The sequence below is a fragment of the Panthera uncia genome, chromosome A2, assembly GCF_023721935.1.
Source record: "Panthera uncia isolate 11264 chromosome A2, Puncia_PCG_1.0, whole genome shotgun sequence".
NCBI classification, from domain to species: domain Eukaryota; kingdom Metazoa; phylum Chordata; class Mammalia; order Carnivora; family Felidae; genus Panthera; species Panthera uncia.
In genome coordinates this window covers 140085144-140156256 of record NC_064816.1, presented here as the reverse complement: position 1 = coordinate 140156256, position 71113 = coordinate 140085144, and the positions used below count along the sequence as shown (strand labels likewise).

The 71113-nt window shown below is 45.5% G+C and overlaps 2 protein-coding genes across 3 annotated transcripts in view; both read right to left on the bottom strand.

Annotated features, from left to right (window-relative positions):
- SMO (smoothened, frizzled class receptor) overlaps positions 1–18094 on the bottom strand; it is a 22581-nt gene extending 4487 nt beyond the window's left edge. The window contains exons 1-7 of the mRNA XM_049641822.1: positions 17164–18094; positions 3727–3932; positions 2771–2980; positions 2349–2521; positions 1797–2016; positions 1570–1693; positions 315–407 (exon numbers count right to left, since the gene is read on the bottom strand). Of these exons, the coding sequence (XP_049497779.1) occupies positions 315–407; positions 1570–1693; positions 1797–2016; positions 2349–2521; positions 2771–2980; positions 3727–3932; positions 17164–17500 (1363 nt within the window). The 5' untranslated portion in view covers positions 17501–18094. The remainder of the gene's footprint in view (positions 1–314; positions 408–1569; positions 1694–1796; positions 2017–2348; positions 2522–2770; positions 2981–3726; positions 3933–17163) is intronic.
- Positions 18095–32782: 14688 nt separating this feature from the next.
- Positions 32783–52867, bottom strand: TSPAN33 (tetraspanin 33). 2 transcript variants are annotated; one of them, XM_049641823.1, is made up of 8 exons: positions 52529–52867; positions 38737–38794; positions 37958–38085; positions 37549–37623; positions 36403–36498; positions 34491–34619; positions 33927–34088; positions 32783–33716 (listed from the first exon to the last, which is right to left on the bottom strand). In XM_049641823.1, the coding sequence occupies exons 1-8, from the start codon at positions 52628–52630 to the stop codon at positions 33615–33617; spliced, it is 852 nt and encodes a 283-aa protein (XP_049497780.1). In that variant the 5' UTR covers positions 52631–52867; the 3' UTR covers positions 32783–33614. The 2 variants fall into 2 exon arrangements, with proteins under 2 accessions (XP_049497780.1, XP_049497783.1); XM_049641826.1 differs by having other exon boundaries at positions 37958–38082.
- Between the last annotated feature and the right edge of the window lie 18246 nt (positions 52868–71113).

The following is a 71113-nucleotide window of genomic DNA, read 5'->3' as shown; positions in this document are numbered from 1 at the left end:
AATAAGACTTGAAGGGCACTTGAGCCAACTGTGGGAGGGCCCCAGTGGGCACGAGGAAGCAGTCTTGGCACGAGCCTGAATTCTTCCATCCAAGAAGGTCCCCTTCTTTTGAGTTGCTACCACCATGACCTCTCACCCCATCCCACCCCCCATACACACACATGCCCCACAGCCTTGTCTTGTTCCCATGGCTGCTAACTTGCACCACTCACAATGCATCCTCCAAGATCCCATCCTGCAGGTCCCTCAGCCACAGAAGAGTGCAGTGTCGGATTGACCAGTACCTCGGGCCAAAGGCCCTGGGGCCCACTCACCGAGGCGCAGCATGGTCTCGTTGATCTTGCTGGCAGCCTTCTCACTCAGCAACCCGGGATGGTTGCTCTTGATGGAAAACAGAGTCATGACTCCTGAACAGAAGAGAGATCTCAGACATTAGTGGGGTGAGGCCACTCTCCCGGGAGGGATGGAGGTGGCAGGCAGTCCCAGGTCTGATTACTCCTCTGCTGATGTAAAGCTTGGGGAAACTGGAGACACTTGAGAAATGGGGGGGCACAGCTGGTGGCAGATGTGCTATGTACTTGGAAAGACGGGGGCAGAGCCCAGACAAACAGTCGAGAAGAGAGAGAAGGTGCCTTCGTCCTGGCCCCGGCTCCCCGTAAGTAAGGCAGCCAGGTCAAAGCTGTGCTGATGGAAAAGGCAAGAAAAGAGATGCAACGACAGAGCTATGCGATAGAAATATGTCAGCCACACCCATAAGCTCACATTTTCTAGCAGCCTCGTTAAAAAAGTAAAAAAGATGCAAACGAAGCTGATTTCCATACTTTCCGCGAGCAATACATCATTGTGTTTTATTAGCATCTCAATATGTAATCCACACAACAAACTATTAATGAGACAGTTTACCTTTTGGTGTGTGCGGAGTCTTTGCAATGCAGTGTGGATTTTGTACTTACGACGCATCGCAATCTGGACCAGTTTCAACACGGGTGGCCAGTGGCTACCGTACAGGAGAGCACAGGCCCGAAACCTAAATCAAAGGCCCAGACGCTGGCAGAAAGAGGTGGGCTGAACAGAAGGCTGACAGCACAGGGAGAGGAAACTGAAGTTTACAAAGAAAATGCAACACAAATGAGCTAAGAAGAGACGGAGGCGGCAGATCCAGACGGGGAAATTAGGGAACAGAGAATCTGTGCATGTTGTGAAAACTGTGTGTGACTATGTTCTGGGGGTAGGAGGCGGATGAGGAGCCAGAAGATGGAGAGCATGTATAAATTCAGGGTGCACACACACGACCAAAGGCCCTGAGTTGGTCCACGTGGACAGGGCGGGTTATTCACCATACAAGTGCACCGGGCCAAGGGCTGAGCGGGGGCTGGAACCCAGCTCAGGCTCTACTCAACAAGCTGTGAGCCCCGGCTCAAGGCTCTGGAGAAAGGGGCTGCCTTGCTCGGGCCAGCACAAAGGTTGCTGCAAAGGTAGCAGAACCGGCAGCTCCTAGCTCCTACTTACACAGAGCGGGCGCTCAGCGCCTTTTGCTGCCCGACTGGTGCCCGCTTGGTGCCTACTCACCTCGGATGAGGAAGTAGCCTCCCACAATGAGCACCAGGCCAATCGGGGCCAGCACGAAGCCTGCACGGTATCGGTAGTTCTTGTAACCCACAAAACAGATGCCGCTCACAGAGTCCCCGTCCACCTGCGGCACAAAGGGGGGGGGGTGGGAGGGACAGAGTGGGTCACGGGCCCCCCTACCCAAGGCCACTCCACTCAGGTCCCCAGCCTCCTACCGGCCACCATACCTGGGCGACGGCAAGGATTGCCACAGTGAGGACAAACGGGAGTGACCACGTGAGCAGGTGGAAGTAGGAGGTCTTGCCGGAGAGAGGCTGATAGGTGGTGCCCAGGGCTTTGAAGGAGGTGTGCCAGGCATAGGTGAGGACCACAAACCAGACGACACCAGCCATAAGGGCGTAGTACACGATGACAAAGATGATGACGCAGGACAGGGTCTCATTGGAGCTGTGCAGACATGTGGAGGGGCACTTGGGGAGGGCATTCCATACTCCCTTTATCAGCTCTCTCCACCCTGTCCCCAGAGCCTTGGCTTCTAAGGTCTGGAGGTTCCCTAGGAGTCAGAGCTTGGAGGTGGGACTCAGGTCAGATTCGAAGAGGTTATGGAAGATGCCCCTCTGAGCAGATGCAAACAATCACATCCCCAACGCTGGATACCGTGGGCTCAACAAGGCAGAGCTGAACCCTACACTGAAATCTTCAGTTTCAAGCCCACTCTGTCCCTTTTCATTTCAGCCTTCTGCCCCTCACCCTGGCTTCTGGGTCCTCAAAACACCTACGTGGGCTCCCCGAGCCTCATGGTTCCATCTGCACGGCAGACGATCTCCCGGCGGGCGCCGTCCATGAACTGGGCCAACCAGCCGATGCTCCCCACAAAGAAACACGCATTGACGTAGAAGAGAATAACGGCAGGGTAGCGATTCGAATTCCGCCAGTCAGCCACAAATGTGGCCTAGAAGAGAGAAGTGGGATCCGCTCTATGAGGTTAGGGTGATTCTGCTGCCACAGACGCCTTTGTCTGAGCCCCCGAACGCTCTTATCCAGACCCTTCCCCCAGGGACACCCCCCAAGGCATCCTCTCCCCACCTCCCTCTGCTCTCACAACGCAGACAACTGTCGATCCACTTCCCACTTTATAGGCTGTGTGTTCTGGACCCCCGTTCCCCTAACCCCTCCACCCGCAGGCCTGCCCTCAGCTGACCAAGGTGAAGAGCGTGCAGAGGCCTGTGACTGCGCCGAAGGCCGCGATGTAGCTGTGCATGTCCTGGTGCTCGGCCTCAGTGAACAGCGGGTTCTGGCACTGGATCCCACATCCCTCCACGTCCTCATACCAGCTCTTGGGGTTGTCGGTCCGAACCAAGGGAGCCTCACACTGGCCCGAACTGTTGAACTTGATGTTCTGCACCTCATTCTGGCACGAGGGAAGGGGAAAAGGCAGTGCAAAAGGGAGCAGGAGGCCCAGGGGCACCCTTTGGCTTAATACGAGGCATAAGGGCAGCTTGGTAGAGTGCCTACGAGCACAGGCTGGAGACAGCTTTCCAGCTTTTGAAACCCCGCCCTGCCACTCAATGACAAACTATATCAAAAGGCTGGGACAAATTATTGGACCTCTCGGTTTCCCCACGTATAAGACAGCAGTACCTACTTCATGGTGTGGTTTAAGGGTTAAGTGAATCAATGGCTGTAAGAGGCTCCTATGGTATTTGGCAGATAGTAAATAATAATAATTAGCTTTATTACCAACATTACTGCCATTAGTATTATTATTACTTATGAGCCCTCCTTTATCACCAGAACGAGATCACATCCCTGTCTTGGGGTCTATAGCTGTTTTACACGTGCGCGCCTGGACTCCCTAAATACACAATAAACTTCTTGGAGAGTGAGTTCCTGTCGTCATCGACCCCCGAAACTCCCCAACACCTAGCGGAGTAGGTGCTCAAAAAATATTTGTTGAACACAAGTTATCTTCTACAAATCAACAGACAATCCCTGATAGACTGGCCCCGCCAGTGAGCTTCAGTTTGGGTTTGTGGCTCATTGACCCCACGGCTGCAGATTTGGGGTCTCCCGGGAGAGAAGGCTGCGGGGCTCCCCTGCCCCTGCTTCCTGTTGGGCCCTGCCCTAGGCTTGCGGCTTGCCCGTCACAGCACTCACCGGGCAGCCCTCGGGGAAGTGGTCAGGGGTACAGCGCAGGAAGTCGGGCCAGCCACGCTCCCTCTCCACAATGGCACAGGGGCCTCGGGTAGCCTGGCACAGGGTGCGGCTGGGCAGCTCCACCCGGTCATTCTCGCATTTGGGCATGTACACAGCACACAGCAGGGGCTGGATCACTGCCCAGCAGCGGGGGGCGTTCCGGAGGCCTGGAGAGAGGCAACAGTGTGGATACATTGTGGTGACACCCCTCCTCACTCTGACCCACAGCTGTTTCCCAGGCCTAGGGCAGGTCTCTTTGCCATAATGCTGGAGCTGTCAGGCACAGGGTTTCTCAACAGAGCATTTGGGCAGGAGGATCCTTTGTGCTGCAGGACTGTCCGATGTATCGCAAGACATTTAGCAGCCCTGGACTCCGCCCACTAAATCCCAGAACCCGTTAAGTCATCACGACAATTAAAAAACACTCCCCTTGCCCCTACTCCAGGGTTGGTGACTGCAAGAGGGCCTGAAGGGGAGTTTCTGGGATGCTGGTCATGTTCTATTTCTTGATCTGGTAGTGGTTCAATGTGGGTATTCACCATGTGAAGAATCGAGCTCATGACTCACGCACTGATCTGTGTGTATGTTATAATTCAATTCAAGTTTTTAAAAAAACAGCCCTCATTTCCAAAAGCCCTGCTAGGGAGCGTTAGTGCCTCTGGCTGAGGACCCCAGCTCGACTTGCCTTGTACCTTTTCAGGGGCATCCTTAAAACCTTCTACAGGCCTCTTCCAGGGGAAAGGGAGGTTGTGGGACCCACCCCTTCCAGGGCCCATGCACTAGAACGAGATGTTGCCCCTTGCCCAGACCCCAGGATCCCTGTTCCTCTTACCAAGCTGAGGTGAAATAGAGAACAGGTAGGAGCTTAAGAAGAGGTAGTCAGGGGAGCCCAGGTACTCCAAAGCCAGAGGAGGAAACAGGAAATCAGATGGAGAGAAACAGAGGAGGCTCTGTCCAGTGCAGAGGGAGGAAACATGTTGTCAGCAAGACAGAAACTGCACCCCTGCCCCAACCCAGGCACCTACCCTGCTATCCCAGGGGCGGGGCTCACTCAGCATTCCGCCCCCATTGCCCCTCCCGAATCATCCCTGCTTCAGGAATACCGGTGTCCCACACAAGAAGTTGTGTTAGGAGAAGCGTCTAAGGACGTGAGAGACAAACTGGCGACTGCCACACTGCCAGGCTGGGGGCGGTAGGGGCAGATAGCTGCTCTTTTTAGGAGGGAGGCAATACAGCAGAGGGATGAGGGGCATGGACACTACAATTAGCCTCCCTGGGTCTGAGCCTTGGCTCTCCCATTTCCTGGCTGTGTGATCTCCGGCAAATTACTCTATCTCTATCTCTAGCTTCAGTTTCCTCATCTGCAAAATGGGGATTTACCTCCTGGGAATGTTGTGAAGAGTTTGGTAAAGCACTTGATGTGTTTAGCATGGTACCCGTCAGATAGTAAGCACTCGGGAAATATCAGCGGTCATTACTCATCTGAGACCTCTGACCGCTCACAGCTCTCACCACCACAAAGCCTATTCCAGGGGCACAGAGCAAGTTCCGGTCAAGAAGCAGTGTCCTGGGGTGCCTGGGTGGCTCAGTCAGTGGAGCGACCAACTTCGGCTCAGGTCATGATCTCACCGTTTGTGAGTTCGAGCCCCGCGTCGGGCTCCGGGCTGACGGCTCAGAGCCTGGAGCCTGCTTCGGATTCCGTGTCTCCCTCTCTCTCTGCCCCTCCCCCACTCGTGCTCTGTCTCTCTCTGTCTCAGAAATAAATAAACATTAAAAATAAAATAAAAGTAAAAAAAAATAAAAAGAAGAAGAAGCAGTGTCCTCAGGCAACTTTCCTGAGCCTCCACTCAAATCAGAATCACCTAGGGAACCTTCATCATTCTAGAGGGAGAAACCCACTCTCAGAAATTCTGACTGAGTGGGCAGGGGCGGAGAATGCACCAGTGGTTGCCAGGGGCTGGGTAGGAGGAGAATTTGTCTACAAAGGGGCAGTAAGAGGGAATTTTGGGGCCTGATGGGCTTTTCACTATCTTGAATGTAGTGGCTGATTACATAACTCTATATATTTGTCTAAATTCATAGCGAGGTACAACAAAGAAAAAGTTAAATTTACTGGATGTTTACTGAACACTATACTTAAAAAGGGGGGAGCTCACCAGAGTAAAATGTATTCTAGAGGAGCAGCAAGCAGCTGATTAACAAAAATATTATGTTATTTTTCTGGGTTTTGTGATATTTGCAGCGATCAACTTTTTAAAATGTGGAATTTCATTGTTTTCCTTTTTCTCGTTTTAAGTATTATATTGTACCTTAAAAATGAGGAAAAGAAAGACTATTAAATAAATCTTAAAAGACAATTGAAGAACCATCTAGGGAAAAAATGATTTGGATCCTTACCCCATTTCTTACATAAAAATAAGTTCCAGATAAATTCAAATGACTGCATGAGTTTTAAAAATTAGAGTACCAGAAGAAAAGATGGGATGTGGTTTTTAAATCTTAAGTAGAGAAGGCCTTTCGAAGTATGACATAATACTCGGAAGCTACGAAATAAAAGATTTTAAAAAGACTTCAGAAAAAAATAGGGTAAAAACAAAAACCATGAGAAACGCAATATACTGAGAAAATATATTTCCAATACATATCACAGGTAAAGAGTTAATCTCCTTACATTAAAAAATTTTTTGTTTTTTAAAATGGGGCGCCTGGGTGGCTCAGTCGGTTAAGCGGCCGACTTTCGCTCAGGTCATGATCTCGCGGTCCCTGAGTTCGAGCCCCACGTTGGGCTCTGTGCTGACAGCTCAGAGCCTGGAGCCTGTTTTGGATTCTGTGTCTCCCTCTCTCTGACCCTCCCCTGTTCATGCTCTGTATCTCTCTGTCTCAAAAATAAATGTTAAAAAAAGGGGCGCCTGGGTGGCTCAGTTGGTTAAGCGTCCGACTTTCGCTCAGGTCATGATCTTGTGGTCCGTGAGTTCGAGCCCCACGTTGGGCTTTGTGCTGACAGCTCAGAGCCTGGAACTGCTTTGGATTCTGTGTCTCCCTCTCTCTCTGCCCCTTCCCTGCTCATGGTCTGTCTTTATCTCTCTCAAAAACAAATAAACATTAAAAAAATTTTGAAAAGAAAGAGCTAATCTCCGTATATGCCTTAAGCTCCTCCACATCAGTAAGAAATTCATGATCCTATAAAAAAATGGGCAGAAGACAGATCTAATCCAAATGGCTTTTAAACACATTAAGAAATATCCAATCTCACTGTTAATAAACTGAAATGTGGGGGGCGCTTGGGTGGCTCAGTCGGTTAAGCGTCCGATTTCGGCTCAGGTCATGATCTCGCGGCTCGTGAGTTCGAGCCCCGAGTCAGGTTCTGTGCTGACAGCTCGGAGCCTGGAGCCTGTTTCAGATTCTGTGTCTCCCTCTCTCTCTGCCCCTAACCCACTCGCATTCTGTCTCTGTCTCTCTCAAAAATAAATGAAAACATTAAAAAATAAATAAATAAACTGAATGTGAAATAAAACTACAATGAGACATAATTTTTTAACTTTTAGATGGATACAGATCAACACATTTGAAAATGGTCTATTGACAAGAATGTAAGTGAAACTGGCACTTTCGTATATTTCGAGTAAAACAGAAATTAGTAAACACTTGTGGAGACTATTTGGCATTATCTATCAACATTTTATACTAGTGATCCCACTCCACATGTTTACAAAGCCAATACACAAGACTATTCCTTGCAGCATTGTTTGTAACAGCAAAAGAGTAGAAACTGCATGAATCCGTAGCCATCAATAGGAGACCGGCTGCATAAAATATCATAAATCAATATAATAGGACACTACACCAGGTTGAACTATTTGCACTGAAATGGAACTATCTCCAATGCATCTTGTTCAATGGGTTCAGTTGAGTGGGAACAGCCTGAAGAGTAGGCCACTAATGGTTGTGGGAGGGAAAAAAACTAAGGACACATCTACATTTGTACACATGTTGGATGTCTCCGAAAGAACACACAAAAACCAGTGCTGATCCTCTAGGCAGGGGAAACGGGGAGCCGGAAGCAGAAGTGAAAAGATTTAACTTTTGTTACTTTTGAATTTTATACTATGTGCACATACTGCCTATTTTTAGAAGTAATTAAGCTTAGAAAAATAAATATGCAAGTTACTGAGATGGGGGAAGCTCCGTAGAGAAGAGAAGGGAACAAAATTGTAGACCAGAAGAAAAGGGACATCAACTTTATCTGTATTATTTTATTCCTTTCGTTTTATTAAAATACGAAACAGAGGGGGCGCCTGGGTGGCGCAGTCGGTTAAGCGTCCGACTTCAGCCAGGTCACGATCTCGCGGTCCGTGAGTTCGAGCCCCGCGTCGGGCTCTGGGCTGATGGCTCGGAGCCTGGAGCCTGTTTCCGATTCTGTGTCTCCCTCTCTCTCTGCCCCTCCCCCGTTCATGCTCTGTCTCTCTCTGTCCCCAAAATAAATAAAAAACATTGAAAAAAAAAATTTAAAAAAAATACGAAACAGAGGGGGAAAAAAGACACAGGTGTTATGTTAGTCTTTGCATTTTTCTATATTCATAGACTTCTTCAATATTTGCTACAATTTAAGCTCTGAAAATGACTTATTTTTTATTTTTCTATTTTTTTAATGTTTACTTGTTCTTGAAAGAGAGAGAGAAAAAGACAGACCATGAGCAGAGGAGGGGCAGAGAGGGAGACACAGAATCCAAAGCAGGCTCCAGGCTCTGAGCTGTCAGCACAGAACCTGACACGGGGCTCGAACTCACATACCGCGAGTTCATGACCTGAGCCGAAGTCCGATGCTTAACCAACTGAGCCACTAAAATGACTCTTTATGTGCTTCTGGTGATCAGTGAAGTTGAAAACCATTGTTCTGAGATTGGTTTAACATTAGGAAATTCAATCAATGCAATTTACCACATTAACAGATTAAAGAAGAATAAAATCATATGATCATATCAATAGATATAGAAGTAGTTAATAGAATCTAACATGCAACCATGATAAAAAGAACAATAGGCAAATTAAGAATAAAAGAACAGTTTCTTTCTTTTTTTTTTTTAATTTTTTTAACGTTTATTCATTTTTGAGACAGAGAGAGACAGAGCATGAATGGGGGAAGGTCAGAGAGAGAGAGGGAGACACAGAATCCAAAACGGGCTCCAGGCTCCGAGCTGTCAGCACAGAGCCCGACGCAGGGCACGAACTCACGGACCGCGAGATCATGACCTGAGCCGAAGTCAGCCGCCCAACCGACTGAGCCACCCAGGCACCCCAAAAGAAGTTTCTTAATCTGATAAAACGTAACTACAAGAAACCTACACCAAACAGCATATGTAACGGTGAAGGGTTGAAAAACTTTAGAATACAGAAAAAGTCAAAGACGAGGGTGGCTGCTACAATTACCACTTCTATTTAACAATGTACTGGATGTCTTAAGTAGTGCATAAGGCGATAAAGGTACATGAATAGAGGCTTCGAAAAGATACATGGCTTGAAAAGGGAGACATCAAACTCATTATTCACAAATGAGATGACTGTGTATATAATAAATAATCAATTTACCTAGTTTACTGGATTCAAAATCAATTGCATTTCTATACACCAGCAACAAACAGAAAATGAAATGTTACAGGGACTATTCATAATAGTATTTTAAAAATCAAGTACCTAGGACTAAATCTGACAAATGACATTTAAACTCTGCACAAAACTGTAAAACAATTGAGAAAATGAAAGAATATCTAAATAGATGGAAATATATAGTGAAATGATAGGAAGACTCAATACCATAAAGATGTCTTTTTTTTCCTTCAAATTAGTCTGTATCCTCAGTGTAATCTCAATCAAAACCACCAACACCTATTTTTATATTAAAATACAGGGGCGCCTGGGTGGCTCAGTCGGTTGAGCGTTTGACTTCGGCTCAGGTCACGATCTCGCGGTCCGCGAGTTCGAGCCCCGCGTCGGGCTCTGGGCTGATGGCTCAGAGCCTGGAGCCTGCTTCCGATTCTGTGTCTCCCTCTCTCTCTGCCCCTCCCCCGTTCATGCTCTGTCTCTCTCTGTCTCAAAAATAAAAAAAAATTAAAAAATAAAAAATAAACGATAAAATACAAAAGGTCAAGGAGAGCTCAGACTCTATGAGATACCGCTGTATTATAAATACTATACTATACTATAAGTATTAATAAGAACAGGGGAGGTTCTTGGCTTGGAACGCACAAATGATTCTTTTCTTTTTTTTAAGTTTATTTATTTTGAGAGTGACAGAGGTGGCGCGAGTGGGGGAGGGGCAGAGAGAGAGAGGGAGGGAGAGAGAGAATCCCAAGCAGTCTCCACACCGCCAGCGCGGAGCCTGATGTGGGGTTCGAACCCACAAAGTCGTGAGATCATGACCTGAGCTGAAACCAAGAGTTGGACGCTTAACCGACTGAGCCACCCAGGTGCCTCTGGAACTCACAAACATTCTTGTAGAGAATTTAGGGGCCCATGAACCTGCACGGGAAAAAAAAAAATTACATCTAACAGAAATTTAGCCTTTCCTTTAATTATGAATGTAAGCCACATACCACAGTGACGTTATCAATACTTGTGTTTTTGTCACAGATATTTTGTTACAGATAATCTCAAAACTCTGTTACTGTTCATCACAGCCTTGACATTATGGTGGTTATCAAACACATACTATATCTTACTTAGTGTATTCATAAAGAAGCACATATATATTAGATCACAAATTTGTTTTAATATATTTGATAACTATAGTTCAATATAGTTCATTTCCTTTGAAATCTTATATGCTCCTTTTCAATCCTGTTTTACCTTATAAACTTAAAAATATTATACTGCGAAGGGGTCCATAGGTTTTACCAGACTGCCAAAGAGGTTTATAGCACAAAGATGATGAAGAACCATGCTATAATTAAGATGGTGTATACTGGCAAAGGATAGACAAACTAGAGCTATGGAACAGAATAAAGATCCCAGAAACTAGGGGCGCCTGGGTAGCTCAGTCGGTTAAGGATCCAACTTTGGCTCAGGTCTTGATCTCGCGGTTTGTGAGTTCGAGCCCCGCGTCGGGCTCTGTGCTGACAGCTCGGAGCCTGGAGCCTGCTTCGGATTCTGTGTCTCCCTCTCTCTCTCTGCCCCTCCCCTGCTTGCACTCTGTCTCTCTCTCTCTCTCTCTCTCTCTCTCTCTCTCTCTCTCAAAAACTAAATAAACATAAAAAAAATTAAAAAAAAAAGATCCCAGAAACTAAAGATATCTGGACACTTGATTTATGGCAGAACGGTGGAGAAAGGATATTCCTTTAAAAAAAAAAATGATGCTGAGGCAATATGTAGGAAACTAGTGAATTATGTGTCTATAAATTGAAAATAAAATCTAAAAAGTGTTGTTTTGTTTTTGAGTAGGCTCTGCACCCAGCATGGAGCCCAATGCTGGGCTTGAACTCAAGCGACACTGAGATCGAGACCCGAGCTGGTGTCAAGAGTCAGACGCTGTTCGAAGCCACCCAGCCACCCTTAAAACGTTTGGAGAAGATAACATAAGAGAGTAAGTTCATGACTTTGTGGTATAAAAGGACTTTTTAAAATAAGGCCCAACAGGGACTCCTGGGTGCCTCAGTTGGTTGGGCGTCTGACTTCGGCTTGGGTCATGATCTCACAGCTCGTGAGTTCAAGCCCCGCATCGTGCTCTCTGCTGTCAGTGCAGAGTCCACTTCAGACCCTCTGCCCCCCTCTCTCTGCACCTCCCCTGCTCACATTCATTCTCTCTCTCTCAAAAATAAATAAACAGTAAAAAACAATAAAAGATAAAAGAAGACACAATAAGAACTAATCATAAAAAGTTTTATAAATGACTACCTTAAAGCACAGAACTTCTTTTAGCAGAAGGCACAAAGAAAATAAAGAGGCAAGCCAAAGAAAAGAAAACAGTTTCGATGCATAAAATCAATAAAGGACTCAACTCTAGCATAAATAAAGAAGTCCTACAAATCTTCTGAAAATGAGCGCCCAAAGGAAAATGGGGGCACATGGGGAGCTCAGTTGGTTAAACGTCTCCCTTCAGCTCAGGTCATGATCTCACGGTTCACGGGTTCGAGCCCCACATCGGGCTCCGTGCTGTCCACGCGGAACCCGCTTTGGACCCTCTGTCCCCCTCTCTTTCTGCCCCTCCCCCACTCACACTCTCTCTTTCAAAAATAAATAAATAAAAATCTGTTAAAAAAAAAAAAGAAAAATGGGGCAGAGATTTGAACAGACATTTTATAAAAGGCAGAATCCAAGTGGGCAGTAAACATTTGAAATGGTGCTTAACCTCCCTAGTAATCAGGGAAATGCAAATTAAAACCACAAATACATACCACAATATAGCCACCAGACTGGCAAGAATTTTACATGGTGACAATTCCAAGCATCAGGAATCATGTGGGCACTGGTGACTCTTGTACACGATTAGTGGGGACCACATTGGTGGAACCACTTTGGAAAACTGTTCCATATTACCTAGTAAAGTTGAAGGTATGCAAGTATCTAGTTATTCCATTCCTCTGAGTATGTACCTAGGGAAGCTTGAGGCGGGTGAACCAGGATATACTTAGAAGAATACTCGCAGCAATGTTGTTCACAGTGGCCAAAAACCAGAGACAACTTAAATGTTTAACAATAATAAGATGGATTAATAAATTGTGATGTATTCTACAATGGAACACTATTCGGCAAAGAAAAAAAAATGAGCTGCACTAACATGGATGAATCTTACAAAACAATGTATAGCAAAAGAAGCAAGACAAAAGACATAGAAGAATACACATATCACGATTTGTCTAAAGTTCAAAAACACTCAAAACTAAAATATACTGTTTAAGGATTCCAAAACTAGGTGACAAAACTATAGAGGGAAAAGGAGATGATAATCCGAAACATTAGGGTAGTGGTTACTTCTAGAAGAAAAGAGAGGGAGACGTGATTGAAAAAGACGAAGGGGAGCTTTTGGGGGGGCCCCACCATGATCTAGATCTTGACTCAGGTGTCACTTTATAATTATTTAATATTAAGTGCCCCTGTGTTTTATGCACCTTCTGCATACATGCAGCATTTCACAGTTAAAAAGTTAAAAATCTTGTGGCCCTTGGCTGGCTCAGTCGGTGAAGTGTACAACTCTTGATCTCAAGGTTATGGGTTCAAGTCCCACCTTGGTTGTAGAGATTACTTAAAAATAAAATCTTTATTGAGGCACCTGGGCAGCTCAGTCTGTTGAGTGTCTGACTCTTGACTTCAGCTTGGGTCATGATCTCGAGGATCCTAAGTTCCAGCCCCACATCGGGCTCTGCACTGACACCAGATTCTCTGTCTCCTCTCTCTCTGTCTCTCTCTCTCTCTCTCTCTCTCTCTCTCAAAAATAAACTTTAAACAAAAAAAAGAAAAAGAAAATCTAAATAAATAAATAAATATTAAAAATCTAAAGGAAAATTAAAACTCGAGCCAGTAGGTGCATTCCCGTATTTTCATCCTTTCCAAATGTATATATCTTAACTGATTCTGATCACCAGCCAGGTTTGGGAAAAGCTCTAAGGAAATTCTTTCCGGTCTGCCCCTGCAAACAACCCACCGTCACCAACAACATCCCTCCTCTCATCGCTCAACCAGATTGTCTTGAGAGGAAAAGAGAGATTCCTCCCAGAATTCTCTGGCTTTTTTCTCCTGGCTGCCCCCGGCTGAATGAAAAGGCCACACACCCCTGTGCACACACAGAGCACAGGGGTGGTCAAGGAGGCTACGTGCTGGCTGTCAGGGGCCTATTTCCCTCCGCAGCCACAGGTCTCTGCTTTCTTGCCCCATTTACCAAACCAGATTTGGCCCAAGGTGGACTGTGGCCTGGATATTATATTTGTCTGGTCAGCTTGGAATGCCTGAGAAGAGACATTTCAAGCTGTAATGGGGAAAGATGCTGAGTGCCTGAATGAGCCCAAGTCCAAAGGGTTGAAAGATACCGGAGGGACCTGAGCTCTTTACAGATCCAGAAAGTAGTCCAACCTGGGCTATAAACTTCCTCACTCAATGGCATACTTCCAAAAGGCTCAGCAGTCTGGGCCGAGGAATGACACAGTGGCCGCTCTCTTCAGCAACTCCTATTCCAGATCTGCTGGTAATCTCCACATACACGTCCACTAAGCACCTCTAATTCACATGGCCGAACTGAACGCAGGCTTTCTTCCTAAGCCTACTCCTCCTCCAGCATTCCCAGCTTAGTGGAAGAGAATGATATCACCTTCCCCGCGAGCCTGAAACACCTACATCCTCCTGCTCACTCTTGCCTTCCATCTAACTCATCAGCAATCCCATGGGTTCTAGCTCTAAAATTCTGGGATCTGTCCACTTCCTCCAGCCTGCTGCCCCACCCTCTCTCACCTGGATCCCCACCTCCATCATGGCCACCACCATCTCTTACCCGGAATACCATCCCCTAAACAAGCAACCAGGCTCCATGCCTCCCCTCCTCCCGTGGCTTCTTCACACAATACTCAAAGAGATCTTTCTAAAATGCAACGGTGATTACATCTCTCCCTTGCTCAAAAGCTTTTAGTGGCTCCTTATTATCTTCTGGATAACATCCAAACTTCTTAATATGGGGTATGAATCCCTTTATTTTCTAACTGCCTAGGTCTTATCTCTTATAATTCTATCCCTCACCTACTTTGATCCAGCTCTACTAAAATCGTATACTCCTAAAAGTAGTAAGCCCTCTCACCTCACCTTTGCATGCTGTCTCCTCTTCCTATTCCTTCCTATCCAACCTTTCCTTGGCCCAGAGAATTCCTACTTGTTTCTCAGATCATAGGTTAAATGTCAATTCCTCTGGGGGGGGTCTTCCCTTGCTCCCCAAAGCCCTCTGTGTTCCTTCAGCACCCTACCCTGTCACAATGCCTCTCCCAGGAAATGCTAAAGCTGTTTGTGTGTCTTCCCCTTGATGGCAGGAATCACGTCACGTCTGTATTCCTCGTCTTTACGTGCCCCAGAACCTGATCCAGGCTGACACGCAGCAAGCACCCAATGCCTAATTTAATGAATGAGTGGATGGCTGTGTACTCAGAACTCCGAGGCTTTAAAAAAAAAAAAAAGCGAAGAACAAGTCTCTACCTTCAAGAGTTCACAGATGAAGACAACCTAGATCATTTTCATCCTTTACCCACAAAAATACCTCCAAGAGCCAGGTGACACTGACCACCTAGACATGGTCAAATCAAGACCACTAACTCGGGACAGGAAAAGTCACTCACCAGAGGCTCCCGGCTAAAGGCCTGTCTGTGATTCTTACACTTGGCTCCGATCTATTCCACCCGCCACCGACCCCACCGCCCAGAACATCTAGCAGAAAGACCCAAAGCAGAAAGAACAACTAGAATACACTTGGGAACGTAACTGAGCTGAGGGATGATGGCAGCAGAGAAAAAATTCCGAATGAACTAAAAACCTGAGCCCCAGGCTGGCACCTCTACAGGACCCTACTCCACCGGAGGCACAGCTAGTAAGGATCGAAACCACACAGCCAGCAGATGGTTCTAACTCCTAAACTTCCCTGCTAAAACACTTCTGCCTTGCTCAGCGGCTGCTATCAGGAATACGGACTGGAAAGAGGTCCAGACCCTTCCTCCTTGATTTGATGGTAACTACAGAAGGGCAGCATCACACATGCGTTTAACTTAGGAGAATTCAACCATGGGCCCCTGCAAAATAACTAAGTAGAGAGAGGAGGGGTGGGGGGACATCCTCTCAGTGTGAGCAACTTAGAACTGGGTGAGATTCTAGTGCTGAGATTTGTATTTTCCACACGACTGGCTCCTAAACACAAACCTTCTCAAAGAAATCTGTTTACACCTTTCTTTTGTGTTCCTTTTTTTAATTCCTTCAGTCTGCTGCTCTTTTGCATTTATGTAACTTTAAGGACTAAAATTATAGTTTCTACGTATGCCCCTTCTTATATACTATACTATATGTTACACGTTTATACAAACATATTACCATAAAAAGAATATATATGCAAAAATTACCTACACCTTATGTTATGGTAGTTTATGAACTTTTCAAAGCTGCTGTTGATTACACATGGTTTCTGCCTACACGCTGACTTTAGAACCTGATACCCACTAAGGATATAGGTCCACCAAGGGTACCATCTTCCACGTTCCTCTGGCATCTGCCAGAATGATACCAGGCCAGGAATGATGGGGCTTTGTCCAACATTCAGCAAAGACTCAGAACTCTAGTGGCCAAGTTGACAATGACAGGCAGCCTATATCTCGGCTCCCCGCTTCAGGATCAACACCAGCCCCCAGGGTGGAACTGAGATGTAGGGCACCCAAGGCCTGCCAGAAGAAGGAGCTTGCCAAGTTGGCTCCTGACTTTTGATTTTCTTTTTCAAGGACAGCTTTGAAATCACACTGACTAGAAGCAAGGGCTGACAAAACCAGTTCCCTTCCCCAACCCCCCTTCAGGCCCCTAGCCCAGAAGAGTGACAAGTGGGGAGATCATCCACTCCACACTGCTAAGGAAGGATTTATTTGGGTTTTTTAGGCCTGGCCATAATCCTAACCTAAGGCGAGGGCTTTGGGACTTCAGGCCACTATGGAAGTATCCACAGGCTCTCAATATCCCGGGCTTAAGTGTCCTTCTGCAGCCCTGACCAGCCTGAGGATCCAAATTTCCAAAGAATACACAAATAATCCTTAGAATAGTCTCATTGCTTCACGACCTCAGAAAAGGATCAGAGTCCCCATTTTTCAGACGAGGAAAGGGTGAAATCTGTAACAGCAAGACAAGATCACCGTTTTCTGGACTTCCTGTCTCCCCAGACAAGATTTCTGGTTAACTTTTAATTACTCAACACCAGGGGGTTTCTTATCCATCACAAATTTCACTCAACTCTTTCCCCCCATCCTGTCCCTCCATGCCTCAACCTTCTAGCCCATCTTTCCTCTTCAACTCCACTTCCCGGTTTTCTCTTCCAAGATCTAAACACCTCCTTGAATCCCCAGGGGCTCCGCTCTCAGAGCAGCGCTTACGAGGAGCAGCTCCACTTCTTAAGAAACATCCTTTCCCGAGGCTCAGAGCCCCTGCCTCATGGGCCCCTCATCCCCCCGCATCCTTTGCGCACCCACCCTGCTCAGGCCTTTTGTGACCGGCTCCCTCAACCGTCTCGCCTCATCACCGAGGGTCCCAACCTGCTTACAGCCGGCACCCACAGTTTCAGACTGTGTTCCTCCACCTCTCCCGGGTGCAGCTCTTGCCCTCGCCAACGTTCAGGCCTGAGCCTGTTCTTGCCCAGTGTCCCGCATCCCACCACCGCCACCCCGGCTCCGGCTTCCGCGCGCTTACCCGACCAGAGCACGAGCTTGCCGTGCGCTTCTTCCTGGGAGTCCGAGTCCCCGGCCAGCAGAGTGGAGGTGGCCCCGTAGGGCAGCGCCGAGCCCAGGCACACGTTGTAGCGTAGCGGCTCGCAGGGGGCTGCCCGGCCGCAGTGGCTCAGCAGCGGCGGAGGGCCGGTCACGGCCGCGCTCCTTCTCGCGCTCCCGCCCGCGCTCCGCGGCCCAGGCCCAGTCGCGTTCCCGCTCAAGGCCGCCCCCCGGCCTGGGCCCCCCAGCAGCAGCAGCAGCAGCAGCAGCAGCCCCAGGAGCAGGATCCCTGGCCCCAGTGCGAGGCGGGCAGCGGCCATGGCCAAACCCGCCAACTCAGCAGAAGCCCCGGCGCCCCCGCCCGCTCCCCGGAGCCCCCCGGCCACACACGCAACCCTTGGGGCCGCGGATGTGGCTCAGGCGACCTGTGCGCCCGGCGAATCCGGTGCCGGGCCCCCTCGCACGCTCCGCGAGCCGCGGGCCCTCGGCGCCCAACTTCGCAAACTTTGGAACCCGGGGCCCATGTTGGGCGGCGGAGGCCCCGGCCGGGATGCACAACTCCCTACTCTTTCTCCGGGCAATCCAAGTTGTCTTCAGCCCCGGGAGCCCCCTGGGCCCCCAATCTCCAGCCCCATTCCCTCTTAAAACTATCTTCCAGCCCCGCGATGGAGGCCAGGCGCGGGCAGGCGGTGGGGGATAGCTCCCCGGCTTCGCCTCTGCGCCAGCCCCGCGGCCCAGCCGCCACCTTCGCCCGAGCGCACCGCAGACCCCCGACTTCTCCCCACCGACTCCCCGGCTCCTTTGTTGCTCTAGCTCGCTCGGCTCTCTGGAATGCACGGGCCTCGCGGAGCCAAGCCCGGCCCCACCTCCGCCACGGCTTGGGGAGGGACTGGCAGAGGGAGGGAAGAGGAGGGGAGGGGATGCGAGAGAGGAGGAGCGCTAGCTTCAGTGTCCCGGGCGCCCGGAGGGGCCCGGACCCGGGGGCTGTGGGGACCCTGTTCGCAGCCCTGGCGCAAGAGATGCGAGGAAATCGTGGCTGGGAGCCGCAACCAGACTCAGCGGGCACCTGATCGGCCTGAGGATCTTTCGACTTGGCCGTCTGCAGGGAATAGATAGACTCTTCTGGTTTACAGTGGGAGACACGGAGGGGGTGGGGGGTGGGGGTGGGGGTGGGGAGGGGTGGTGTCTGAAGTCAGCGGAAGACTCTTCTACATCCTTGCCCAGTCCCCCAACCCCGCCAGTTTTTTTCTGGTTTGGGTTAGATCTTTCAACTTGTCCCGGGGCCCCATGGATGAGAACCAGGGTTTGGGGGACTCGCTTACTCAATCCTTCCAACTCGGGACCTATGGGAGAGAGGAACTCAGAGTCACTCAGGGCAGCTGCCCCGCTGCTGTTACCTGTGAGAGCAGGTGTCTGGAAACCAGACGTGCCAACATCAGCCTTTATTGCTACAAATGTGTGAAGTGTGGACTGTGGTTTCCAACGACTGACCCTGGCATGTCTTTGGTTATGTTCGAAGGAAGCCATCCCATTTTGATGGCCCTTGTTGCTCATATGCTGGCTGAGGAAGTTTCTGCTGCTCCCTTTCCCTATTCTGCCCGTTTTGCCTTTCCTCACTCCTTTACTTGTGGTGCTTTGAGTCACCGTGCGACAATTTACACCTATAGCCAGGGGTCCAGCCAGGAGAGTGGACTCACACTGAGCAACTTTCCCACGTTGCAACACGCTAGGATGGTTTCTCCTTCCTCACCCCTACCCTAACCCCTTCAGCAGAGCTGATGTAGACTAGTTTTGTTAGGTTTGGCCGTTTAAGAGCAAATTAGCTAGTGCACTTCAGCAACAACCTCTATTTGTAGGCAAGCCCCAGAGACAGATACCGAAAGAGGATTTAATTCAATTTAGCAAATCTTTCTGAAATCCTAGATGTACATAGATATAAGCATGGTAAAGTTGCATTTCACTGTGGAGAGAGTCTTGCCCTCAGGAGATAGTAATATATCATGATAAAGTAGCAAAGCCTTCTCCACCAGGGCAGGGACCTTATTCTATTTTCTGCAGTCACAAGGCATCCAGACAGGCATATTAATCACTTAACAAGTAAACTGCCAAAGTGAGGCGTACAATGAGCGTGCAATAGGAATTTATAGCAGGGAGAGGTTGGTGTGGGTAGAAGTGGAGGAAGTGGGATTTGAAGCCAGCCCTGAAGCATGAAAAGGAGGAGTTGGGAAAGTAGGGAGGAGCAGAGCTGGCGTTAGGCATGGAGGAAACTGTACCTATACCCCAGAGCACGACTGGCCTGGCAATCAGGACGTAGCAGAGGATAAGGAGGGGAAATGATTGGTAAGAAGACTCAAATGCCACATGGAGGCATTAAGGTTTAATTCTATTGGCAACAAGGAAACAGTGTAGATTTTTGATCGGAGGAGTGATATGCTTAAGAACATTAATCAGGCAATGTGATGATGGTATGAAGGGCAAGATGCTGGAGGCAAGCGACCATTCTAAGGGAAGTCGCTAGTGATTTATGGAAGAAGTGGGAATAGACTGTGTCATTAGAGCGTAAGATTCCCGCTGGAAAATCACTTAAACATTGTTACCTCCTTGATTAATTCTTCTGTGATATAAACGAAATGCTGCTATAACCTGTCCAAAGTCTGAGCCACAGAGAAATTCACATGATACCATGTTGACATTTTGCTTTGTGAACTTTCTCCACTTATTTTTTAACTGGCTGTTACTGCGGCCGTTTTGAAGCTCTGTGCGATATTCCACGCATTAGAAGGAGCCTATGGACATGCTCGGGCAACTCCTTACCTCTCTATCTAAAAATGTTAGTAATTCATTAAGTACGAAGACGCTACCATTCCTCGTCTGGTGTTTCTTGGCAGGTGTGAGGAAGAATACATCACTGCAATATAGTTACTTTTACACTGGAGATAGAAGAAGGTAAATTGAGAAGATCCTAAGGTGTTCTCTTCTGGCCAGAATGTTCTTCCCTTATCAGAGAGAAGATATTCTGATTTCTCAACTCTGTGTGTGTGTGTGTGCACATGTGTGTATGTATGCATAACAGAAGTCCACATAGAAGTATACTTCTGTTTACCAGGCTTCCGCATTCCTTTCTGGATATCTTGCTGGCCTAGGCAAAGGGCAGCAGGAAAGCAGACTGAGACAATTCTCACAGCACTGCGCACAGCTACTGGGCCAGGTTCCCATCAGTGGCAGCTGCGACAATAGTCACGGCTCCACATTTAAAGTGCCGGTGCTGTCGTGCAGAAACAGCAGAAAGTGGAGTCAGACAGCGGGTTTGGGAGAGGAAGACAAGTGCTCAGTGGGGACTGGGGAAGAGACCCTAGTGGTTCCTGAATGGCATCCAGGGTCTTGGACAAACTCATCCATCCCCTCTTGTAGGCATACCAAGTCCTGCCATCTCCGTTAGAGGCTCTTCAGGGTTACTTGACCCACTTCTGGTCTCCAACCTGGTGGCAGGGCTGCAGAGTGTATCTCTCCTGAGCCTGAGTCTCCCCCACCCTCAGTTCCTCAAGAGTAGGTACCCCATCTACATGCCGTGACACAGTCCTTCTGTCAGGGCCATGAGAAACTGCCCTGTGTTGAAAATGCATTACGGTATTTGATTTGCTACAAGTAGCTTCTTGATTTCTGAGTTATGCTCACCAAATATTTTGGCATTTTAAAGTTACACGTTCAACGTTGACTCTTTGTTATTTGCCTCTGTGCCCTCCACTACAAAGAATGAACCTGAAGCTGTCTATGGAATATCGATGGTATCTTTGAGAACTTGGTTGCCTTCTTATGGTTCAACTGTCACACCGGCCGGAATTTAGGGCCTAATTTTGCAGCGCTCCATTTTCTTCTCCTTCTAGTGTTTCTTATTTTGTAACTAGGGGTCAAGTCAGAGAGAAAGGACAATCTGGGAAAGGGGCTAGGTAAGCTACCTCCTCAGAGAGGCAGCACAACAGATTATGGAGTTAGAGACCTGAGTTGGACCTTACTAGCCAAGCACGTTTGAACAACTTATTCTAAGCCCCTATTTCCTCCTTCACAAAAAATGATATATTATCAATTGTGTTTCTATACATAAGCAGTAAACAGCCTGAAAAGGAAGTTAAGATGGCAATTCCATTTATAGAGCAGCTAAAAGAATTGAACACCTAGGAATAAATCTAACCAAGGAGGTAAGAGACTTGTACACTGAAAACTACACAACATTGCTTGAAGAAATTAAAGAAGACCTAGATAAATGGAAAGACATTCAGTGTTCATGGACAGGAAGACTTAATGTTAAGAATGCCAATAGTACCCAAAGCAACCTACAGATTCAATGCAATCCCTATCAAAATTCTAACAGTCTTTTTCACAGAAATAGAAAAGCCAATCTTCAAACACATACAGGATTTCAAGGGCCTCTGAATAGGCCCTTCAAACACATACAGGATTTCAAGGGCCTCAAAACAATCTTGAAAAGGATTAATAAAATTGGAAGACTTACACTTCCCAACTTTGAAACTTACTACAAAGCTGCAGTAATTAAAACAGTATGGTATTGGCATAAAGACAGCCAATAGAATAGAATAGAGAGCCTAAAAACAAACCCTCACATATATGACCAATTGACTTTCTGCAAGGATGACAAAAATATTCAAAGGGGAAAGGACAGTTTTATCAATAAACAGTAATGAGAAAACTGGATATTTATATGCAAAAAAAAAATGAAGTTGTATACTTACCATACACAATTTATAAAAATGAACTCAAAATAGATCAAAGCCTAAATTTAAGAGCCAAAATTATAAAATTCTCAGGAAAAAGGTATTGGAGAAAATCTGCATGACATTGGATTTGGTGCCAGTTTCATGGATATGACCAACAGCACAGCCAATAAAAGAAAACATAGATAAATTGGACTTCATCAAAATGAAGAACTTTTGTGCATTAAGGGATACTATCAGGAAAGCAAAATCCAACCCATAGGATGGGAGAAAATATTTGCAAATAATGTATCTAATAAGGAATTAATATCCAGGATATATAAAGCTCTCCTAAATCTCAACAACAACAACAACAAAGCAACCCAAGTTTAAAAGGGCAAAGACTTGAATAGACATTTCTCCAGAGAAGATCTATAGATGGCCAAAAAGCACATGGAAAGATGCTCAACATCATGAGTAATTAGAGAAATGCAAAACCACAATGAGATATTACCTCACAGCTACTATACTAGGATGGTTTTTAGAACACACATACACACATAGAAGATAACAAGTGTTGGCAAGAACAGGGAGACATGGGAACCCTTGTGCGTTGTTGGTGGGAACAGAAAATGGTTTGGCTGCTGTGGAAAAGTTTCATGGTTTCTCAAAGGCTAAACATAGAATTGCCATATGACCCAGCAATTCCACTTCTAGGTATATGTCCAAAAGAACCGACAGCAGAAGGCAGACAGATACTTGTACATGAATATTCACAGCAGCACTATTCACAACAGCCAAAAGGTGGAAACAACCCAAGTGTCCAGTAACAGGTGAATGGATAAACAAAATGTGGTATATACACACAACGGAATATTATTCTGCTATAAAAATGAATAAAATTTTGAGACGTGGTATAACATGGATGAAACTTGAAAACATTATGCTGCGTGAAATAAGCCAGACACAAAAGGACAAAGAGTGAATAACTCCGCTTATATGAACCGCCCCCCCCCCAACCCCCGGCCAGAATAGGCAAATTCATAGAGACAGAAAATAGAATATGGTTTACTAGGGACTGGAGAGGCAGGAAAGGGAAGTTATTGTTTAATGGGTACAGAATTTTTGTTGGGGCTGATGCAAAAGTTTAGGATGTAGATAGTGGTGATGGTAACACAACATTGTAAATATATTTAATGCCACCGAAAATGAAAACTATATGTCCTTATTTTAGAGCAATTAAAAAAAGGAAAAGAAGGGCGCCTGGGTGGTTCAGTCGGTTGGGCCTCCGACTCTTGATTTCAGCTCAGGTCATGATCCCAGGGTCATGGGATTGAGCCCCGGGTTGAGGCCATGTCCAGCATGGAGCCTGCTTGGGATTCTCTCTCTCCTTCTCCCTCCGCCCCTCTCCCCCACTCGTGCTCTCTCTCTCTAAAAGAAAAAAAGAAAAAAAACCAAAGAAAAGAAAGGAAAAAGAAAAGAGGAAAAAAGCACATTACTACTTAGCTATAAGGGAATTAATAAGGATTAATATGAAGTAACATGGCAAATCTTGGTCCTTACGTGCTTAATAGCTATTGGTTTCATTTCCCTTCTTTCATTGCCAACATCCTTCCTATGGGGCCTTGTCAGTAGTTTCTAAAAGTCCAACTAGTAGCCAACATTGCAAAACTGTGGCTGGTTTGGGACTCTACACTGTGATATCAGGTTTTAGGTCTTTTCTGGAAAATGATTTTGTTTTTATGCTAAAGAATGAAGTTTTCCTCTTCTCAGTACATGGTACCACCATTTGCCCAGCTGCACTGGCCAAGAGCTTGAGAGTCATTCTCAAGCCTTTCTCTGACATCTCACCCCCAGTCCTCTCAGCTACACCTTAAAAATATGTCTAGACTCCAGCTATTCCTCATCACCTCCACAGCTGCCAACCTGGCCTGAGCTATCAGCCAATGTCACCTGGGCCACTCCAAGAGCTTCCTAATACAGCTTCCTACTTCCCCTTACCTTCCTACATCCTATTTTCCAGTCAAGTGCCAGGACTGTCCTTCTAAAATATAAATCAGGCCGTATCATCTCTGTGCTCAAAACTCTCTGATGGCGTCTCATCACATTTAGAGTAAAATTCCACAGTCTCATCATGACTTCACCAAGGTCCTGTCGACATCGTGACAACCTGGATCTCATTTGCTGCTACTCTTTCTAGCTCACCCCATCTCAAACACACACCAAGCAAACACCTGCCTCGGGATCTTTGCACTCATGCTCACTCCATGTTCCTGCTTCACTCAGGTCTCTCTTCAAATATTGCCCGGAAGAAGGCATTCTTATAAGTTGCTCCAAAGAAAATAAAAGACTTAAGTATAAATCTAACAAAAGTAGGTACATGATCTGTATGATGAAAATTATAAAATGCTGATGAAAGAAATAAAAGCCTAAATTCTTGGAGAGACACATGTTTTAGGGATGGGAAGTTTCAACGTAGTAAAGATGTCAATTTCCCCTACACCGATGCCCTAAACCTCTAGGTTTAACATAATTAAAAAAATTTTTTTTAATGTTTATTTTTGAGAGAGAGAGAGAGAGAGAGCACAAGTCAGGGAGGGGCAGAGAGAGAGGGAGACACAGAATCTGAAGCAGGCTCCAGGCTCTGAGCTGTTAGCACAGAGCCTGACATGGGGCTCGAAGAACCATGAGATCATAACCTGAGCCGAAATCGGATGCTCAACTGACTGAGCCACCCAGGCGTCCCTAGGTTTAACATAATTTTAATCAAAATCTCAGTGAGTTTCTGTATTAGACATAGACAAACTTATTCTAAAATTTATGTGGAAAGTGAAAGACTCTAGATTAGCCAAAACAATTTTTGGAAAACAAAGAATGAAGTGGGAGAAATCATTTCTTGATGGTTTACTATAGGACTACAGTAATCACAACAGTGTGATATTGGTGGAAAGATAGACACATACACCAGTGGAACAGACAGAGATCTCAGAAACAAGCCTACAAATATGCTCAATTAATTTTTGTTAAGGTAGCAAAGAAATTCAATGGAGGATTTTCAATAAATGGTACCCAAGCAATTAGACATCCATAAGAAAGAATATGAAAGTCAATGTACACTTCACACCTTATACAAAAATTAATTCAAAAGGAGTCACGGACTAAAATATAAGCATAAAACTATAAAACTTCTAGGAAATAACATAGAAGCACGTTTTCAGGACGCATGACTGGGTAGAGTTCTTAGACTTAACACCAAAAGAATGACCAATAACTAATAAGAGAAGAGATTGATAAGTTGGACCTCGTCAGAATTTAAAACTTTGTGCTGCAGAAGACACTGTTAAGAAAATGAAAAGACAAATTACAGACCGGGAGAAAATAACTGCAAATCACATATCTGACAAAGGTCTAATGTCTAGAATATATTTTAAAAAATTCTCCATACTCAGCATTAAAAAACCAAATAATCCATTTAGAAAATGGGCAAGACGTGCACAGTCACTTCACCAAAGAGAATATAATGGTGGCAAATAAGTACATGAAAAGATACTCAACATCATTAGTCGCTAGAGAAATGCAAATTAAGTCACAATGAGTGATCACAACATACTTATCAAAATGGCTAAAATGAAAAACAGTGATTAGCACCAAATGTTGGCAAGGCTGTGCAGAAACTGGATCACTCATGCATTGCAGGGGAACGTAAAACGATACAGCTTCTGTCAGTTTCTGGAAAGACCATACATACACTCACCATACAATGGCACCATACACTCCTAGGCATTTAGCCGAGAGAAACAAAGACTTATTTTCACACAGAAACTTGTACACAAAGTTCATAGCAGTTTTATTTGTAATAGCCCCAAACTGGAAATTAACCAAACATCTTTTAATGGGTGAATGGTTAAACAAACGGTGGTACATCCATACCGTGGAATATTACTCAGCAATGAAAAGGAAAGAACTATTGATACAGGTCACTCGGATGTATCTCAAGGGAGGTATACTGGGTGAAGAAAAAAAAAAAACAGTTTCAAAAGGATACCTAGTGCATGATTCCATTTATGTAGCATTCATGAAATAACATAATTATAGAGATGGAGACAAGATTAGTGGTTGCGAGGGGTGAGTGATGGTGGGGAGGGATCAGTGTGGCTACAGAGAGGTAACATTGATATGTCTTGTGATGATGGCACAATTATTTCTTTGTAATAGTTTTATTGAGCATAATTCATATATGTAGGTCAGTACCTTGATCGTAGTGATGATGACACAAGACTACACGTATGTTAAAACTACCTAGAATTATGCACACATACTCAAATAAGCACATGTATAACAGGTGAAATCTGAATAAGCTCTATGGATTGCACTAATGTCACTTTCTTGGTTTTGATACTAGACTAATATTGCAGAAAATGGTAACATTGGGGGAGATTAGGGAAAAGCACGTGAGACTTCTCTGCACCTTTCTTTGCAACCTCCTGTGGTTCTCTAATTATTTCAAAATAAAATGTACTTTTTCAATTTAAGGCATTTTAAAACTGCCTCACCCAAAAGAGCACTCTTCTGTCCCTCTCTACCCTTATGTCCTGCTTTATATTTCTTCATAGCCTATATCTCTTCCTGGTATTATACTATATGTAAGATACAAGATAGAACATTTTGTATAAATCTCCTTCAGTAGAATTAGGAAGGCAGGACCTTGTGTTCTCCACTGTAACCCCGTCCTAGAATGGTACTTTGGCACATTTGTCTTTGTTGACTGCGTGAGTTTACCTGCCTTCCTGTAGGTGTACATTTCATTTATTGTGTCTCTAAATAAATTGGCCTTTACAGCCTCCTGCCAGAATCACCTTTATCAAGGTATCCACCCCAAACTCTCTGTTCAGAGAAATTTCAATTTCCTTTTTTTTAAGCAATAATATTTTAATACATGCAATTCTCTAATGGGGAATAAGCAATTTGACTCCACTCTGTTTATTCCTTCCTGGCTCCAATCAGGCCTTTTGGGAATATGTCCTCCTTTAGTGTCTTTCCGGTATAGTTAAACCTTCAGCTATGAGAAGGCAGCTAAATAAAGGTCCTTGAAGCTGACAGAGTTGACCCTGTGTTCCTCAAAAAGAGCTTTAGGAGGCCAAAGCTTCAGAATGAGTTGTTCAAATAAAATGAAAATTTTTTACAAGAGAAAGAAACAGTACAAAGAAAGGCCATTAAACTCTCAGCCTTCTTTTTTTTTTTTTTAAGGTTTATTTATTTGGAGAGAGAGAGGGAGCCCATGTGCAGGGGGAAGGGGCAGAGAGAGAGGAGAGAGAATCCCAAGCAGGCTCCCCACTGATTGTGAGTGCAGAGCCTGACCCCACAAATCTTGAGATCATGACCTAAGCTGAAACCAAGAGCGGGATGCTCAACCCACTGAACCACCCAAGAGGCCCGTTAGCCGGCTATCTTATTACAAATGGTCACGATACCTTTTGGTATGCATCTGTGGAAGGCAAAATAATGGGACCTAAAAATGTTAACATTCTAATCCCTAAACTTGTGAATATGACGCCTCGCCTGGCAAAAGGGACTTTGCAGATGGATGTGATTAAGGTTAAGGACTTTGAAGTGGGTAGATTAGCTTGAGTTACGCAGGTGGGTCCAATCCAATCACTTGAGTCCTTAAAAGGAAGAAAATTTTTCCAACTGTAGAGAACCAGAGAAATAGTGTTGCTGACTTTAAAGGTGGAAGAAGGGGCTTCAAGAAGCTGGAAAAGTCAAGGAAAGAGATTCTCCCCTGGAACCTCCAGAAAGGAATGCAGTCCTGCCAACACTTTGGTGTTGGCCCAGTGAGACCCATGTATGTCAGATTTCTGATTTACAGAGCTGGATGATAATAAGTTTGTGTTGTTTTACGCACTAAGATTGTGGTACATTGTTCTAGCAGCGAGGAAAACCAATAGGGTATCTTCATCTGATTATAGCTTTTCTATTAGTTTTGCTTGTAAGCAATAGAAACCAAGTTGAGCTTCCTTAGGACGAACCAACCAGGCTTCTCGGGAAGCCTACAGTGTCTCAGGGAACCCAAAGCAGGACAGCCGCAGAGCTGCAGAAAGGTTATAGGATCATAGTGAAAGCGGCCACCGGGAGCATCCTTCCTCTGCCCCTTTTTTCTCTGCTTCCCCACTCCCCATCTGTTTCATTCTGCTCTTTCTGTAAATACTTTCTCTGCTACTTAGTCCATAAAGTATAAGAAGCCTGAGCCTCAGTTTCCCTTTGCTTCTCTTTCTTCACCAGACCAGTCAGCCCAGGCTGAGACTAGAATCTCATTCTCAGTTTTGAAGGGAAGGAACTCTGACACAGTTTGGGCTAGGTGCCTGTTATTGGATGAATACAGTTTCTCATTGCTCCTCTCTAAATGTATATATATTGAACCCCAACCCTCTCAGTACCTCAGAATGTGACTTTATTTGGGAATAAGGTCATTGCAGATGTAATTAGTTAAGATGAGGTCATACTGGAATAGGATGGGCCCTTATTCCAATATGATTGGTGTCTTTATAAGAGGGAATTGGGACACAGACAGATTGCCACGTGAAGAGAGAAGAAGAGGTCGCAGTTAAACTGCCGTAAACCAAGGAATGCCAACTAAGGGTAAGCTCTGGAGGCTTAACCAGAAGCTGGAAGAGTCAAGAAAGGATCCTCCCCTACAGGCACCAGGAGCATGGCCCTACCGACACCTTGATTTTGAACTTCTGGCCTCCAGAACTGTGAGACGATAAGTATCTGTTGTTTTAAGCCACCCAGTTTGTGGTACTTTGTTACAGTAGGCCTAGGAAGATAATACAGTGCCCAAGACTGATCCAGTTAGCTCTATCTAGGAGACCATGTCTTACAGTACAAATATGGCTCCTTAAGACTCACCCCTAGGGGTTCCTGGGTGGCTTTGTCGGGTAAATGTCAGACTTTGACTCAGGTCATGATCTCGCAGTTGGTGGGTTCAAGCCCCACGTCAGGCTCTGTGTTCAGGGTCTGGAGCCTGCTTCAGATTCTGTATGTCTCTCTCTCTCTCTCTGCCCCTCACCTGCTTGCACTGTCTCTCAAAATAAATAAATGTTAAAAAAAAAAAAAATTCACCCCTATGGCTTGAGGGGTAGGGAGTCTGTTTCCAAAGAAGGAAGAATTATCGTGAGTTGGGCAGGTACACTGAAAAGCTGTCCACTACAGATCCCTACAGCTAGGATCAATAGGATATTCCAATTTTAATTTTTTTGTTTTTCTTGAAGATAATTATTTTACCCCCTAGAATGCAATCCAGTGTATATGACAGGTGAATCTCAGTTGCTTCTTATACTGTAATCCATTTGTCCTAACATTATTAGTGATTACCCCTTCCTTTCATCACTGTGTTTATTAGTCAGTGAGTACTGATGGTTGAAAATGTTTCTGGAGTCTCTATGCTATTGCATTCACCTGATTGATTTACTAAATTCCTGGCATGGTAGTGAGAAGACTCTAGAGGCTAACTTCCAATCTAAATTCTAGAGCATCGCTATTCCTCACTTTATTCCCTCCTCTAAGTATTTTATCCACGGCAATCTGGAATATCTAATTACTCTTTTATTTTGTGGGGAGAGGGTGCAGTTTACAAAATGTTTCTGACCTCTTTAGAGTAATGGCCCAGGGGAACTCTTCTGGTAGAAGAAGCTTTCTGTGTCCCCTTTTTGAAACTGGTCCCTGACCCTATTAACATATCTGTTCTTTAGGATGAGGGCATGTTAGAAAATAGCATATTAAAGGACCTACATATTAAACTGTCATAAATATGTGTCTGTCATACCGTAAGCACTCAATAAGTGTTAGGTAATTTCTCGAATGAAGGCCAGACAACACCCACCTCAAGCTTTTGCCAGTAACTAACAATAGCTCATTCCTACCTTTCCCCCACCTTAAATCATACATGAGAGTGGGAAGAGGGTATAGTAGGCTGAATAATGGTCACCCCAAAATATCCATGTCTTAATTCCTGGAACCTGTGTGTTTATTATCTTACAGGGTAAAGGGGACCTTCCAGATGTGGTTAAATTAAGACTCTTAAAATTGGAAGATTATTCTAGATAACGTGGGTGGGCTCAATATAATCACAAGAGTCCTATACGAGGGACATAAGAGAGAGAAAAAGTAGATGTGACCACAGAAGTAGAGATTGATGTATTCTGAAGATGGAAACAGGGGCCAAGCAAACAAGTAGTCTCTAGAAGTTGGAAAATGGATCCTCTAGAGCCCTCAGTTGGAACTCAGCTCTGATCACACCTTGATTTTAGCCCGGTGAGACCCATTTCAGAGTTCTGACTTCCAGAACTATAAGATAACAAATTTGTGTTGTTTTAAATTTGTAGCAATTTGTTACAGCAGCAATAGGAAACAAATTCAGAGGGAATCAGAATTTCATTGAACATTCTGCAAAATTTGCACTCTTGGACTCAAGTCCTTGCTTAAATTTCAGGGTTTGAGGCCCATAAAACCTAGCAGTACCTTTCTTGCCAGGTCGACCCCAGCCAGATTTTCACCATCCTTCAGGCAGTTCCCTCCACATCTGCCCATCTGGCCTGAATTTTGCTGCCGTAAAAATTTTCTTCCATTCACCCACCTTTGAGGCCTAGATTTGATAGCTATTCTAAGATACTGGTGTTAACCCCACCCCTTGTTTGAGACTAAAGTTATTAGAAACAGAAATTCAGGGAGCAAATTAAATTAAAACATGAACTAACAACGAGAACACTTTTTAAAAACGGGGGCATTTTCCCTCCCAGCATCGGGCCAAAGAGAAAGAAAGCTAGAGAGACTGAGAACCAGAGACACTGAGAAATGAATCTAGCTAAGAACACTGAGCTGCACTATAAGCTTTTAAACGTTTGCTAACGGCCCTTTAAGATCTAGGACTTGGGGGCACCTGGATGGCTCAGTCCCTTAAGCATCAGACTTCCGTTCAGGTCATGATCTGGCAGTCCCTGAGTTTCATCTTTGGGCTCTGTGCTGACAGCTCAGAGTCTAGAGCTTGCTTCAGATTCTGTCTCCATCTCTCTCTGCCCCTCCCTCGCTCCTGCTCGGTCTCTCCTCTCTCTCAAAAATAAATAAACATATTAAAAAATTAAAAAAAAAAAAAAAAAAAAAAGGGACTTGGGCAGAAAGCAGAGACCTAAGTAAAAGTGTAGCTTGTAGTTTAAGAAGTCTGGGTTGGAATCCTGGGTCTGCGGACCACCGTTCTGTTCTCTTATTCCAAGAGTTCCCCAAACGAGCCCCTTGCCAGGTGAGTTCCTCAAAGCCAGTGAACCAGGAAAGTGCGTCACCCCAACTCCTAACCCAAAAGGTCCCCGTCACCAAAAGAAATATAAAATGCTTTATAAAATCTACCTTCGACACAGAGAAAGCGCGCTTTTTAACTCTTCTCTCAGAATAAAAGGCCCTTACTTTTAATTTTTTATTTGTGATGATTTTTTCTTTCCGTTGTGTTACTAGCTGGAGCTAAACATTGGCTGGGGCCCCAGGCGGCTGCTGGAAAGACGCCCTCCCAGGCGCAGAAGGCTCGTTTAGAAGAAACTGGGGGCGGGGAGAGAACTCGAGACTGTCTCTCCAGCGCTGTAGGGACTCTTTCGAGTCTTTCCCCGGCCCCCGCTGTGCCAAAGCTCCCAGTCTGAGACCCCCGACAGCAGAGGGCGGCGAGGACCTTTTGGGGAACACTAACCGGATAGCTGGGCCACGCAACCCCCAACAGCTCCCTAGTTACCCGGCTCCCACCTCCTCCAGGGCAGGGGGCGGAGGCGCCTGCTTCGGCCGCCGCGGGGGCGGGGACCACCCACAGCGCCGCGCGGCCCCGCCCCGGCCCCGCCCCGGCCCCGCCCCCGGCGCGCCCGCCTGGCTTCCCAGCTTGCTGCCCTCGCACGCTCCTCCCCGCGCGAGGAAGCCAGCAGCTCGCTCCGCTCGAAATTTCGAAATTTTTTTTGAGTCCTCCCTAAAAACTAAGGTGGGCCGCAGTACGGACTCCTTCAGGTAAAGATGGAGTAGGCGGCTGGAGAGCCCAGACTGGGGATGAAGAGATGCCCTTCCTCCTCGTTCCCCTCCCCGCTGTAACAGAGAATACTAGATTCTGATTTCCAGCTGTACTCTTACCTACCCCCATCCTAAAAGTTTTGGGCAGCAAATCTGAATTCACTTTAGTTTGGGAAAAAATTAACATCAGGTTTTGAGATAAAACTACCCTGTTCTGGGGCGCCTGGGTGGCGCAGTCGGTTAAGCGTCCGACTTCAGCCAGGTCACGATCTCACGGTCCGTGAGTTCGAGCCCCGCGTCAGGCTCTGGGCTGATGGCTGGGAGCCTGGAGCCTGTTTCGGATTCTGTGTCTCCCTCTCTCTCTGCCCCTCCCCCGTTCATGCTCTGTCTCTCTCTGTCTCAAAAATAAATAAAAAACGTTGAAAAAAAAAATTAAACTACCCTGTTCCCAGATCAGTATTGGGAATCTTTCGACCTAATTTAGACTAGAGAGGGCGGGGTTGTGGGAGGGGACTAGTGCATCTGGCTGCGGGAGAGATGGAGCGAAGGATGGGGCCCACAAGGTGCTGTGTTTAGGGGAGTCTCCAGTCCCCACCTGGAAGGAGGGCCCACCCACTGGGCCCTTCTACCCGCCCCCCCCCACCCCCTTCTAGTTGCCAGAATGGAAAATTCATGGAGTCAAGTTTAGCCCAGGTCAACAAACTTTTATTGCCACTTCTGGCTCCCCCTGCCCCAGCAAGGTCCCTGCTTTTCACACTGTAGAAATACTGAGCTATGGTGTAGGGGAATGGCGGGGCGGGGGAAGGGTGGGGGGTGGAGAGGGATTACCTAGCCTCCCTCAGCCCTGCCAAAGTTAAAGAAACCCCACTTGCTGGAGAAGGAGGGCCAGATGAGAGGAATTCAAGGGCACAAATGGCTCAGTCCCACCTCTGCTGGCTGCAGACTATAAAGACCATGGTTCCAAACCTTTTAAAAAGGGTGGAGTGGGGGAGACGGATGAATTTGGCTGCTGTTGTCCCCCTTGCCCCTGCTGCCATGTTTCCATGGAAATGAGGGAGGGGCAGGATGTAGCTCGCTCTCACTACCTGGGAGGATGGCAGGGCAGCATTTGGTAAACATATCGCCTTCCACTCCTACCCAACACACACGACCGTCCCCAGCCGACCCCAAGCTCACTGCCTGTTCCATTCCCTTCTGGAGCTGGTATCATGCTAACTGGACTCCAGGTAGGGCTGCTAGTGCCCACTCTCCAGCCAGGTCTTGCTGTCAACAGATGGAATCAGAAAACATCCAGCAGGCTCAGTAGCAGCCCTAGTAGAGCGGTAGGTTGTAGTGCCTCCGTGTAAAGCAGCACCTAGTACCCCCGAGACTGTGCAACTGCGGTTTCCCAAACATCTCCGCCCAGACAAACCTCAAAAAAAAACCCATAAACCCAAATGTGTAAGGTTAAAAAGAATACAAAATAACTCTAACAATGGTGAGGGCTAGGATGGGGAAAGGAGGAGGGTCATCCTTCCTAGACTTGAGCCACCTATGCACCCTGCCTTCTGCCCAGCTGGAGTTGGCTTCTCCCCACTGGACTGCTGCTGGGGGACTGGAGTCCAAGTCTCCATTTGGTGATGAGAGCTATACCCACTGCTGTCGGTCGATGAGGCTCGCCTGTTGCCAGTGTGAGGAGGTGCAGGATGGATTCTCAGTACCATGGGTCGGCCCGGTGCTGCTGATTGTAGAGCTGTAGCTTGATCTGATCTTTGATCTGATTCACAAGGATCTGAGACAGCAGGATTCCTACCAGCTGGGAAAGGCGAGATGGATTGGGCCCTCAGCAATGGGTGATGTCTTTGTTTTCCCTGACTCAGTCTTCCCAGTGTGGTCAGCACCATCCGATCCCCTGCTCCTTAGCAATAGCTGTGCCTGACACCCTAGCTGATCCCCAGGGGCCCTCCCCAAAACAAAGGAGTCTTTGCAGAATTATACGACCCACAAGGCTTACAGGGTAAGTTACCTGGGGGATGGCCAGGCCCAGTGCTACACCACCAAGAAGGAAGAGGTTGCTGTGTATCCAGTTGACCAATTTGTCGATACAGCCATTGGTATAGATGACTTTACTAGCTTCCAAGTAGTCAAGGGCCTGCATACCTTGGCCACACATGGTGTTGATCACTGCCTGGGGAAAGAGTTGAAAAGCTAAATGGGACTCCTATTTTCAAACTTTCTCTTTTGGGCCCTAGCTGATGGGCTTCCCACCCTTCTTAAACTCCTAAATTGTTAGGGAATACATGTGGAGGATCCTAGCTTGGAAGTTGCTAAACGCAAGCTTCCTTTCCTCTGGGAGGTCTGAGTTCAGTTCTCCTTGCTTTAGAGACCTGCACCTTCTGAATCCCCATGTGGACTGTGGGAATGAAAAGTTAACAGAGCCATTAGATTGGGGTGAAGAAAAACATCTGACAGCTGTCCTACAAAACCGACCGGTCAAGCTACTGAATGGGGATTCCCAACAACGGCTACCCTAATTGGAAAGTAACTGAGATTGCTGCCCAGGAGGAGATGAGGTGGGATGTAGGCTCACCTGGTTGGGGGTAGGCAAGCAACAGGAGTAAGGCACAGAGCACCGCTCACGGCTGGGGTTGTCTTCTGAACAGTTGAAGTACATGTTCTGCGACCAGTCCTTATAGGAATTCCCTCCACAGCAACTGAACTGTAACAAAGCCCACCACAGAGGTTAAGAATCACCCGCTCCTCACATTGAGATGACCAGGGGAATTCTCACAGCAGCCAAAAGTCTGTGGCCAGCTTCCAGTTGTAAGTTCAGGTTGTGTTTAAACACAACCTTAAACCTTGAGTTCACATTTCTCAGTGGCCTTCACCTTTATATATCTTGTTATAACAACCAAAGTTATATATTTTGTTTTTTATACATCCAATTATGAGCTCCTTGAAGGCAGGTTCTGGTTTTGCGGTCCTGCATAATATAGAGGCTGGCAAAAGGAGGTGTTCAAAAACACTGGCTGAAATACTTAAAGGATTGGTGTTGAAAATATCTGTCTTAATACAGAGGAAACAGAAGAGAATCTTCAATATTGTGGGCCCCTAATTACTCCATAAAAGTAAGGAGGATCCAAGTCAAGTTGCACCAAGGGAAGAGGAACTCAGTACTGGTCTCAAAAGCACTTTTATTTAAAAGTCAACTTTAGGGGTGCCCGGGTGGCTCAGTCGGTTAAGCATCCGACTTCAGCTCAGGTCATGATCTTGTAGTTCGTGGGTTTGAGCCCCACATCGGGCTCTGTGCTGACAGCTCAGAGCCTGGAGCCTCCTTTGGATTCTGTGTCTCCCTCTCTCCCTGTTCCTCCCCCACTCATGTTCTCTCTCTCTCAAGAATAAGTAAACATTAAACATTTTTTTAATAAAATAAAATTCAACTTCTGATCCATAGCAGCATCACTTCCATTTAGAAGTGACCCAAGTGTGCATTGCAAGATGAATGAATTAACAAAATGTGGTCTGTACATACAATGGAATATTATTCAGCCTTAAAAAAGAAGGAAATTTTGGCATATCCTACAACATGGATGAATCTTGAAGAACTGCTAAGTGACTAAACCAGTCACGGAAGGACAAATACTATAAGATTCCACTTATATGAGGTCCCTAGAGTAGCCAAATCATAGAAAGTAGATAGTTGTTGTTAGGAGCTGGGGGAAGGGGAAGTGGGGAGTTAGTGTTTAACGGGGAGTGTTTCTCTGGGGAAGATGAAAAAGTTCTGGAGATGGATGGTGGTGATGGTTGTAAACAATGTGAAATGTACTTAGTGCCACAGTTTCATATACTTAAAAAGGTTAAAATGGTAAATTTTTATGTTGTGTATATTTTATCATGATTTTAAAATTTTAAAAATAGGTAATATGTAAAAATCTGCCCATTTCCTTATTCCCCTAAAAGTAACCACTTAGAATTGTTTCTACATATCCTTCCAGATTCCTTTTGTAAATATGAATACATATTTTTTCCTCCCTCTTTTTTATACAAATGGCAGATTACTATATACACTACTGTTATGTTCTCTTAAAAGTACTTTTAAAAAAAAAAATTTTTTTTTAATGTTTATTTATTTTTGAGACAGGGAGAGACAGAGCATGAACGGGGGAGGGTCAGAGAGAGGGAGACACAGAATCCGAAACAGGCTCCGGGCTCCGAGCTGTCAGCACAGAGCCCGACGTGGGGCTCGAACTCACGGACCGTGAGATCATGACCTGAGCCGAAGTCGGCTGCTTAACCGACTGAGCCACCCAGGCGCCCCAAAAGTACTTTTAAAGTACTCTACTGTGCATGGTTTTTTGCCAAACCTCCTTCCAGAATCCATTACCTGACAGGTAATGAAGAAGCCCACAGACCTGAAGGGTGAGGTGCCTCTTGGGATGGCATTAATTTTTGCCTACAGCCTCTCAGACCACAGCTGACCTCCCCCCACTCTTAGCCCATACCTTCTTCTGGCCAAAATCAATGAGGTTCTGTAGGTCCAAGTCATCTCGGTAGTGCACAATGGCATTATTGATGATCTCACTCACTTTCCCTCGTGCCTGCCAGAGACATGAGTAGGGGATCAGAACACAGGACTAACCCCTAACCTGCTCCTCCCTTCAGGAATAACCATAGACAGTAGCCATCCTTCTTCATTGAAGTCAACCTTGAAATCGGAACCAAGTCCTAGGCCGATGGCCAGTTCCAAAAAGCCTATCCATCCCTGGGCCCTCAGGTACCAGTAGGCAAGAGAAATGCAGGACCTGCTGTTGCCACTTCTCAAGGCCACATTTCAAGATAATCCAAGATTTATCTATCTGGGAACACTATTAACCACAAAATACTTGTTGATGCAAAGCAGAGAATCCAATATATAGATTTTAGTAGAAAAGGGCTTACAAAGCTGAGACACTGACCTCTAGTGGACATAAGGAAACTGCATCTCTTTAGACTCCAAACAGATCTGTATCATTTTAGGATTTTACTAAGCCAGAAGGACTAGGACATTCTTCAGAATGAACTCAGTGACTCCCCATTTCATAGTTTACACCATTCCTTCTTCCTTCTTGCTCCACTATTTTTCTCAAAGTTTCTATAGTTCAATACGACTCCTGGCAGTCATTTGCCCTTTGAGAAATGAATTCTGGTTCTTAATTAAAAGGACGATCACTAAACAGACCACTTCCAGATATGGTGAACACTGCTCAAAATCTTGTTTAGTTTCCCCCTTCTTTCGTTCTGTGTATCCCAGTAAGCAACTTTCAGAAGAAATAAAAGTTTCTTCGTATTGTCTACGGTCCACTTGATAATTATATTTTACCCAATAATTTGCCATTAAAGTTTGTAGACTGCTTTAACTTTGTGTTCATAGAGTTTATTTTCCTGTTGGCCTCTGTAACTGTCAGAGGAAAAACACCTTACAATCTGGAAATCCTCTCTAAATATGGTGACTTTAAAGGCCATTTGTTCATCCCTAAGGAGAATCTTTCCAAGGCTGATGCTTCTCAGGGGAAGGAGTGCTGGTTAATTAATCAGGCTAAGCATGGGCAGGAACCTTCTCTTCCTCCCTCCGGTTCACACCTAAGAAGCCCCTGGGGCCCCAGTGCTACCTTGTCTGAGAAGACGAAGCCCAGGATCCCTGCAGCCAGCTGTAGCAGGAACACGATGGTGAGGCAGAGTGAGAACTGTAGGGAGTGGGCAGGGAAAGAAGACAGTCAATTACCATGCTTGGGTGTAGCCCCTCCCAGGGCCATGGGGAGTACTGGGTACTGGGGGCTACAGGCACTTCTCCCAGATGTCCCGCACATAAGGCCGCCGCTGCCTCTCACATGCTGTCTTGAGGGTGGCCACCCTGTGCTGACTCATCTGGGCTGAGCTCTACAGCGGGGAGTGGACAGCACAGGCCTTGGAGGGTAGGTGGGACAGATGAAACTGAAATGGTAGTAGGAACGGCATCAGGAGGCTGGGAGGCATATGGAGGGGGCCAGGGTCTTTCTGGTGGGGTCCCTGACCACTCACCGTCTGCAGGAGGCAGATGTTCTCACGGAGGGATCCAATGCAGCCACAGAAGGTGAGTAGGAACATGAGAACGCCCACCACGATCAGCAGGATGGCAGGGTCCACTGCCAGGCAAGCCAAGGCTGCTTCTGGGGGAGAGGCTGTCTCAGTCTGAGCCTGGTGTTGTCTGAGAGTGATACCCCGGGACGAGGTGGGGGATGCCCTCCAAAACTGTTCCCCTCTGGTGGGGGAATCTCTAGTATGGTTGGATGAAGGTATGGGGAGGCAGTACTCTCCTCCGATGGGGAGAATAAAAAGGGCCGAGAAAGGTTTGTGGCATTTAATTTGAGGAACTAACAAATAACAAAGTAAGAGCTTTTGTTCCCAGGCTTAAGAGAGGACGAACCACTTGCGCTCCAGAAATGAATTAGAATGGCATTAGGCTCCCAGTTTTGCAGATTCCGTTTCCTGGAGACTTTGTGCAGTAGAACTGGAATGGAGGTTGAGTTACTCCAGGACAGAGTGAGGGAGGGGGTAAGGCCTCTGATTACTCTCTGCTCCCAGAGGCCTACCTACTTTCCTAGACACTTCTTAAGCCTAAAATGTAAGCATATCCTGGAAGATTCGTGGGAGTTCAGGGAAATCCAGGTGAACTGGCCTGGGTGGCCTAATGCCTCACGGTAGGGTGCTCAAATCAGGCTAGAGGGCCGCTGAGGAAAGCATGTTAGAGGGCCAGGGAGGCAGAGGAGGAAGGGGCTTGGCAAGAGTCATAGGGAGATAGAGGGGGACCTATAGCTCACCTGCATGCTTCATCAGCCGAGCGTAGACTCCCACAGCCACCATCACCATGGAAATCACCTGTGGACACAGGAATGAGGCAGACTCTGAGATTTTGGAAACCAGGGGGCCCTGAGTGCTGTAAGTAACCTTAAGAGAAGCAGGAAGATGACTTTCCCAGCACCCAGAGATGACCATCTCTGTCCTCCCAAGAGATACAGTTGATGGCATCTGTTTTGCCTTCAAGAAAAGCTTTGACCGGGGCGCCTGGGTGGCGCAGTCGGTTAAGCGTCCGACTTCAGCCAGGTCACGATCTCGCGGTCCGTGAGTTCGAGCCCCGCGTCAGGCTCTGGGCTGATGGCTCGGAGCCTGGAGCCTGTTTCCGATTCTGTGTCTCCCTCTCTCTCTGCCCCTCCCCCGTTCATGCTCTGTCTCTCTCTGTCCCAAAAATAAATAAAAAACGTTGAAAAAAAAAATTTAAAAAAAAAAGAAAAGCTTTGACCAAGATGATCTCAATTGATTCTCACAACACAGTTATCTTGTGAGGCGGCTGTTCTCCTCATTTTACAGATGAGGAAATCAAGGCAATACAAGGTTACGGACCGTAGCTAAGAATTGGGCTTTGGAACCAGTCAAACCTGGGCCTATGCTAGACAAATCTCTGAACCTCAGTTTCTATATCTGAAGACGAGAATTTAAACAACTACATCTAAAAAAATAAAAACCACTGTGAAATTAGATAATATAATGTATGGAAAGCATTTAACACAGTGCCTGACAATAAATATTATCTGTCATTACTAATAGTTAACTTTTCCAGGGTGACACAGAAACTCTGAAATTTTGAATTTGAATCCAACTACTTCAAAGGGCAGGTTTTAAAGCTGAAGCAGGCCTGAGTCAACGAACACTCCCAAGTGCCTAAATCTCTTGGAGGTCAAAATGGTGTCCAATGCAAGAATGCAAGCACATAGCAATGGAAAGAATGCATCCATGAACACAGGTGTGTAAAATGCAAACTGGCTTGGCAAGGGAGCCTTTATCTTTATAAACCTGGATTCCAGTGTGGAGCACAATAAGAGTTTAAATGCTTCAAACTTCCTGGCTTCTCCCTGAGAGATCAAACCCATCAGAGACTACCAACAATCCCCAAAGGGGCCTTTTCTGCCCTCCACCCCCACCGCAGGCCTCCAGGAGTGCCGGGCAGCCCAATGTGCACATCTCTCGGCCACTCTTTCTTTGTGCCCAGTCCCCAGGCTGGTGCTAAGCAGCAGCTGGCTGTCACCATGGCAATTGCTGGGGCCACGCTCTGGCTAGAGGGAGTTCTCAGCAGCAGGGACTTGACCAACTCAGTGGGGAAGGAGATGGCTGGCTAGACTCCACTGTCCTACAAGACAGAGACCAGCTGGAAAAAGCCATCTGGGGGCTTCGGTGGGAGAAGGGAATAGGTCCCCTATAGAGGTAATAGGGTCAAAGTAGTTACTCGGCAGAAAGATATTTTTCCTCAGTGGCCTCTGCTTTCTGGTGTGTTTAGCAGTAAATGGAAACCCTTATCTAAAACCGGATCTTTCAGGACTCTTCCCTGGCTATATACACAGCCTTGCCCCCAATCATTTGACACTGCTTCTGACTCAGGACTAGGTGTGTTATCTACTGGCCCTCATGCTCTTTGTCCGGGAGAGAGGGAGCTGCTTGCAGAGCTGTGAGTGGGGCTGGAGGTGCCAGCTGGCTTGCTGTCCCCCAGGACAACCAGGCTGAGGGAGCAAGGGGGAGTGGGTGGGAGGCAAGGCAACCACACAACAGAGATCTCAGTCATCCCCCAGCCTGTAGGCACAGCCCTTTGCCAGAGTGATTGAGCAGCCCGGCCTGCCCTTTAAAACTCCCCATAGCCACTTAACGGTTCTGAATATCCCTTTACTGAATCATTTAAAGATATGAACCTGCTCTTTATTTCTGTTGTTCCCAGACTCCTCACTGTTTTACACATGTTAAACTTTTGCTAGGATGCTAAAACAACAAAGTAAAGAGATGCCACGCATCACGGTAACTTAATTCCCTGTGTGGGCCTGTAATTACAGCAGTTGTTCTGTCTCTATCTGTGGTGGGTAGCACAGAATAGTGTTCCCCCAAAAGATGTCCTGTCCTAATTCCTAGAATCTGTAAATATGTCTGGAAATGGAAAGTAATTACCCTATTGGGCCTTAGAAGAGGGAGGCAGAAAGGTCAGAGTCCGAGAAGGAGATAGGTATGACAATGGAAGCAGAGATTGGAGGGGTGTGGTGCCATGAGCCAAAGAAGATGGGCGGCCTTTAAAAGCTGAAGAAGGCAGGAAATAGATTCTCCTCTAGCGCCGCCAGAAGGACCATCCCTGGTGATAGCTTCATTTTACCCAGTGAGACCCATTTTGGAATTCTGACCTCTAGAATGTAAGAAAATTGTGTTGTATTAAGCTATGAAGTTTGTGGTAATTAGTTATAGCTGCATTAGGAAACTAACACACTATACAAATTCAAGTCATCAGCTGCTAATGTACAAGGTACTCTGAGGACTGCAAAAATGAGTGAGACGTAGTCTTGCCCTTAAGGAGACTGCACGCTATGTGGGAGAAGAGCAAGAGCATCTACAGCCTATGCTTCCCCAACTTGAGTGTCGTTAGAATGGGAGGAAGAGCAGGGAGGGAAGAACTGAAAACTGCTGATGCCTTAGCTGCACCCAAACCACATATTGTAATCCAGGCAACAGTATTTCTTTTTTTTTTTTTTTTTTTTTTTTTTTAGTGTTTATTTATTTACTTTTGAGTGGGGGTGGGGGAGGAGAGTGCACGAGCAGGGGAGGGACAGAGAGAGGGAGAGAGAGAATCCCGAGCAGGCTTCTCGCTGTCAGTGCAGAGCCCGATGCAGGGCTGGATCCTATGAACCGTGAGATCATGACCTGTGCCAACATCGGGAGCCAGACGCTGAACTGGCTGAGTCACCCAGGTGCCCTGAGGCAACAGTAGTTCTGAATGTGTTCCAGGTGATTCCAATGTGCAGCCAAGTTTGAGAACCACAAGCCTAAAGCACACTCAGCCAGGGATCTAGAGCAGCAGGTACGGGTTACATTAAAATCAAGATGAAGACTTTAATATTATCGTTAATATTTAATATGATCACTAATGATACTGCTTTCCTGGGGCTCACTAGCTAACTAAGAATTGGTATTTCTATCACTGATCTCCCTCTTCATCCCCGAGTCACAGCTTGCTTGCCCTTTCACACTCCTATTCCTGCCCACATCTCCCACCCTGAATTCCTCAAAGCTACTGCCCTCCCAAAGTTAATGCTGCTGCCGTTAATAGCATAGCATTTTAGAGCTGAATAGAACCTTAGAAATGAGCTCAGCCACTCACCTTTTTATAGATGAGGCCCAAAGAGCAAAGTGATACTTGGCCAAGTGCACATGGGTGCAGAGGAAACATCCGGACTAAACCCAGTTTCCAATCCCAGTCTGGTACTCTTTCCACTCTATCAGGCTTTGCCACAAAATCCTTAGAACACCCCACAATACCACCAATGACCTCCTTTCACGATGAGCATAGAGATAAAGATACTTCTTAGAATGGCTTTTCATATTCTGGCTAGAATGAAGCCTCACTGGAAATTTTTAAAAGCTAGACACAGTTTTTAAAATAGCTGAGTCTAGCAAAAGGCATGTTCCTGAAGAGTTGTCAGTCAAATTATATAAAATACCTTGTGCGCACCAATACCTTTATCCTTATATAAGGTGAGTAATCACCTTATAATGAAAATAACCAACCCCTGGGCTCCTTGGGAAAATGGCTGAATCTCCTACTGGAGCAGGAGGTATAGAAGATACGCCTGGAGTATCTCGCAGTGCCAGAAAGTAAGGAAATGCTAAGACACAAACAAAAAGAGCCTCCCTCACACTGAGGTGGGTATGCCAAAGGGATATCAAGATAAGGAAGAATGAAATGGTTACCCCAAACATAAAATAAGTATCTATGAGTCCATACTGATAGAAAGGACTTAAATTAAAAAAAAAAAAAAAAAAAAAAAAAAAAAAAGGACTGAAATAAATAAACGAGGGAGAAAAGAAAATCTCCCATGCAGAAGAATTGCAAATGATTTGTGTCGACAGTGTACTCTCAAGGAGGTAGAGCACAACTCCCCCCTCCTAAGTGTGGATGCTCATAGTGACTTCCTTGCAAAGAGCACAGTACGGAAGAGGGGGGGGAAAGAGGGTGGAGACGTCTGACAGACACTACCTCAGCCAGGGGAGTAAGATCAACATCAACAGAGGTAAATCACAGGTATACGATGTGATATGATGAAAATGACACTCCGGGGCACCTGGGCGGCTCAGTCGGAGAAGCGTCTTACTCTCGATTTCGGCTCAGGTCACGATCCCAGGGTCGTGAGATGGAGCCCTTCGTTGGGCTCTGCACTGAGCATGGAGCCTGCTTAAGATTCTCTCTCTCTCCCTCTGCCCCTCCCTCCCCCTTTCTAAAACTAAAAAAAAAAAAAAATTTTTTTTTTGTTTAAAAATTTTTTTGATGTTTATTTATGTTTGAGAGAGAAAGAGAGACAGAGTGCAAGCAGGGGAGGGGCAGAGAGAGAGGGAGACACTGAATCCGAAGCAGGCTCCAGGCTCTCAGCTGTCAGCACAGAGTCTGCTGTGGGGCCTGAACCCACAAACCGTGGGTCAGATCATGACCTGAGCCGAAGTCGGACGCTTAACCGACTGAGCCGCCCAGGCGCCCCAACCCACATTTTTTTTTAAATATCAGACTTTCTTAAATTAGGATTCATATGCATGCAATGTCACAAACTTTAATCAAGGGGATTTCTAAAAAAAAACACAACAAAACCGAAACCAAATAATCAGGGGGATTTTCTCCTCACACCAAAGTGTAAGGCAATGTTAAAACTGTTCAGGTGTCAGAGCCCCAGGAAGCTACAATGCTCTGTTGGCATACCCTATACAATTTGGACGTATTAAATTCTTCTCGTCAACTTTAATATGCTATCGCTGCTCTCTAATTTACAGCTCATATTTCCCTTTCCCCAATTCTCCCAATAATGTCCTTTATAACCTTTTTTTTCTTTTTTCCTGATCCAGGATCCCATCAAGGATCATGCATTTAAGATCAAGTCTCCTTTGGCCTCCTTTGCAGCTTGGCTTCTTTTTTCTTTGTTTTTGGTCTTTCAAGATACTGACTTTGAAAAAAAAAAATGTGGTAAAATACGTACGCCACAAAATTAACCGTGTTACAGTCCAGTGGTCTTGAGTACATTCACATTGCCGTGCAACCATCACGGCTATCATGGTCCAGGACTTTTTCATCACCCCAGATAGAAATCTCTTACCCATTAAACACGTACCGCCAGAAAGTAAGGAAATGCTAAATAACAAACAAAAAAACCTCCCTCACACTGATGTGGGTATGCAAAGGGACATCATCCCCTCCACTCCTCCAGCCCCTGGCAACCACAAATCTGCTTTCTATCTCTAAGGTTTTGCCTATTCTGCACATTTCCCGTAAATGGAATCATACAGTGTATGGCTCTTTGTGTTTGGTCTCGTTCACCGAGCATAATGTTTTCAAGGTTCATCCCTGCTTTGGCGAGCGCTTCATTATTTTTATGGCCTAATAACATTCCATTATATGGATATAACAAAATGTGTTTATCCATTCATCCCTTGATGGACATTTGAATTGTTCCCACCTTTTGGCTACCGTAAATAGCGTTGCTGTGAATGCCGGTGGACAACTTTTTGTTTGAATACCGATTTTCAATTCTCTTGGATATATATGCAGGGATGGAATTGCTGGGTCACACGGTAATTCTATGTTTAACGTTTTGAGGAGTTACCAGACTCTTCCATAGTGGCTTCAACATTTCACATTCCCCCCCGACAATGTGCAAGGGTTCCAGTTTCTCCACATCCTTGCCAACACTTGTTCTGACATTTTTTTTTTTTGACACTGGCATTTTTTTTTCTATGCCCAACGTGGGGCTTGAACTCACGACCCCGAGATCAAGAGTCACATGCTCTACTGACAGAGCCAGCCAGGTGTCCCAACACTGGCATTTTTTTTAGAAGTCTAGGCCGGTTGTTTTGCAGAACACCCCTCAATTTGGATTTATCTGATTGTTTCCTCACAATTAGATTCAGATGACACATTTTAAAAAGTGGTTATTAATTTTTGAGAGAAAGAGAGAGATTGGGGGTGGGGCAGAGAGAGAGAGAGACAGACAGACAGACAGAGGATCCAAAGTAGGCTCTGCACTGACAGCAAAGAGCCCAATGCAGGGCTTGAACTCAAGAACCAAGAGACTATAACCCGAGCCGAAGTCAGATGCTTAAACTGAGCCACCCAGGCACCCCTCAGATGACACATTTTTGACAGAAATACCACACAGATAGTTTTGTGTCCTTCTCAGTGTGTCATGTGAGGAAGCACAACATAAATTTCTATCCTAGAATTAAGGAAAAATTTACTAAGTGATGACAAGGCTGTTAGGCATATGTCTCTACATCTCATAAAACAATAATACAGGCACTACTCTAGTTTCCTAGTTTTCCATAATATTTGGTGCTACTTGTCCTCTTCCCTTTGCCTTCTGCTAGCGTTTGCTGGCAGATAAGCAGCCACAGATGCTAATGTTCATGGGAGAAAATAGAAAATGGAGAAAATTCTCTGCCTTGTTTGACTTCTTTTCTTGCAAATTGCAAAAAGACATTCATGATTTGAGGGTTTTAAGAAAAACCCTTATTCTAGCCCCAGGATACTACTTCAGAACCATCAGTGATAAGAGAGGAAAAGTTACAGGGCCCCAAGATGAAACTCTAAACAAGAGTTCTTCTGGATCTAGTGCCCAAATGCCAACAATTACAGGCATGGACTTCCACTGGATTGTACCTTAAGACCAAGGTGGTAGGACGAGCCCTTATAAGTGGACCTAGGAAAGGTCCTTGGAGACAACAGTGGGGTCTCTGTTCCCATGACAGATATAAAACAGCTCTATAAAATATAAAATACAAAGACATCATTAATTAACACTTCTCTCTGGCTAACAGTAGAAATGTGAGCAAAGGTGGTGGGAATGCAAGCTGGTGCAGCCACTCTGGAAAACAGTATGGAGGTTCCTCAAAAAACTAAAAATAGAACTACCCTATGACCCAGCAATTACACTAGGTATTTATCCAAGGGATACAGGTATGCTGTTTTGAAGGGGCACACTCCCCCCCCCATGTTAATAGCAGCACTATCAACAATAGCCAAAGTATAGAAAGAGCCCAAATGTCCATCGACAGATGAATGGATAAAGAAGATGTGGTGTATATATATACAATGGAGTATTACTCGGCAATCAAAAAGAATGAAATCTTGCCATTTGCAACTACGTGGATGGAACTGGAGGGTATTACGCTAAGTGAGATTAGTCAGTCAGAGAAAGACAAAAATCCTATGACTTCACTTATATGAGGGCTTTCAGAGACAAAACAGATGAGCATAAGGGAAGGGAAGCAAAAATAACATAAAAAGGAGAGGGACAAAACATAAGAGACTCTTAAATATGGAGAACAAACAGAGGGTTGCTGGAGGGGTTGTGGGAGGGGGGATGGGCTAAATGGGTAAAGGGGCACTAAGGAATCTACTCCTGAAATCATTGTTTCACTATATGCTAACTAACTTGGATGTAAATTAAAAAATAAATAAATTCTTTAAAAAAAAGAAAGAAAGAAAGAAATGTGAGCAAAGGGGGTGTGAGGCAGAAGGAAGTCAGGCCCAAGGTTAGCTAGCCTTCACCTAGACTCAATCCTTATCTATCTGCCTTTTGCCAGAAGGAGCACTCATCCCAGCTCTCCAAGGCCATCCCTAACAGGTGACCTCCAGGAGCTATTTCTAGCAACAGTAATAGCTGTCTTTTGTCAAGCGCTAAGGGTCAGGCACTGGGCTAAATAAACACTTTATACATGCTATTTCATTGAATTCTGACCACAGTCCCAAGAGGGTGTTAGCATCTCTATTTTACAGAACTGATGTTGGGAGAATTCAAGAAACTCTCCCTGACTCACTCAACAAGTGAGCCGCTGAAGTGGGACAGGAACCTGTCTTTCTGTCTCCTGAGCCTTGTGACCTCAGCCCCCTGGCTGCCTTCCTCTCTCCACCTCAGAGGCTCACAGCAACACCAGGGCATGTGCATTCACCTGGGGGCATCACAAGAGGTGGGAAGAAGCTGCCTGCAATTCTCTTGGGGGAGCAGCTGGTGATCTCCAAACTGGGCAGAGCTCAAGGGGAAGTAAGATAGCACTGGGAGGTGATGATGCCAGCAGGGCCCAGAGGGAAGTCCCTGGAACAGCACCCCGAAAGGAGAAGACGGCATCACCACACAGGGCCCACCAGCCCCCGAGACAAAGCCCTGGGCCTTCTTTGTCTCCACATTATGTAAAGTCCAGTCTGTGCGAAGTGGGCGCATCTGTCTCAAAGTCCTCTCTTCTTCCTTGGAATCTCTTCTCCTCTTCTGTTGAAGGGGGTGGGGGGTGGGGGAGGACACACATTCTTTGCGTGGGAATCAAAAATCCTTCCCCTATCCAGAGGGACACTGGGAGAGAGGGGTCTGCACCTTCAGTTTCAAAGTCCTCTCTGTCCTTATTTTCGGATAAGCCGGCTAGACCTAAAGCAGGGCCCCCTCTCTCACTGCCCAGGGTCTGCACACACTTCTGGGGCCATCCCAGTACCATTTGTTCCTGGGTTTCTGAGGTGTAGACTAGCTCTGTGAGACTGGCTCTTGGCTTTCTCCCTCTGGATTGGATGGAATTGTCCTCCTGGAGTGGGGGAGTCCACAGAGCTCTTTCCTTTCCAACGTCTGGGGCCAACCCTTTAATTATTTTTACGTTTATTTATTTATTTTGAGAGAGAGAATGAGAGGGCAAGTGGGGAAGGGGCAGAGGGGGAGACAGAGAGAGAGAGAGAGAGAGAGAGAGAGACTCCTAAGCAGGCTCCATGCTCAGCATGGAGCCCGACTTCACTTGGGGCTTGATCCCATGACTGTGAGATCATGCCCTGAGCCGATATCTAGAGAGTTGGACGCTCAACCTACTGAGCCATCCGGGTGGCTCTGGAGCCAACCCCTTAGCTTCTCCTTAGGCCGTGGCTGGTTTTGGTTTCCCAAGGTTATAAACAAGGGAGAGAAGTCCACAAGGACTCACAGTAATGTAAACACTTGAACTATCGCCCTGGAGTTCCCAGCCTGACACAGAATCTGCTATCAAGACTCTAAGAGGTGCTACATGTTTTCTTTTATTCTTTTAAAGGCTGCTTGAAGTTTATGATTTCCTACTTGGTACAAGGCAAACAGAGCTGTTGAGATAAGAAGGCATGTGTGTGACTTGACAGCATAGGATATCCTTCTTGTCTTCCTTTTCAGTGTTTTTTTTTTTTTTTTTTTTTTGTAATGTGACTATTTCATTTATTAAGCCTGCCTAGTTTACAGGGAAAGGAGGAGAGTTGGGGGAGGGGGATGGGCTCCGCTTCCTAAGGTATTCAGGTGTGAGTATGTGGGTGTGTGAGTGTGAGTGTGTGTGTGTGTGTGTGTGTGTGTGTGTGTGTTGGGGGTTATGCTGGGTGGTAAAAAGGTCTCTGCCATTCAGGAGGGATTTTTCCAGGTTTGATGCCTGGTCATTTCCTCAAGGCTTCTGAGCCAGGTTACAACAGATGGTGCTGCAGGTGACATGGGACATTCTGAGTGCACTGAGGACTCCAAGCCGGTGGTCCTGGAGGGGGGTGTGAATTTCTTAAAGAAGACACCTCACCTGGGGCGCCTGGGGGGCTCAGTCGGTTAAGTGTCCAACTTTGGCTCAGGTCATGATCTCATGGTTCATGAGCTCGAGCCCCAGGTCAGGCTCTGTGCTGACGGCTCAGAGCCAGGAGCTTGCTTCGGATCCTGTGTCTCCTTCTCTCTCTGCCCCTCCTCCACTTGTGCTCTGACTCTCTCTGTCTCTCAAAAATAAATAAATGTAAAAAAAAAATTTTTTTAAGACGATACCTCACCAGAGGCCTGGATCAGTCTAGGAATGACCTGGATGGGGGTCCACCTGTGCTGCAGTGGAAGTGGAAACATCTGGGTGCCGTAGATAGTAATTACGTATGGCCCTGAGGGACATGCTGGGGGCGGATGGCTGACCTGCCTTGAAGGAGGGTGCTAGGCCACGGGACCCAGTGCAGAAGGGAACGAACACAGCTGGATCCCCTCTTCCCAACCAAGAATGCTCAAGGACTTTAGGTTGTGCTGCATCTCGAAAGACTAGTGTTCATAAGAGAGGAAGGAAGGGCATCTTGCCTTCACCCTATAGGGGCTGCTCCCTCAGCTGCCATTCAACAAACATTCAGTAAGTACCCACTCTGCCAAACTCTGCTGGGCACTGAGAAGCAAGAAGTGAATAAGGCAGTCTACCCTCAGGGGCCCGAAGTCTAGAAGAGGAGACATAAATAAACACCTAACTGCAGCACAGGTAAGGGATGTGGCAATCAAGGTATATATACCGTGTATGTATATAAGCCCTGAGGCATAGCCACCAAGGAAGCATGGGCTGAGACACAGGGACTGGAAGTCTCAGTTCTGCCTGACTCAAAAGCCACCCCAACTGCTGCCCTGGGTGGGACAAAGACCAGTAAGGAAGGAGGTGACTGCTATGGGCAGCACTGATAATGTTCCTGCCAATGTATGCCCAAGGCTGATAAAGCATGTACTATGGCACTGGTCTTCTCTCTGCACAGAGCTGTCCAACACAGGGAGGGGAGGAAAGTCGGCCTCTTCTTAACTGAAAGATTGTAATACAACTTTTGGAATCGTGGGGCAACTACTCCAGGTCATGGGATCCCAACAGTCAGTAACCCAGCAGCACGATTCTGGGGAGAAAACCAGAACTCCTAGGTAAAAGGGGAAGTGAGATCTGAAACACGAACAGGAGGAATTGGTCCTGCTCCCAAAGAAGCCAGCAGCTTTCTGAGTCAGACTAAATGACCCAAGCGTCAGGGTTCCAGAGCAGCAGCAGAGATAGCCAGTGCTGCCACCACCACTGAGTGTGAGCCCAGACGACACTGGCTACCTTCCCATTGTGTTCCAGCACAGACACAAACAGCACCCATTCGCGGCTCCTCCAGCAGCTGGCCAGACAGGCACTCTGCCTGGAAAAGGGAAGGGCCCACCCACAGTCCCATCCATGGGTGTCTCCTGGGCAGAAGAGGGGAATTTGATTAGGATGGTGAAAGCCAACAAAAAAGAAAGCACTGTAACCAGTCCCTGAGGAGTGGTGGGAAGAAAGATGACCCCTGAGCTGGGGAAGCAGCCCTTCATCTCCAACTGCACTTGTGTGGAATGTAGCTCTGAGGCTCTGGGCCTGGGGGGAAAGTGACACTCAGTAGCACCCAAAAAGTACTGTCCTCTGAGAAGGTCAATGTCCCAGGGACACCGGGACACGGAGAGATGCATCCTTAGATCCAGCCCCAGGTCCTGAGGAACGAAAACAGTCCCTAAAGTGATGTATTCATCTTTAAATAGTTCACAGAGGCAGAAAAATTTTCTCCTTTAGAGGAGAAAGATTAAGGACAGAGAGACAGATATATTGGCTTAGGGTCACACAGTAAGTTGATGCCAGACAGAAACTGGGCCTCTTGTCCTTCATTGTGCTATTTCTAGAGCCTCTGACTTTTTATGAGTCTAAAGTAGGGCCAAGAAGGGGCTCTTCTCTAATTTGGGGTGGTGCCAACTTGGTTAGCAAGGTCCTCTGACCTTGAATGAATCATTTTTACCAAGGCAAATGGGTCCATGGAGCCAAACTCTCTCCCTGGCTGCAACCTCTCAAAGTCATTTGTCTGGTAAAAGGAGGGGTGGGGCAGGGTGGGGAAGTCCAAGAAAATGACCATGAATGCAAGTGTAACAGATGCACCCAGCTGTTGTCGCTGGGGAACCCAGATAAGGGTGAGGTGCCACAGGCTCCAAAAAAGAAGCAGAGTCTTGGCTGATAAAGAAAGTCAGAAGGTGGATCTGAGGTCCCTGGGATCCTAGTGCTGGCTCTGAGGATGGCATGTCACTGGGCTGGAACATTCTGTGAGCAGGTAGGAGGGTTCACTGGGACTTGCCCTTAAGTAGGGAGTTTCCCTTAGAACATCCCCCAGCCCGGGCAGAGTAGTGGTGATTTTTTTTTCTTCTGTTCTTCCCTAACCTCCAGCTGAGGCAGAGAACCTAGACCATGGGAAGTTGGGCTAACTGCTGACTACAGTAGCAGCCATCTGGGCCAAGGACTTCCCCTAGAGGCACAGTAGTTCAATAGAAAAACCACAAGATCAAACTTACTAACCAGCTGTTGGACCTTGTTGGATGAAAATAATTAATATCTCTGTGCTTTAGTTTTCTCATATATAAAATGTGGGTGCTGGACAAGATGTCTTCCAGATTTTTCTTTTTTTTTTTTTTCCCAGTGCTAAAACTGAGAATTTGTTAGGGACTCAAACTTCATTTTGAGTGAAATGGTACAATGGCTGAGCTCTTATCACCACCCTCTGGGATTTCTCTCATTTGTCCCAACAGGCTAGCACTTATGCACTTTGTGTCTGTTCTTCAAACCACGGCCCCTGTGAACCTTTCTGGCAACTGGCTTAGATGCTGGGTCTGCTCCCGCTCCTAGGAAACATATTTTAAACTCATGCTTTCTCCCGCCTGCACGTCTGAACTTTAGGTCTCAGGTGGAAATGGGCAGGGATAATGGGCACCTAGAGCAGCAGCTCTGGCTTGGCTGGAGCTGGAACAGATATGGGGGTTGGGGGAGGGACCTCTCTATGTTCCCAAACCCAGAGGAGCTCAGGGACTCCATAGATGTGAAAGAGGATTGAGCTAGCATTTCATGAGCTGGTCCAGCTAGATTCTTAGCTCCAGCAGAGTACTTCTGCTATCTCTGATTATGCTGGGTTCAATTTTGGGGAGGAGGGAACTAGGGCCTACAGAGGTGAACATATTGCCCAGGTGAAATCAACAGTCAACTGCAGGCTGGAGATGGGAATCTCGGTAGCCCCCGTCCAAGAGTTTTTTCACTTTTCCACCCTCATCAGAAGATTCTGAAAGGACTGCTGGCCTTCCAGCCCAACACAGGGTCGGTCCAACGTAGAGAAGATGAAGACTGTCGGGCTCCAGGGGATGGAGTTTGATCCTGAGAAAGGTGGGGCAAAGTTTGGGACAGTGCTGGGAAAGACATCCACATCTGGAGGCCATTCCTGCCCCTTCTCAGCCTTTGTGGGGAGGGGGGCACCAGAGGCCTCCAAAAGGAAAAGGTGAAGAAGCCCTGTAACCCATCCTCTCTGAGGTTAGGGGGAGGAACGGTCCGGGTTCCCCCGGCTTTCTCTTTTTTCTTTGCTGCTGGGCCTCCCAGCCCCCAGGCCTGGAAGTCCCCAGTCATGAATGTACTAGTGGGTCTGCTTTGGGCCAACAGGAAAACCCGCGTCTCGCTCGCAAACCCATTTTCTGGCCTGCCACAGATGCCCAGAGGATACCCCTAAGTCTTTACTGAATCTCTTGCATTACCCTCCCTCCCCCCACCTCCCCACCCAACGCCCCCTCGCCCCCTCGCCCCCTCCAGACGCGGCGCCACCGTGGTGACCCTCCCCAGGATGAATTACCCCAAAGTGTCATCAGCCCAGAAAACTAAGCAGGCATCCCGGGACGCCCCCTCCTCAGAACGTGGGCGACCCACTCCACGCTCGAGGGGTGCCCTGCAGCCCAGGTGCCCCCCCCCAAGACCCCCAAGACTCACCCAGAAGAGCATGTTGAAGAAGAAGAGCAGGTATTTCACCAGCGGGCTGACGAAGGTGAACTCCTCCCCATAGGCGGCCGGCGCCCCGGGTCTCCGGGCCATGGTCCCGCCGCCGTCCCCCCGGGGGCCTATCTCCCCGCGGCGGCCGACCCACCTGCGCGCCCTGCGCCCGGGGGCATGAGCCGCGCCTCCGCGGGAGCCCGAGAGGCGGGGGAGCTGCGCCGCGGTGGGAAGTGCCCGAGCCGTGCGTCTGGTAGGAGCGCGGGCAGGGGAACTGCGCCGCCACCGGAGCCGCCGGGAGTCGCTGGAGCCGCGGCGCGCAGCGTGAGCGGCGGAGACTCCGCGGCGGCGGGTGGACCAGCCTGGTCCGCCCGGCTCCCAGGAAACCGGGCCCGCCCCTGGTTGCTCATTGGCGCGGCTGCCGAAGCCTGACTTCTCATTGGTCGGTCGCTGATGTCACTAAGTGTCCAGCCATCCCTCTCCTCCGAAAGGCGGGGGAGACACCTGTTCTGTGAGGGACAACTTGTTAAAGGGTCAGTGGTTCTGCCTCCTCCCCCGAGAAGGGAAGCATCCAGGCAGCAGCTGCTCAAGGGAAAAGGGATGGGAAGGAATGCCTACTGCATCACACACCCACGTCCCCTACCCGGTTGCCGTACACATATGGAAAGACACCTACGTTAAAATCAACAAGTACGTACATCGCGTGTTGAGCAATGCGCCGAAAGCTGGGGGAATGCAAGAGAGTAGAGATAATTCCCGGGGGGTGACAATAAAATCGGGGAGACAAAACTAACCTACATGTAACAATTAGAAAATATTTAAGAGTAGGGGCAACCCTGTTTAGTAACTACATATTTTAAATGCTTACTTGAGAAGCTCTGTGACCCACTGGCTGAAATTTGGAAACATCACCAACAATTCTGCCATCCTAACTCGTTACTGTTTCAATCCTCCTCCCTGTTTCCTTAGAATCTTTTTTAACATGTTGATCTGTTTTTAACATGTCGATCTGACACAAACAGGTTGAGAACAGTGCAGGTAGTGGATACTGTGCTGACTACCGTAAGTAATGCAAACACGAATGTAGATTGAATGTTCGTATCCACCCCCCCCCCCCATTCATGTGTTGAAATCCTAACCCTCAAGGTGATAGTATTAGGAGATGGGGCCTTTGGGAGGTGCTTAGGTCATGAGAATGGAGCCCTCATGAAAGGGATTAATGTCCTTATAAAAGAGACCCCAGAGAGCCCCCTCACCCCTTCCACCGTGTGAGGACACAGGAAACAGCCAGCCACCTAAGAACCAGGAAGTGGCTTTCACCAGCCATTAAATCTGCCTGAGTCTTGATCTTAGACCTCCAGAACTGTGAGAAATAAGTTTCTGTTGTTTATAAACCCCCCAAGCTATGGTATTTGCGTTTCAGCAGCCTAAATAAACTAAGAAAGGGATTCCACCCTCATCAGTTGTGTGACCTGGGCAAGCTAGTTAATGCCCCTGAGACTCAGTTTCTTCGATGTTAAATGGGGAGAGTCCTGTCCTATAATGTTGATGTAAGGATTAAATGAGACAGTGCATGCAAATCACTTGGCACAGAATGGCAAATTGGAGAGTTCACTAAAGGCAGTATTTTGTTTGAGCAGAATTTAGAATCCGGTAGGGAAATATGATAACTGCACAAATAACTATAACACATTTATTTAGTAGAGGGTGAGTGAAGATATCATGACAAGCGAAATTAAGGGAGGAAGAGACTTAGAATAGCAGAGATGAATGGGAAAGGTAATCCAGGTGGACAAAAGGATGAACCACATCCCAGAGGCGCAAAAGCACACTGTGTGTTTAGAGAAAAATAAGCAGACTGGTTTGGCTAGAGCATAGTATGCCTAGTATAGTGGAGGAAGAAAATGCTGACTGATGCCAATACATGTTGAGTTAAAGTCATGGAAGGGTTTGAATGCTAGATTGGAGAGTTAGCGCTTCATTGGTTTGGAAATAAAATTTGTGGTTTTTAAAAGATTTTATTTTTGAGTAACCTCTACAAACATGGGGCTCAGACTTATAACCCCGAGATCAAGAGTCACATGTTCTACCGACTGAGCCAACCAGGAACCCCTGGAAATAAAAGTTTTGAAGAAGGGAATGATGTCAGATCTGCTTTTTGTTTGTTTGCTTTTGTTTTTGTTTTTAATGTAGAGTGGCAAAGAGGCTGCAGTGTGGAAGGTTTGTTAAGAGACTACAATTAATAGTCTAGGTAATCAGAATTTAGGATCTGATTTCAAGGCGATGGTCAGAGTTGACAGAAGAGGGTTGTAGTGAAGCCATTGGGAAGACAAAATCTCTATGGTGGGGGGTAAGGTTGACAGGAGCTCTAGGGCTCTAGGGATGGGGTTCAAAGAAGTGAATGGGGGCGCCTGGGTGGCTCAGTCGGTTGAGCGTCCGACTTCGGCTCAGGTCATGATCTCACAGTTAGTGGGCTCGAGCCCCGCATCAGGTTCTGTGCTGACAGCTCAGAGCCTGGAGCCTGCTTCGGATTCTGTGTCTTTCTCTCTCTGCCTGTCCCCTGCTCACACTCTGTCAATCTCTCTCTCAAAAAATAAATAAACATTAAAGAAAAATTTATTAAAAAAAAAAAAGTGAACAGAGGCCAGGTTACTGAGACATGGGCCATTAACAGATGACCACTTGGAGAGTCATTTTAGTATAAAGGGGGGGGGGGTTCAGAAGCCATTTTATAAGAAGTTAGGACTGAATGGGTAAGCAAGGATGGGTACCTTTCTTCAGACGTTACAGGGGTGAGAACTGAGAAGCAAGACCAAGCTGCTGGAAGTTTCTAGTAGATGTCGGTTCAGAGATCAGTTTTAGTACAGACAGGTAGATGATGGCAGATCCCAAAGGGTCAAGGAGGAAATGGGGGGAGGGGGGTAAAGTGGAAGCTGTGGATAAAGACTGTAGACACCTCAATCTAGAAATTTAAAAATTATAGGAGCTTTGAGGAACCTTAGAATGAAGGGCCAGTTCTCTTTCAGCATTCAAGAGACCTGACATGTATAGTCAAAACAAGCCAGTAAAAAGAGACTGAAGTGGTAAAGGATGGGGCGGTTTTGGAGTTAATGTGTAGAGATGGGATCAGCAATCAATGGGATGACCACCGTGTCCAAGGACGGACAGGATGGAAGTGAGGGTAGTGCTTGTACAGTAGGAAGCCGTGCAGCTGTAGAACAAAGAATAAAGAAATTCTACATGTACTCAGTTGGAACAATCTCCAAGATAAATTATTAAGTGAAAAAGGCAAAGCGAGGAATGACGGGGATAGTATGTTACATTCTGCCAATAAACAAACAAACAAACAAACAAATAAGAAATGACGTTTGTATTTGCTTGCATCTACCTAAATAAACTCTGGAAAGATACAAAAGATACTAAGAAAAGAGGTTACATCCTGGAGTAGGTGAGAACTAAGGTGCAAAGAAAGACTTTTCACTGTGTGTCATTTTTTTTTCCCCCTCTGGCTTTTGAAGCATGGAGTATATTAACTATTCAAAGTATTAAATTTAGGGGCGCCTGGGTGGCTCAGTCAGTTGAGCATCCAACTTTGGCTCGGGTCATGATCTCACAGCTCGTGGGTTTGAGTCCCGCGTCAGGCTCTGTGCTGACAGCTCAGAGCCTGGAGCCTGCTTCAGATTCTGTGTCTCCCTCTCTCTCTGTCCTTCCCCTTCTCATGCTCTGTCTCTCTCTGTCTCAAAAATAAATAAAAATAAAAACATTAAAAAAACCCACAAAGTATTAAATTAAAAAAAGTATATCCTTGGGGTGCCTGGGTGGCTCAGTCGGTTAAGCGTCCGATTTCAGCTCAGGTCATGATCTCACGGCCCGTGAATTCGAGCCCCGCGTCGGGCTCTGTGCTGACAGCTCAGAGCCTGGAGCCTGCTTCCGATTCTGTGTCTCCCTCTCTCTCTGAGCCTCCCCTGTTCATGCTCTGTCTCTCTCTGTCTCAAAAATAAATAAACAAAAAAATTTATAATAAATTTCTCAAATATAAATAAATATAAAATTTATATAAATATAAATTGATTATAATTTTATATAAATTATATAAATTATATTAAAAAGGTCTCAAAAATAAATAAACAAAAAAAATAAATTAAAAAAAATTAAAAAAAAGTATATCCTTATTATGGCACGCTATGCAGACATTTAAAATAATGTTAAGGCACCTGGGTGGCTCAGTTGATTAAGTGTCTGACTCTTGATTTTGGCTCAGGTCATGATCCCAGGGTTGTGGGATAGAGCCCCACATCAGTCTCTGCACTGAGTGTGGAACCTGCTTAAGATTCTCTCTCTCTCTTTCCCTCTGCCCGTCTCCCCTGCTTGCACTTGTTCTCTCTCTCTCTAAAATAAAAAAATAAAAAATAAAAAATTGCATAAAATAATATAGAAAATGTAGATACTGACTTGGGAAAATATCCATGATACAGGAAGCACAGAAAAGCAGATTGTAGAATAAAGTATATAAAGTATCTGATAGCCAGGAAATGGCTTTGACTTATTTCAGGTCCTTGGAAGGCATTTTAATCACTTGGAATATATAATGTGTCCACTTAAATTGAAATCACAAAAATTATGTAATAGTATGTAACATTTTAACAATGTAAATGAGAAATTCTAAACAGCCTATTCCCAATGGGAAATATGTGTAAATATCAACAGATACAAATCAAAGAAAGCATAAAAGTAAAATTATTTGCATTGATGTGGTAGGATGTATAACAATTTCTAACCTTGAAATTGTTTATTATTTAGGTGATTATGAACAGAACTAAAATATTTGAACAATATTTCTGTAAGGCAAAAAAAAAAAAAACCAGTCACGTGGCTGGAGCTAACGTTGGCAAGAGGGTGTGTGAAGGAAAAAAGAGTGACAAGGAGAGAAGGTGCAGATCCTGTGGTTTGGGAAGGAGGAGTCTGGAGTAGATAGAGCAGGGCAGAAGACTGGAGGGAAGGCAGTTCAGCAGCGGCGAAAGCCCTGCTGGGGTGGCTGATGACTTTGTGGCTGTCCCAGTTAGCCAGGCCGGTGATTTCCTTAAAAAATACGTGCTTGCCTAGAAAGCCCACCGTGAAAACTGCAAATGCTGGGAACTGCAAACAGGCAAGTAACTGATTCTGTGATGGTTTGAAATGTACCATTGAAAAGCATATCTGTGGGATCTAGGATTGTAAAAGAATTCACTGCTGGTATGTGAGTCTAGGAAAATTGGAAGTTTTGTCTGCAAACCTCTGTTTAGTGCTTTAAATTTTTTTCTTCTATTTTAGTTTTTTATTGATATGTACCATACCTACAAAATGCATTGTTCTCTTATTTATGTGCCCTCCTTTCTACCTTTTGTACATGTTCTTTTAAAATCTGAGATCAATACAAAACTTTATGTCCAGAGTAATCTCAGTTTTCTAAAATAAAAAGAAGTATAGGGGCACCTGGGTGACTCAGTCAGTTGAGTGTCCAACTGCAGCTCAGGTCATGATCTCTTGGTTCGTGGATTTGAGCCCCACGTCCGACTCACTGCTGTCCAGAGCAGCAAAGAGCCTGCTTCGGATCCTCTGTCCCCCACCCCACTCCACCCCACCCCACCCCTGCCTCTCTACCCCTCCCCTGCTTGTGCTCTCTCTCTCAAAAATAAATAAACGTTTGGGGCGCCTGGGTGGCTTGGTCGGTTAAGCATCCGACTTTGGCTCAGGTCATGATCTCACGGTCCGTGAGTTCGAGCCCTGCGTCGGGCTCTGTGCCGACAGCTCAGAGCCTGGAGCCTGTTTCGGATTCTGTGTCTCCCTCTCTCTCTGCTCCTCCCCTGTTCATGCTCTGTCTCTCTCTGTCTCAAAAATAAATAAATGTTAAAAAAATTTAAAAATAAATAAATAAATAAATAAATAAACGTTTTTAAAAAAAGAAAAAGTATATTTGTAACTGAATAGAAGGAAATGCATGATATAAATAATGTTTATCTCTGTGTGGTAGGATAATGGTTGCTTTTTACCTGTTAGTTTCCTTTTTCTCCAAATTTTCTTTAGTGAACATGTTTTACAGGCAAAAGATGTTTAGGGTTCTTGTTTTCACTTTTGATTAGAAATGTTTTCAAATACGTAGAAAAATGTTTTCAAATACACAGATTGTTCTTTGGAAAGAATAATCACAAAACATCTATATTCCTAATACCAAATTTTCACATTTTGCCATGTTTCCTTTTTAAGCTACCGCCATCATAACATTCCATCCTAATTAATTCAGTTTTCATATCTAAAAATAATGATTTCTTAAACATAACTACAATAACATTATAATTCCTAAGAAATTTAACAATTCCCTAATATCCTTTTGTGCCCAGTTCATCATACTCAAATTTCCCTAATTTACTCCCAAATATCTCCGAGAGCTGGTTTGTTCAAATTGGGATTTAATCAAGAACCAGCCATTGCTGGCCGATTTGGTGTTACGTGGGACTCTTTCTAAGAAACCTTAGATGGAACTTCATAAGCAATCACAACGTTTTGTGAAGAAGGTGGCATTGGCAATCTGGGACCTTAATGATGTGTCAGAATTGGGGCACTGGGGTGGCTCAGTGGGTTGAACATCTGACTTCGACTCAGGTCATAGTCTCACCGGTTGGTGAGTTCCAGCCTCACATCTGGCTTGCTGTTGTCAGCACAGAGCCTGCTGTGCTGTCCCCCTCTGTCCCCTTCTCTCTCTGCCCCTCCCTCGCTCAGGCTCTCTCTTTCTTTTCTTTTTTTTTTTTATTAAATTTTTTTTTCAACGTTTTTTATTTATTTTTGGGACAGAGAGAGACAGAGCATGAACGGGGGAGGGGCAGAGAGAGAGGGAGACACAGAATCGGAAACAGGCTCCAGGCTCCGAGCCATCAGCCCAGAGCCTGACGCGGGGCTCGAACCGCGAGATCGTGACCTGGCTGAAATCGGACGCTTAACCGACTGCGCCACCCAGGCGCCCCGGCTCTCTCTTTCAAAATAAATAAACATTTTAAAAAAGAAAGCATATGTCAGAATTGACATGGGGAGAGAAGTGAGGAGGTCATTTCAGGAACTGAGATCAAAGTGAGAAGATGAAAGAGAGAAAGGTAGCAGGTGTGTTTGGGGAGCAGCAAGTAACCCAGTTTATTTGGATCAAAGGAAAAGGAATAATGGGGGATAGAATTAGTAAAAATAAATTTGGAGACAGATCATGGAGGGCCTTGAAGTGTTTCTAGTCCACCATGCAGACGGCTTGCGAATTCTAGTGAACCCCACGTGTGAATAACCCTGTGAGACAGTGGCTATGTTTTGATCACCTATATATCCCTGGCACCTAGCAGAGCATACTTATAAGATGCTCAGAATGTATTCATTGTTGAAAACACAGTGCTATTGAAGAATTTTAAATTGAAGACTAACATGCTAAAATCTCCTTGGGGGAAGATTTAGGAAATTGGTTGGTAATGATGGGGAGTAGAATAAGAATTTAGAGAAGAGAAGTAGCTGAGTGGATTGAGGCAATTGAAGAAAACTTTGTAGAGGAGGTGGGGCTGGGTGAACTAGATGGGGAAGCAGTAAGCAAAGATGAGAAGTCAGGAATGAGTTGAGGATAGCATAATGACCATTGAGGAGAACGTGTTTTGGGATGCTCTGAGAAATGAGATTCCAAAAGAGAGGGTCAGGAATGGTTTGGGAGTCTAATGTTGGTCAACATCTCTGTTCTCACTTAATAAATGACTTCTGATCATACTTGAATTCAAGATTTGGGGTTTTCTTATTTAAAGATTAAAAAAAATTTTTTTTTAGGGAGGGGCGCCTGGGTGGCTCAGTCGGTTGAGCATCCGCCTTTGGCTGAGGTCGTGATCTCACAGCTCATGGGTGTGAGCCCTGCGTCAGGCTCTGTGCTGACAGCTCAGGGCCTGGAGCCTGCTTTGGATTCTGTGTGTGTGTGTGTGTCTCTCTCTCTCTCTCTGCCCCTCCCCTGCTCGTGCTCTGTCTCTCTCTCTGTCAAAAATAAATAAACATTAAAAAAATTTTTTTTAATAAAAATAAAAAATAAAAAAAATTTTTTAGAGAGTGGCGCCTGGGTGGCTCAGTTGGTTGAGCGTCCGGCTTCAGCTCAGGTCATGATCTCACTGTTTGTGAGTTAGAGCCCCGTGTCGGGCTCTGTGCTGACAGCTCAGGGCCTGGATCCTGCTTCGGATTCTGTGTCTCCCTCTCTCTCTGCTCCTCTTCTCCCTGTGCTCTGTCTCGCTGTCTCTCTCTCAAAAATAAATAAACATTTAACAAAAAAAATTTTTTTTAGAGAGAGAGCACGCATGAGTGGGGGAGAGGGGCAGAAGGAAAGAGAGAGAATCTTAAGCAGGCTCCATGCTCAGTGCAGAGCCCGACATGGGGCTCGATCCCACAAACATGGGATAATGACCTGAGCTGAAATCAAGAGTCGGAGGTTCAGCCAACTGAGCCACCCAGGCACCCCCCGAGATTTGGGTTTCTTTTTAATTGTGTCTCCCTATGTTTTTCACGTAAGAAGAACTTTGAGTGCAATATGAAAGACAAAATTGGATGATATTATTCTGAGCCTAAAAAGAATGAATAACTCAATAAAGCCTAAATGAAGGGAATATTAAATAAGAACTATATTGGATTGTGTTCATTTTAAATTTGTTAGACAATTGAAATGTGATACTGAGCACAACTGCATATATGACATGGAAGCAAATTTAGTTAATAAAGGAAGCAGAACATTTGCTCAAAACCACAAAGGAAATTGTGTATTCTTCTTTTTTAACTTAATTTTTTATTTTTTTTAATTTACATCCAAATTAGCACATAGTGCAACAATGATTTCAGGAGTAGATTCCTTAGTGCCCCTTACCCATTTAGTCCATCTCCCCTCCCACAACCCCTCCAGTAACCCTCAGTTTGTTCTCCATATTTATGAGTCTCTTCTGTTTTGTACCCCTCCCTGGATTTGCATTATTTTTGTTTCCCTTCTCTTATGCTCATCTTTTTTGTCTCTTAAAGTCCTCATATGAGTGAAGTCATAGGATTTTTGTCTTTCTCTGAGTGACTCATTTCACTTAGCATAATTCCCTCCAGTTCCATCCACGTAGTTGCAAATGGCAAGATTTCATTCTTTTTGATTGCCGAGTAATACTCCATTGTGTGTGTGTATATATATATGTATATATATATACACACACATATATATATACACATATATATGTGTATATATACACATATATATACACCACATCTTCTTTATCCATTCATCCATCGATGGACATTTGGGCTGTTTCCATACTTTGGCTATTGTTGATAGTGCTGCTATAAACATGGGGGTGCATGTATCCCTTTGAAACAGCACACCTGTATCCCTTGGATAAATGCCTTGTAGCCCAATTGCTGGGTCATGGGGTAGTTCTATTTTTAGTTTTTGAGGAACCTCCATACTGTTTTCCAGAGTGGCTGCACCAGTTTGCATTCCCAATTTGTGTATTCTTCTTGAAGCTTGACAGTTTATTCCCTTTCCAGAAGGAGGATGGACCCTCCTTGATTATATTCAAATTATCAAGGTGTGAGGATTGATGTAGAACTAGAAAAAACAAACAAATAAACAAATAACAACAACACTAAACTGTATTTACCTGGATGCCCAGAAAATGACTCAAACCTGTTTGGGTTATTTGGGGGTGGGTCTCTACACTTTCTAAAGACAGGGATCACCAGGGAAGTTTGTTAAAAAGGCAGAGTCTCAGGATCTAGCCCCATCAATCCTGATTCATAGTTGGGAGGGCAGGTTAGGCAACCAAACACATGGGAAATTTATCTTCTTAAACAAGCAGCCTATGTAATTATGAGGCAGATTGTCTACGGACCATACTTTGAGACACTTTTCGAAAGGACCCAGTATCTTTTCTTAGGTGAGAACATAACTTGTACAATTAAAAAATGAGTTGTAGTTTTAAATAAATTTTTTAAATTATTTTATTTTTGAGAGAGAGCGTGAGCAGGGGAGGGACAGAGAGAGAGAGGGAGACACAGAATCCAAAGCAGGCTCCAGGCTCCGAGCTGTCAGCACAGAGCCTGACGTGGGGCTCAAACTCACGAACGGTACGATCATGACCTGAGCTGAAGTCAGACGCTTAACCAACTGAGCAACCCAGGCACTCCTTAAAATAATTTTAGTATATGTGCCGCCGAAGCGAGCACACCTTAAAATAATTAAAAACAAAAAAATTTTGTTAGATCTGTTCGTTAGATCTGCAAGTAACTGAAAACACAACTAACAGTGGTTTAAACAAGTCAGTTTGGGTTGGTTGGTCGGTCGGGTTTGGTTTTTATCTCGGGCAACAGGAAGTCAGCAGTAGACTGTCCAGGGCTGGTCCTTTGTGCTCAGTGATTCGATAATGTCCCCCAAGGAACCAATCTCCTTCTATTATTCTGGTACCTTCCTGTTAGGGTACAACTTTAACTTTCATGGTCACATGGCCACTGCATATCCAAGTATCGTGTCCACGCTCCAGGCAGGGGAAGCGAGAAGAAAAGGTGCAAGCCAGACACATTTGTCCCTTTCACAAAGTGGTCACAGATGCTCTACCAGCAATTTCTGCTAATATCTCATTGGCCAGAACTAGGTTACATTGCCAGCTTAGCTGCAAAAGTTCTGGGAAAGTAATACATATAAATGTGCTACTTCCTTGAGAGGAAAAAAGTGTCTGTGATCATGTGGGGAGAACCAAATATTCATTCCTATTTTTTTTTAAGTTAATTTATTTATTTTGAGAGAGACAGAGACAGCATGGGGCGGGGTGGGGGGAGGGACAGAGACAGAGGAAGAGGGAAAGAACCCCAAGCAGGCTCCGCACTATAAACACTGTCAGTACAGAGTCTGATGCAGGGCTTGAACTCATGAAACCATGAGATCATGACCTGAGCTGAAACTGAGAGTCAGATGTTCAACGGACTGAGCCATGTAGGGGACCCACCAAACCTTCATTCCAGAATAGTCTGGTCCTTTAACAGTCCTGCCTGTATGGTAGTTTTTTACTAACTTTAATCACATAGTAATATGTGATTCTATGTGTCTCAGAGATACCTCAGGAGACCACCTGCATTCCAGACATACTCCCCCTTACCTCCATTGTGTAATAACTTCTCAATTTCCCCTTATTAATCAGGATCAATCACCCCAACCAGTACAGTAATCCTTTCCCTTGTCTACTGAGTCACTGACTGTGGCCACTTTGTTCATGAGCTCGTTGGGCAAGAACAGCGATGGCTGGAGAAAGAGGCCAACGTATCCACGGGACAGGTCTTCTTGCCCAACTGATTATTAACATCCTCCTCTACTGAGGTTGCTCTTTGTAAGCCTCCACATGGAATAGAAATATCTTTTCACATTCTGGGACCATTCATATACTTCTAACCACATACTGTTTCCCCAGATCTTCCCTAGATCAATTTTCCAATCATGTTACTTCTGTGTCCCTGACTGTCCAGCAATATCATTAGTCACCATCATGAGTCAGTTTGTATAAGTACCTGTAGCCATCCCTCTTTTCAGGCACAATGAACCACAAGGTACCCTGCTTGAGTTCTGCCCACAGGGGGTAGTTTCCTTTCCACTAGCCTAAGGGCCACCTTGCAGTGGGGCTGTAGAGCTATAGCCACCCACTTTTGAGTAGAGCCAGCCTATCACACAAGACCATTTGTAAACTAACCCTAAATTCTTTATTCCATAGTCAACTGGTCATAAGGAACTCTCCATGAAGCCATAGATGCAGGTGGAGGAGGAAGAGGGGGCAATGTGCAAGAATACGGGCATGAGTGTCTGTGCTACTTATTCATGTAAATTTCTTGTATCTTCAGGACCTGCTTGATCTCAGTCTCCCAATCTTGTATACACCACTGCCATTTGCTAATGGACTACTGCCATGCACGCCCAACTCCATGGCTTGGTGGATGGACAGCTCAGGACAGATCAGGTGGATCATGGGCAAGCAAGCATTCAGAATGTAGTAAAGCCCAGAAGCAAAGCAGAGCTGTTTCTCAAAAGGAGAGTGGTTATCTGCAGAGGATAGCACAGCTTTGCCTCAAAGTCCTAAGGGTCTGTGCTTTGATTCACCTACAAGGGTCTGCCAAAGTCTTCAGACAGCTGTTCTATCTGCCATAGACTCTTCAAACATCATTGAATTCACTAGGTCTTATGAAAAGCAGCAAAGAAGCTTGCATGGCAGGCTGGACCCATTGCAGGTCCTTCTTTTGTCCTGAGCTGCACTCAAAAATGGCAGCTTTTCAGGTCATTCAATAAATAAAAGTAGCATTCTCTAATGAGGCATATGTTGCCTCCAAAATCTAAAGAGGTCCACAAGATACTGTGTTTCCTTCTTAAATATAGGAAGGATCAGGGTGGAACAATCTGTTCATTTAAAAAAAATTTTTTAATGTTTATTTATTTTTTATTTTTTATTTTTTGAGAGAGAGTAAGTGACACAAGTGGAGGAGGGGCAGAGAGAGAGGGGAACAGAGGATCTGAAGTGGGCTCTGTGCTGAGAGCAGTGAGCCTGATGAGGGGCTCAAACTCATAAACCATGACCATGACCTGAACTGTAGTTGGGCACTTAACTGACTGAACCACCCAGGTGCCCCCATCTGCTCATTTTTTTTTTTTGAAAGAGTTATCTCAAGTGCTTCTAGAAATTTTACTGAGGTGGAGCCTCCGGAATTTTTGTGGGATTTATTTCCATCCCTCATGAGTATTACCAATGTGACTCCAAAGTTCCTACTTTCTCTTTATTGGGTCAAGTCAAAGTGATGTCATCCGTGTAAGGGACCAGCATGATGTTCTGTGGAATGGAAAGGTGATCGAGGTCCTTGTAGATTAGATCATGACATAGCACTGGATAACTGAGAGAGCCCTGAGGTAGGAGAGTGAAGGTGTATATTGGTCCTGCTGGCTGGCAGCATACTTTTCTGATTGCCTTTCCCAACAGGTATAAAAGAAAAAAACATTCACCAGGTCAATAGCTGTCTACCAGGTGCTAGGAATAGGTTGATTTGTGCCAGCAAAGAAACCATAGCTGGAATAGCAGCTACAATGAAAGTCACCACATGATTGAACTACTTTCATTCTCCAAGATGCACTTGTCTTCATGGGCCAAATAAGCAGGTTGATTTGGGATGTTATCAGGAATCGGGACTGCTACGCTGTTCAAGTCTTTGATGGTGGCACTAATCTCACCGATATTGTGTTGCTTTTAGTTTACTTTATTGATAGATAGAGGCAGCTCTAAAAGCTACCACTTGGTCTTTCCTACCATAATAGCCCTCACTCCATGTATTAAGAAGCCAGTGTGGGGATTCTGCCAGTTGCTGAGCAGAATACATTATAGAATGTATAATGTGCCAGTTATACATTATAGAATTAAGAAATCACCCAGAGGGTGGCTATGGGAACCCACTGGGTCCACTGTGAGATAAACCTGATGCAGAGTTCCACTGATCACCTGACAGATATGGTGGACCACAGTGGCATTTTGAGTGTTCAGAAATCAGTATCAGTTCAGAGCCAGCGTCTAATTCTCCCTAAAATGTTTATTTCTCCTTTCCTAGTGTTTCCAGGGAAATGGTTTCAGTTCCTATCAGAGAAGGCTGGGAAGAAGGTTTACAGTGAGCATGTTTACGTGCAGTGGATTCCTTCCTCAAGACCCAATTCCCCTTCATGCAAGGAGCTCTGGGGTCTGTGAACTTGCTCCATTCTGGGAATTAGTTGGTTGATATAAAATAATGCAATCCACCAGTATGTATGCCACCTTTTCACAGGTTATATTCTGTACCCCATCCTGTGGGGTATACAGTAACTTAAATCTTATGGGTCTGGGACCAACGAGAAGTAGTAGGGATAAGTCCTTAGGAGGTCCTGCACTCTCTCGCAGGGGGAAAACCATTATGAGTTCATCAGGCAAGGGGAGTCTGTTGCCAATTCTTAATGGAATGACATGGAAGCAATAAATAAAAGTATTGAAGTACAATTGAATTTTGCATTTAAAGTATGATCAGTTCTTTGAAGATGTGATTTCATTGCATAAAAACAGATGGGATTTGTCTCTCTTTTGAAAGAAAGGTTGGATATAAATCGGGTTGCATAGTCTACATTCATTCTGTTATGAAACCCACATATTTGTGACAGCAATTGCTAGGGTAGAAATCACCACGGGCAATTTTGACCACTATTAGTCTTGGGTGTTACGTTCCCTTGATTAAAGGAGAGCTGTGGCTCCCCTTTTCAAGGTGATATATTTGTAATAGGATACCGCTTTCTGTGGTACTTTTTGCGGGCACTAACCATGAATGAAAACCTGTGATAATAGGTTTAAATGATTTAATCCATGAAAAGAATTTGGATCCTTGCATCCAGAATGAAGGTATGCTCATAGGAGTGTCAAACCCGGCATAGCAAACATGCTGTGGGCACCCATTATATTTCAGACATTGTGCTAAGTACTAGGGTACAAATAAGACCCAGCCTTGGGCATAAACTGAAAAGCACACAATCTAGCTGCAAGCTTAGCTAAATTGTTCAGATTCAAAACAGAAATTAGACTCTGCTTTGTCAATGTAGATAGAAAATACATTTGAAAAGAATCAAGATAATTCTAGAAACAAGGTGCCAGCACCTCTTTAAAAAAAGAATACAAAAATAAAAATAAATTTAAAAATTAAAAAAAGAAAAAGTACTTCACCCTGCTACACAATCATGACACATTCATAAAAATTACAAACAATAAAAAGAAGAAAGAAAGAAAGAAAGAAAGAAAAGAAAATCATTTGTAAGCCTTCTGGCTTCCAGAGTTTTCTCTGGGCACACACACATACATATACAAAACATGTTTTTCACAAAAATAAGTCTGATGATTAATGTTTTCCAGAGACCTAAAGAGCATCATGGAGAATATCTGGAATTTTCAAAAGTTTATTTATTTATTTTGAGAGAGAGGTCAAGTGAGGAGGGGCAGAGAGAGAGAGACAGAGAGAGGAAGAGAGACAGAGAGAAAGAGAATCTCTCAAGCTGGCTTCGCACTGTCAGCACAGAGCCTGAGGTGGTGCTCAAATTCACAAACCCATGAGATCCTGACCTGAGCAGAAATCAAGAGTTGGCCGCTTGGCTGACTGAGCCACCCAGGCGCCCCTGGAATTTTTTAAAGAACAAAAGAAAAAATTCCGTAATTGCCTTTTGAACTTTCCCCTAATAATTCTGCTCATTTTACTTACATAGCTGTTTTGAGGTTCTTAGTGAGTGTTAAAATTTTCCAACTTGGTATGTTTATCAGAGTTTATTTTGCCTTGTGGTTTGAAAGAGAAGTTGAGTCTGAAAACCAAAGGAAAAGGAAGACTAAAGTGACATTAAGACAACCTTGAATTGATGTTAAGAGGTAGCAAAGGAAGGGGCGCCTGGGTGGCTCAGTCGGTTAGGCTTCCGACTTCAGCTCAGGTCACGATCTCGCGGTCCGTGAGTTCGAGCCCCGCGTCGGGCTCTGTGCTGATGGCTCAGAGCCTGGAGCCTGCTTCCGATTCTGTGTCTCCCCCTCTCTCTGCCCCACCCCCGTCCATGCTCTGTCTCTCTCTGTCCCAAAAATAAATAAACGTTAAAAAAAAAAAAAAAGAGGTAGCAAAGGAAAAGCAGCTTTCATTCATAAAAACGTGGTTAAATTAAAAGGCGGGTGGTGTGGGGGGTGTTGGTCTGGGTGGCCCAGTCAGTTAACCGTCTGACTCTTGATTTCAGCTCAGTTTATGATCCCAGGGTCATGGGATCAAGCACCACGTAGGGCTCCTTGCTGAGCGTGGAGTCTGCTTAAGATTCTCTGCTCTCCCTCTGCCCCTCTTCCCTACTCGCACTCTCTCTCCCCAAAATTAAAAAAAAAAAAAAAAACTTTAAATAAAAAAATTAAAAGTAGTCAGGTGGCCTTGTTTGCCTGGCACTGAGGGGATTCCCAGAACACAGAACTTTACAGTGCTAAAACTGGGCCAGTCTGGGGCAAACCAGCATGACTGGTCATCCTAGACAGAGCCTGGGGTGCTACAGAATGCATACTATCCATATCTTATTACAGCCTAAAATCTGAAAAGTTCTGGATTCTGAAACTCACTTGTCCCCAAGGATTTCGAATGAAGGATATACATGGACTATTTCTGGAAGGAGACAGGAGCAACCCCAGGAAGAAAACAGGTGGCTGGAGACCAGGTGTAGAAGGGAAAGTTTTCACCATATATCCTTTTGCTTCCTTTGACTGTGAACCATGTGAATGTATTACCTATGCAAAAAACAAACATGGCAAGTTATTGGGGAAAAAAGTGGTCAGCATTGATTTAACGTCTCTATGCATCTGCTACAATGAAGCCCTTCCTGGTTACTTATAAAATCAGTGTTTTCCAGTATTCCCTGCTCACTAACTCCTTTTGGCTATGTCTATAATATTATTTCTACACATATCACTTCACTGTCCAGGAACAGCAAGGAATAGTGTAGGCAGACAGCTCTTTGGAGACATGCTACTTTAAGAGTTTCCAAAGTGGAGGGGCGCCTGGGTGGCTCAGTCGGTTAAGTGTCCGACTTTGGCTCAGGTCATGATCTCATCGTTCATGAGTTCCAGCCCCGCATCAGGCTCTGTGCTGACAGCTCAGAGCCTGGAACCTGCTTTGGATTCTGTGTCTCCCTCGCTCTCTGCCCCTCCCCCGCTCGTGCTTTGTCTCTCTCTTAAAAATAAAATAAACATTAAAGAGTTTCCAAAGAGGAGATGTTGGACCTGACAATGGTTCAGGCTGAGGAGGGGACCCTCCCTGTAAAGACAATGGGACCTAGCCTGTCAGAGGAAAATAATATTTGTAATGGCATTTACTAAGTGCCACTCACTGTTCTAAGTCCAGTGAGTCTGAACAGTTAGGAAACATAGGATAAAATGATTTTTTGAATCATTTTTTTCATAGTTAGCTTTTCAAATAATACATTGGTTTCTTTAATCCCAAGACACATTTTCAGTGAAATACCTCTAAATCTGAAGCAATAGATACATTTGTTAATGAGGAAAAAAGTTTATTATACATATTATAAATATATATAACTATATGTATGTAGTTTTCCTTATACTCTTTAAAGATACTCATTAAAGATACTCTTTAGTGTATTTATTGTACTTCTTAAAAATTAAAGTTTATTTATTTATTTTGAGAGAGGAGTGCAGGGGAGGAGGAGAGAGAGAAGAAGAGAGAGAGAGAATCCCAAGCAGGCTCTGCACCATCACAGAGCCCGACTTGGAGCTAGAACTCAGGAACTGTGAGATCATGACCTGAGCTAAAACCAAGTGTTGGACACTTAACCGATTGAGCTACCCAGGTGCTGAGAGAGAGAGAGAGAGAGAGAGAGAGAGAGAGAGAGAGAATCTCAGGCAGGCTCTGTGCTCAGCGTAGAGCCTGACACAGAGCTCAATCCCATGATCCTGGGATCATAACCTGAGCTGAAATCAGGAATTGGACACTCAACCCATTTAACCGCCCAGGTGCCTCAAGTTATCTCAAGGTTCTTGGGATCTGAGCCCTGTGTCAGGCTCCACACAGTCAGTGGGGAATCTGCTTGGCATTCTTTCTCCCGCTCTCTCTCTGCCCCTCCCCAACTCGTGCTCTCTGTTTCTCTCAAAATAAATAAATAAACATTTTTAAAAAGTCAGATTCTGAAGAAGGAAAAGGAAGCTGATGTTAAATGTGTAATATTTCTAGGTTGTACTGAAGTCTCCATCCAGCTCACTTATGATTACAGAAGACACCACTAATGAAAATGGCAAAGAAATGATATTGTAATATTTGCATAACTCCCCTCCTCAGTCTCCATTTCTAATTATTGCCATTCTCTGCTAGAGCTTTAAGCAAACTCCACCAAGTGAGAAGGAAATGTATTGCCCAGAAAGAGTCCTGCAAAACAGAAAAACTTCAGAACAAGCCCAAACAGTGGTTTGCATGCTCGCCTCTTTGAACAACAGGTGAATTTCCTTAGTCCTACCATGTTGAAAAATTTGAATTTGAATGCCTTTAGCTTTGCCTTACTCCTCTCAAGTAGCCACCGTCTCCCCCACTCTTCATTATATATTCAGTCAGCTTCAAATATTGTATTACCTCCCTGACCCTAGTAAGCATGAAATATTACAGTCTCAGTGTTATACCTGGACCCCATTAGGAAGAGAGGACACAGGGAGAGAGAGAGATAGATTTTGTGCTGCTGGAGTGATACGTATAGCCAATAAGCAGCCAGTGATGAATGACTCAAAATCATTAGGAGCACATCATTAATGGGGTAAGACTAGTGAGAGGTAAGGATAACAGGACAGAAACATATTATAGGGGAATCTAAAAAGCCTAACAGGTTATAGGAATGGTAAAAAGATGATCCTGATGGACATGTGTGTTGGCAAAAGGCACCAGAAGATTTTGGCGTTCTGTGTTCCGTAGGGAGACTACCATCCAGCAAATGAATAGAGCAGCTTCAAGTTCTTTTGCACTCGGTGAAGAAGTCAA

Coding starts and splice junctions, on each gene's coding strand:
- TSPAN33 (XM_049641823.1), bottom strand. CDS start 52,630: ATGGCCCGGAGACCCGGGGCGCCGGCCGCCTATGGGGAGGAGTTCACC. Junction 37,624..37,957: donor ACATCTGCCTCCTGCAGACG/GTGAGTGGTCAG, acceptor CACTCCCTACAG/TTCTCACTCTGCCTCACCAT. Junction 33,717..33,926: donor TGGGCCTGGCCATCCCCCAG/GTAACTTACCCT, acceptor CGCCTTTCCCAG/CTGGTAGGAATCCTGCTGTC.